General features: G+C 38.5%; 1 protein-coding gene and 1 pseudogene across 2 annotated transcripts; one reads left to right on the forward strand and one right to left on the reverse strand.

Moving 5' to 3' along the window:
• The first annotated feature begins 5,092 nt into the window (after positions 1–5,092).
• LOC149848812 (glycerophosphodiester phosphodiesterase GDPD6-like) lies at positions 5,093–21,321 on the forward strand. Its single transcript, XM_090012569.1, has 8 exons — positions 5,093–5,192; positions 6,326–6,504; positions 6,698–6,881; positions 7,202–7,276; positions 18,831–18,940; positions 19,907–20,125; positions 20,569–20,724; positions 20,840–21,321. The coding sequence occupies exons 1-8, from the start codon at positions 5,123–5,125 to the stop codon at positions 21,074–21,076; spliced, it is 1,230 nt and encodes a 409-aa protein (XP_089868695.1). The 5' UTR covers positions 5,093–5,122; the 3' UTR covers positions 21,077–21,321.
• Positions 21,322–24,456: 3,135 nt separating this feature from the next.
• On the reverse strand, positions 24,457–28,164 carry LOC149848813 (LRR receptor-like serine/threonine-protein kinase RPK2 pseudogene; annotated as a pseudogene). The gene has a single exon (XR_016433130.1). The product of XR_016433130.1 is annotated as an LRR receptor-like serine/threonine-protein kinase RPK2 pseudogene (transcript).
• Positions 28,165–72,089: the final 43,925 nt, after the last annotated feature.

Raw genomic sequence — 72,089 nt, forward strand, 5'->3', positions numbered from 1 at the left:
AACAAGAGGATTTATCAATGATTTTTCTCAAAGTCTTTCAAAAGAAATTTTTATAAATTGCATTCATGCATCATCTAGATTTAGGTTGCATCCTGCATGATCCCACAAGGCTACACACCCAGGCATTTGATCTTTCAGAAGATCGATTTCAGAATATCTTCCTTTTTAAAGTATTTTCAATAACTCCAGACATGCATCATGTTTTTCAATAATTTTTTTTTTCAAAATCATGTCATGAGTGTTTGATTCTTTCTGCATTCTAGGATTTAGAATAATCTTTTAAACATTTGAATAAAACAAGGCATATTGTTCAATCCTTGGTTCGATTACCTCTAGTTAAGGCGCTAGAAATTGTTGAACCTCGTACCGACAGACGAATCTCAATTTCTCAACTTTTCTCATATTTTTCAAAATAGCGGTGGGTTTTCTAAAAACCTTTTCAAAAATGTCAGTTGACTTGCGAAAGTAAAATTTTGCATAATAACACGTAGCTCAGTATACGTAGAAAACTAAATATATTACATGCAATGCAGTTGCCATATTTGTCATTTGGATAAGCTGCTTCATTAATGATTTGAAGCAAGATATAACTAATAAGCCAATCCAGATTTATTATGATAATCAAGCTGCCATCTCTCTTATGAAGAGTGAAACAGATCATTCTAAAAATAAATATATAATGGTAAAGTACTATTATATTCATAATATAATTGAAAGGAATGAAATTAAAATCAGCTACTTACCTACATTTGATATGATTGTTGATCCTTTAACAAAAGGCATATCAGAGAAAATGTTCTCGAAACATGTATCCTGTATAGGATTAAGATGTGTCTAACAAAGATATATGTTTGGATGAAAAACTAAAGAATACAACTCATTCCAAGAATGTTGATGCAAATGAAATACTCCAATAGTGGGAGGTAAAATTATGCATCATGATTAGTTACACATGGCCAAGTAGGAGCTCAAATGTTTTCATTCATGTCTTTATTGAAATAATGTCAAAAAATAACAATTAAAAGTAATATATTTATACATGCATCCACACAAAAGAAAAAAAAGATATCATAAAAAAAACAAAATAATGATATCCTTTCTCAAAGTATTTTCAATAAAAATTTAGATATTGCAATAAAGATGTGATATTTGACCCAATGGGGTTTGGCTTAGTGGGATGGGACCTAAACAAGTGGTCTACGTTCAAATCCCATGGGCATTATACCTTGCACAAGCCAAAGTGTAGTGACTCTCTGGCGGCAAGGGGTAAGCCCACATAGTTTTACGTTGCCAGGACAACGACCATAAGTATGGCAGTGAGATCTAGCATGACTACGTCTCCGATCTTGGGAGTGGTTTCTTTGTGTAAATATAAAAAAAAAGACATGGTATTTTCATTTGTATGAATATGTTATGATATTTCCATGTTTTAAACGACAAGAACTATGCAATATCCTGTTTATATTTTAAAAAGATTGCAATACCTGTCATTATGTGCAAGCATGTGGCCCTAGGATTGAATTATATTGTGTACTATAAACCATATAAAAAAAGAAAAAAGATAAAAATAAAAAATAAAAGAGAAGAGAGCAAATGAGAACCAAAGAAATGGAAGGTGTTTGGATTGGAAAGGAAAATGACCGCCAAGAAATACTTTGCCGTGTTATTGCTTCCCATGTTTGTTTAGCAGAAAAAAAGGTGAAGAGTGTCATTTTCTGGCTGCATCACAAGGACGTCCACACGGATGTTCGAGGACTCCATATGATTTTGAGAACACGAATAAACAAATTTTTCGAAAACTAAGATGTGAGGTATGCTTTTTTTTACTATTTAATTGATAAAAGATATTAATATATAAAAATATATTTATTATGAAAAATATTATTAAAAACTATAAAAATTTATAAAATAAAGTTCATGCATGTCATTGTGTGTCACATGACATGTCAACATGCCGTGTGTCCTATACCCTAGACAAGGACCCTAAATGACACGCTCCTGTGATTTTCTGACTCGATCAATTAAACAAACATAACCTGTTCAATAAGGCAAACAAGGTTTCATCATCTATGTGGATATTATTCCATCTACAAAAGGTGATCGTTTGGTTATGAAGGAAATGAATTCCCAAGAAGTCGCTTGACACATATCTAAACGCAGCAATAGCCAAGGGTTAATATTTGCTACTCTCGTGGGTAAGGAACCACCTAATAAATTTTTTTATAATATTTTAAATTTTTTAATGCTTTTTGCACATTTGACCCTATGTTTGGGTTAGTAAAAATCGGTGTTTAGATCATGTTATATTCCAAATATATGTAAGATTTTGCAGGGGTTGGAAAAATCAATGGCATAATCTACTAAATTTTCAACCCTCATAAAATAGTATTTTTACATAGAAAAACTACAATTTAAGAGTCGATCCCTACTATTTTGACTATGGTGAACACATCCATGGAGTCAGATTTGATCAAACCTCCCTCTATGAGTTACTACTAGGGGGTACCTTACCCACGAGGGTAGCAAATGCTATTCCGCTAGCTGAGCCAAGTAATCCCCAAAACACACACTTTTAGGCAGCCAATCCAAAACCAAAGTAGTATTTTTTTTTAAGCTTTTGGCCATGCTTCTTTTCTAGGGATCAAGGATGTTCACTTTTTCTAGTGAAAGCAAACTAAGGATGAAATGGGCCAGATCTGGACTGGACCATGCATTGCCTAGTCCAAAAAGCTTATTTAGGATTGACAGCCCACATGTGCCCGACCAAGATCCAACCCGGATTTAGGTCAGGGTTTATTTCCATATTTCATGTCAACCACTGTTTTTAGATAAGCACTTGGGATCGCCCAGACCTCGCAATATGGACCCAGGTCCAGCTCGAATCAAACCTCAAAAACGGTGTTAGGTTTAAGTCGTATACATCATTTAGATGTTCAATCCAAAATGATCCCAACGTTTGGACTCAAAAAAGTTTTTCAAATGCATATTGCAATGGACAGGTGTGGCAGCGGATCAGATGGGTCGGATATCTGATCCTCTCAGCCCATTTTTGACCGGATAAGGATTCTTAACCCTGTGAGTAATAATCTCTTTCACAGTTTTACCAAGTTCAATTTCAGATCTCCAAATGGGGGATGTGATTTCCTGTTAGTACTGCTTGAAACCAATTAAAAGCAATTGAAGTGCAAAGATTTTGGTTGGTTTCTGTTCCTGCTCCAAGCCTGTATCAGATTTTATTAGTTTTGGATGTATTTCTTACAATTATCATGATCTAGGCCCATTGATATCTGAGCTATAAAAAAGCCATGATCTAGTCCTACTGTATAAAGTGTCGGGAGTAGAGCTATCAATGAATATAATAGGACTTCGGATCAAGCAGATCCAGATCCAAAACTTATCACGTCTATATCTACGTAAGTCAGAACACGTGTCATACCTTAAACAATGAGATGGATATGCTTTTCCTGATTCCTGTGGACCCATTAGCTGGAAATTGCGGTTCACATTCTGAGTTTGGTTGGGTCAAACCCAAGCCTTGTTGGATTGATCCATTTAGACTGGCAGCTGTTGTCTTTCTCACTACTACTGGTAGTTGAAACATCTAACACCCTACCCATCACCAAATCTAGTTATTATAGAAAAAGTCTTGATGACTTTTTTTTTTAGTATATCATGATTTTAATGGGTTTTTTTTTGTTAATCATTTACCACTTTTTCTAAAATTCTAAAAACACTCAATTTTTTACACTGTCAAAAATCAGACCTGTAGTTAATTTCCATGAAGTAGAGCTGCTAAACAAACTGGTCATGAGGTGTCTAAGCTCGGGTCAATTTTTTGTGGCAAGTCAAGCTGTGCTAGATGAGCATAGTTGGAACCAAATCAGTTTACAAAAAAACATATACTGTTTCAAAGCTATAAATAATAAGATTTGAACTTTCAATTTATTCAGTTAAGCTCTGGCTTACTTGTTAATCGGAACTGATTATTAATAGGATCCAGATTTAGCTACCAAACCTGCTTAATGGACTCGGATTCTGGTTGGGTATGGGTTGCGCCGGGAACGGTTTACATCGCTACTCCTGTTTGGCCTTACTGAAGAGGGTGCCCACATGGGGATTCGAACTCAGGTAGGGAACACCTCCCTTATGGATCAGCCCAGGCCATATTAGCAACCCATTGGGGTTTGCAATGAAACAAATCAATGTTTTATGTAGAAAAGACTCGATTCAAAGCGTGTTTCCCTATAAAAGAGACATGAGGGATGGGGGTATGATCGTGAACATAGTTGCTAGAAACGGGTATCCGGTACTAGTACGGGTATATGAGGGCTTAAAAAGTTTCATGTATGTTTTTATTTTAAACAAGTATTAAAAATATTTCAAAAAATATTGAAACAAAATTTTAATATACATTGATAGAGTTGCTAAAAAAATTGGTACGAGTTTCTCAAAAGTTGATGTGAAGTATATATTTTTATAAAGATACATGTAAATTAAAATTGTTAAACATAATATGTAAATAAATCATTGTTGTAGAATAATTTTTTACAAATTATAATACTTATTGCTATTAATAAAAATAATGTCTTTATAAAATAAAATTGTTGTATGTATGTGAAAACGCTAATAGAAATGAACTTGTTACTTATTTATAATGTAATGTAATAAAATCGTATTTTGATGCAAGTTGGTGTGCGTTTCTCAAGTAATTGAGATGACTTTCTTGAACATTTGATACTTGGGTCTATGGTTTCAAATACAAGTTCAGTAAATTTGGTACTGGTATGCCTAATGTATCGAGTTTCGATGCAAGTATGACCTCATGACTCATGACTATATATGATTGGCTCGTATGTCCTCTCTTGAATCGGACCAATCACGAAGGAAGCCGGCAGCGTCTGCACATGCGTGTGTTTTGCTTTTGATTCTGTCTTTTTTATTTTCTCTCTCTCTTTCTCTCCATGATCCGTCGGGGTTGAAAATTTTAATAATGGGGATCGAGATCTCTTCCTATCCCAATGGAATAAAACCAAGATGATCCACCGAATATTCCAGTTATCTCAACGGTGAAAAAGGAGATAATGTGCAAAATAGTCTCTGTTAGTTTGCAAGTCGTCAGTATATGTTTGTGTGCATGACCGTAAGGCTCCAAGGACGACTCTTCATGGCTCCCTCATTCCTCTGCCCTCTCTGTAAGTATTCGAGGTCGTGGTGATTCGAATGAGGTGTTTTTTCTTGTGACTTTGATTTTCTGGACTGCCCATCATGTGGTTTTTTGGTCTTGGTGGTGGTGGCATTGTCAATTAGAGAGCTTTTCTTTCGGTTTTGTGGCGTACCCATCTCGTGCTATTGATGATATTGCAAAGTGACATCACTTTCTTCGAGTTTCTGACATACCCATTTCATGTTGTTGCCCTTGGTAATGTTTATTGTGAAGGGGGTGTTCAATTGTTACAGAGCATCATGATATTGATGTTAGTGCTCTGTGTGTGTGTAGAGAATGAACCTTCTCAATCATCTTTTTTTTAGTTGTTTAATTTCTGCTGCTATGTTTTTTGTCAGTATTCAGGTTCATAGGAGAGGAAACAATGTTCTGTTTACCAAGTCCCTTCGTTATTATATTTAGATCATTGTGGTCTCCAGTAAGTACTTTTAAGTAACCTTATTACCCTCTTCATATGTGAGCATGCTGAACAGCATAGAAGACAAGAGACTTCTGGGATCGATTTATTTCGTTTGCCCTTTAGTATTATCAAGCGCATTTTTTTGTCTTTTCCAATCCCTTTCAGCTCTCCCTAGATTGCCTAGTAGCCAATATTGCTATAAAGATTTCTTGTTCCCCATTTTCCATTATATTGTGAAGTTCACTGTCTTGCTCTTGAATTCTGATTTTTATTTCAGGTGTTGGTGTTATGCGACTATGGGTTTTGTAATTCAGGTGTCAGTTGTTTGTCTAGTCTTTGGAGTTCTTGTGATTAACAGTATGTATATTGGGTTACGTTTTAGTGCTTATGCTTGAGGTCAAGTAAAATTTGTTTCTAGAAATTCAGTCTGCAAATATCAGGCACATGAGGCAATCCTCTAAGTGTAGAAGCATATAGCAATCCGCACTATGTTCCTACATTGTGTTCTTTATGGTACTATGCTTGTGTTCTCTTCCTTTTAATCATATCCTATGCAAGATTTCTTGTGTTTGTGATCAATAAGTCTCTTTACTTTTCAACAAATACAAAGCTTTCTGTGTCATCGTTCTTGCTCTCTCTATCGTCATTCTTCCAAGATTCCTCCATGGAGAAAATTAAGGGTTCAGTTTGTTTTATGGCAGGGTTTTTCTCTGTCATTGTTCTTGCTTTCTTAGGAGCATGTGTTGGGAGGCCACTCTACCCGCTCCCAAGTAAAACAGATGAAGAAAATCGGGAGCCAATCCAAACATTTCGCCCATATAACATAGCACATCGAGGATCAAACGGGGAGCTCCCTGAAGAAACTTCTGCTGCTTATATGGTATGTTATACATGTCAACAGTACTCCATGATCTGGCAAAATTAATGACGAGGCTTGTGCTTTTGCTGTCGTGTAGCTATTTCAATGAGTATTAAGCTTTATGAATGTCAATAATGCTTCACTGTTCTGGCTTACGGTCCTCTGCTTACTATCTCCTTCAATGCACATTGAAGTTCAAGGTCTTTTCATGCAGAGAGCCATTGAAGAAGGTGCAGACTTCATAGAAACTGATATCCTTGCCACTAAGGATGGTTCTCTCATATGTTTCCATGATGTCTATCTTGATGATACCACTGACGTTGCAGCACACAATGAGTTTGCTGATCGCAAAAGAAACTATGAAGTACAGGGGTCTAACATTACTGGATTCTTTACAGGTAACAAGCATTTGTTGCTTGTAGTGGAGTAATTGAAGTTTGGTTTCTGGTTCATGCTCATATCTGAGCCCTCTTGGTTTAGATACAGAGATCCATACCTTTTTAGTTTGTGCATACTTGTGTTTTCAATTCCATGTTTACCAGAATGGTTGTTCCTTATCACTGTTTCATGTAATTGTTTGGTAAAGCAATTAGGATCAGAAGCCTATAGAGATCTCTCTCATATCCCTACGTATACCTCCCACTTGGGAAGTCTTATTATAAGAGCATGAGAGCTGCCAAGTAAACATCAAACTAATGACCTGCCTGATTATTTACAGTTGATTTTACTTTGGAAGAAATCAAGACATTAAGAGTGAAGCAGAGGTACAAATTTCGTGATCAATCATACAATGGTCAGTTCAAGGCTGAATTTTTCATTTTAATATTCACCTTCTTAACAGAAAATTACTTATGATATATCTATGGCATAGCATGATGTGAAGATATTATCAGTGAAGCAATGGATTGAACCTGTGCATTCATATATATTAGTAGTGTCCAGTCATCACATATGAATAAAAAATGTGACATTCAGATTACAAGTTGCAAGTCCATTTTTATATATGATCTTTCCTTGCTCTTACACCTGTCCTCGCTTGAATGGTCAAGTTTGGAAACTCGTGATTCAGTGCTGTAGAAATCTGGAAACTTAGTTGTAATCTGATACTCAAGACTAATGATGTACCAGCAAGTACAATATTGTGGTTTTGTATTGTTCTTTAAGATAATGTGCATCTTGTTTTGAATGATGTTAATGAGATTTTTCTCAAATTGTAAGCGCCTATTTCATATTGAACACTATTGGAGATGTACTGGCAAAAAAGTATAACTTAAACATACTAAGAAGCTATGATGTATGAGATTTTAATTTCACTCTACAATCAAAATTCAAGAGCAATCTAGCAATATCAGTGATACTAAAGTTGTCCTATTAGATAGCACACCACATAAGTATAGTTTTAAATCTTGCAGAGATTAAGAAATAAGGATGCATGTAAATAATGATTTGTAATCTTGTGTTTGAGCCTTTGATGTTCGCCTTTGAGCTATACTTTGTCAAGCTTGACAAGTGTTGCTTATTGATCCATTATGACAGAACTGAATTCTCTAAGAATTTGAAGTATTCCATGGAAGTTTTATGCCTCTGATATGGCTGTGGTTTAGTTTTCTTTTGGAGAATGTGTAACCAATGAAATACCATTACAACCAATGTAATCAGCGGACTTTTATATATGAAACCGCTTCTATTTGTAATGAAACAAGAACAAGAGCAAATGAGTGCCTCTTATGGGCTTACAAGAACACAACCAAGGACCACTAATGGGTCAATGCACATCACCCACACAAGGGTCAAGAGAATGAAAAATAAATGCTCTTTGTATTACAAATGCTTGAGAAAGCATAGAAAATATACAAGGGGTGAACCCCTATTTATAACAAGAGAGGGAGATTGAAGGCAGCCCAACTAGCTGTTGGGCTGGTTCCACATTTGTGACCGTTGGGAGCCAGCCCAACAGCTAGTTGGATCTGTCCCTATCATGCTCAATCACATGTGAGCAAAAAGAAAAATCTGAAAGTAAAAAAGGCATAGTCAGCCCCTAATGTGCTCACCATTCATTACAAAGTAAAATGACTGAAATACCATTGATGGGTATTTTAGTTTACATACATTAAAATATATATTAATACATACACATATATACATACAAATACATAATCTTAACACCCCCCCTCAAACTCACAGTGTAACAAGTAGGAAGTGAAATCTAGGTGATGAAAGCGTTTTAGTGAAGAAGTCCACCAATTGATACTCAAATGGTACATATGGCAATGTTATGGTCTTCTTGAGAAATTTCTCATGGACGTAGGGGCAATCCATTTCAATATGATTGGTCCTTTCATGGAATATATGATTACTTGTAATGTATACTGCGCTCTTCTTATTACAACATAATCTCGAGGGTTTTGCAATGTGAACTCCCAAATCTTCTAACAATTGTCTCAACCATACTAATTCAGATGCAGTTGTCGCCATGACATGGTACTCTGCTTCAGTGGAAGAGATGGATACATTTTGTTGTTTCTTGCATCTCCATAAAATTAGAGAATCACCTACAAAAATATAAGAGCCAGTGGTTGAGCATCTATCATTAACATCCCCTCCCCAATCAGAATAAGAATATGAAATAACTTCTAACAAGGAAGAAGATGAAAGAAATAACACATACTTAATAGAATTTCTAATAGATCTAATAATCTTTATTACAACACTCATATGTACTGTAGTGAAACTGACTAACAGAATGAATAGCATAAGAAATATCAGGATGGGTAATAGAGAGATAAGATAAAGCTCTAATCATTTGTCTATATGAAGTTGGATCCTTCAGAGGTTCATCATCTTTCTTTATCTTTACATTAATGACCTCTGGAGTATGAACTCATTTTTCATCTAAGAGCCCTGACCGTTTGATAATCTCAACTGCATACTTAGTCTATGATAATAAGTAACCACGAGGTGAGTAAGTCACTTCTAACTCACCTGCTGTGATAATCATACCATCAATATAGAGAAGTAATATCATCATTCTTGAATTAAAAAACTTAACAAACAATGCAGTGTCAGTATAACATGATTTAAAACCAAGTTGTGTCATAACACTACTGAATTGATTATACCAAGTCTTGGGAGCTTGTTTTAAGTCATACAAAGCTTTTTGTAACCGAAGAGTTTTTTCATGTGCTAAACTTAATCCTGACGGAGGATCTATGTAAAATTTTTCATTGTGATTATCATTAAAAAAATAATTTTTATATCTATTTGAAAAATAGACTATTTTTTAATTAATGCTATAGAAATAAGAGTTCTTATAGTAGTCATTCGAGCGACTTGGGCAAATGTCTCATCATAGTCTATTCCATATTCTTGACTATATCATTTGGCTACTAATTTGATTTTATATATTTCTAATGTTCCATTACTTTTAGTTTTAGTTTTAGTTTTAATTTTATAGACCCATCTACATCTTATAGTTTTCTTTCCTTTGGGTAGTGTTTGAATTTTCTAAGTTTTTTCTTTTTTTAAAGCTTCAAATTCATCATTCATTGCTCTAATCCATTCTTGATGATTTTTAGCATTATGGTTAGTTGATGGTTCTACATACAAGTGTATAACCATTATTCATACTCTATATTTGGGTTCAAAGGAATCATAGGATACAAATATATTAGGAGCCTTTGAAATTCTCATGGATTTTCTAATACTAGAGGAATCTAAATCTTAATTTTGAGAATATCTTTCTAAAGCACATGGAGGATGGTCTTTGATACATCGAGTATAAATTTGAATTTGACTATAAGGTTGGTCTATATTATCAAGACCCTTATTCTCATTCCCATGTGTATTATGAGTGTCCACATTGTTACTCTCATATACATCATGAATGTCATCACAACTTACATGCTCATTGTTCAAGTAAAAAAGAAATTAATAGTCACAATGCTCTTTAGTTTTTTTGTTTTTTCAAATCCATTTTTGTTTTCAAGAAACGTGATATTTCTTGAGACATATATATTTTTAAAATTTCATAACATCTATATCCTTTTTTATTTTCAGCATAGCTTAGGAAAACACAAGGAGTAACTTTTGTAGAAAGTTTATTATTTTTATTGGTAAGGACAAAGCATTTACAACCAAAGACTCAACCTTTTGTAATTGGAAGATATTTCAAATAAATTTTCAATGGGAGAAATGTTTTTGATAGTTTTTACGGCATTCTATTTATCAAATAAACGACCGTAAGAGCGGCTTCGACCCAAAAACATATTTAAAACATTTCTTAATATAAGAAGTGTTCTAGTAGTCTCAACAATATGTCTATGCTTCCTTTCGGTTGAAGTGTATAAGGACATGGCTTTTGGTGAATAATCTCATGTAAGTTAGGATAGTTTTTGAAATCCTTTGATACAAATTCTCCTCGGGAATCGATTTTAATATTGGTTTTGAATTGAGTCTTTGTATAACAATAAATTTTTTGGAAACAATCAAATACCTCGGATTTGTGTTTAAGAAAATATATCCAAGAGTATCTACTATAATCATCTACAAAAATAATATAATAAGATACTCTTCCTTTGGATCTAACCAGAGCCGGTCCTCATACATCCGAATGTACCAACTCAAATGGTTTCTTTGATATAAATTGACTAGACCTAAAAGGTAACGATTTCATTTTACCAAGGATGCAATCTTCACAAACAAAACCCCTTTTTTTATAATTTGTGAGAAATGAAAAAAATGCAATTTTGACACACTAGGATGTCTTAGTGTCTTTGTGTCAATTTTCTATATTTTTTTTTTTCATAAAATTACAAAAAGTATGTTTTGATAATTCAAGATTATCCATAACATAGAGATCTCATCTTCTATGACCTCGCCCAATCGGCTTTCCGAAATGGAGATCCTTTATCAAACAATCATTAGGTAAAAACAAGATTCTGCATCCATGATCTGTAATTTGGAAAACATATAAGAGGTTTAAATTTAATTTTGGTACTATTCTAATATTGGGTACAAAAGGCTTGATGTTTTTGTAAAGTCCCAAAACTTTTGATTTTTAAAGAAATTCCATCAACGGTTGAAACATAGGAATCATTTGGGTTAATATGACATTCAGATAATATGGACTCATTAGAAGTCATATGAAAAGAAGCACCAGAATAAAAATCCAAGAAGTCTTACCGAGGTCAATGCATGTGGATATGGCCGCACCTGAGAAGGAAGAAGTTTGATTCTTGAACATTGGTTGTAGTGCCTCCATGAGTTGTGTCAAAGACAATGAGTTGATTCCTTTGGAGTCATCTATACCATTTCTTTCAAGAGATGGTCTCACCAAAACCACCTTCTTATCATCTCTTTGATCTTCTCTCCTTTTAGGGCAAAAGAGCTTGATATGACCCGGCTCATAGTAATGATAGCAAATTAATTTGCCACTTCTGCCACTCTTCTTCTACTCATGGTCGTTTTTTTATCATTTTTGCCTCTCTCATAATCATTGAAATTTCTTTCATTCTCTTTACTTCTTCCAAAGTGAGGGGCTTATAAGCCCTTGTGTGATTTTCGGGCCTTGACAATAACAAGCACAGATCTTTCCTCTTTAGAGAATGAGGGTTTTAATTCTTTAAGTGTTTCAACTATGGCAAGTATACCTCCTCTATCAAAAATGACCGATTTGGTCTAAACTCATTAACAAATTGGTAGAAATGCTTCGTTCTAATTTGTCTTTCACGAAGTTTTGCATCTTGGAGGCAATGTCAATTTGGCTCTAAAAGGGTTAATTCATCCCAAGAAAGAGAGAGGGCATTATAATATTCCCTAATGCTTATCTCTCTTTGAGTTATAGTTCTCACCTTATTTTGCACATTGCATATATGAGCTATATCCTTGAGACTATATACATCTTTAAGATACTTTCACGCATCACTAGCAAAATCAAATTTTGTTAAGCTAGAGCATTTTTTTATGTCAACAGTATTGATGAGCCATCCAATTATCTTGGAATGACCCATTCTTCATTTTTTCTCATATTCAGTAATGACCTTAGACATCTCTTCTCCTTGAAAAGTCATTTCCTTTTCATTATTCATATTGGAGAGTATAAGTTTAGGCTCTCTTTCGGTGCCATCAACCAAACCCCATATACCCTTTTCACATATTTTATGTTTCACTATGGATGCCCACATCATATAGTTAATATCATTGAGTCTCACGGGAATGGAGACGACCACTTCTCTTTCATCCTCTATTTTTACAATAATAAAAAAGAAAGAGGGAGATAGAGAGAGAAGAGAAAAGAGGAGAAGATAGCAAGAATGTTGTTGAAGAGAACTTTGATGGTGCGCTTCTCAATGCAATGTTCTCATGAACTTATGCTCCACCAATCTCACAATCCTCTTCTTGGTCTTTTCAAATGAATCATAATCCAAGAGTATCAAGACTCTGATACCATGTAATGAAACAAAAACAAGAGCAAATGAGTGTCTCTTATGGGCTTACAAGAACACAACCAAATCACAAAGGACCACTAATGGGTCAATGCACATTACCCACACAAGGGTCAAGAGAATGAAAAATAAATGCTCTTTGTATTACAAATGCTTGAGAAAGCATAGAAAATATACAAGGGGAGAACCCTTATTTATAACAAGAGAGGGAGATTGGGGGCAGACCATTGGGAGCAGCTCCAACAGCTAGTTGGAGCTGTCCCTGTCATGCTCAATCACATGTGAGCAAAAAGAAAAATATAAAAATAAAAAAGACACAATCAGCTCCTAATGTTAGAAAGTGAGTTGGAATACATTGGGTTCAATAATGAACCCATACATATGCACGTGAAGTGCAAATATACCCATTAAAGGGAAACAACACAAGCACATAATGTGCTAACCCATAAAACCCATAAAAAGGGAAAAATATGACATAAAGTCATAAGTTGCATATCATTGAAGAAACAATGGACAAGGGGTAAAAACCCCATTACAATGGAGCATAAGCTCCCTCAAGAAGTAAGAAATACAAAGAGGAGAGCCCCTATTTATAACAACAAAAAGGAGCCTTGGAGGGGCTCCACTCATAGACGTTGGAGCCCCTCCAACGGTCACAAATGTGACCATTGGAAGGGGCCCAACGTCTATTTGAGTGGGCCCCCCAAGGTACCTTTTGGTACTTGAGAAAAAAGAAATAAAAAATAAAAGAAAAATAAAATAAATTACAATCACATTCATAAAGTGAATGTGCGTAAAACAGAGGAAAAGACTAAAATACCCCTACGGCTAAACAAAAGGAAAATATATATTTTATATATGTAAATAGGAGGATACATATACATATATACCATATATGTATATGTATCATCTTTTATATATATAAAATATATCTAATTACAACAATTGATGGGTACATTTTAACACCCCCCCTCAAGCTTTGCAGGGAAACGAAAAGATTGAAAAAAGGGCAAAACTCCACGAGGCTTCGGCAATGATGCAATGAAACTTGAAATAGCCTTCCTCCAATTGTCTTCAAATGATGAACCCATTTCCCGAAACATCCAGGGTACTTCCCTTTGTCCTATCTCTAAGATCCTGAGAAAAGAAAACAACAAAGAACAAGTAAACAATATCTTTGCACTTTACTCAAAAAGGAACATTCCTAACAAGGTGCAAAATTTATGCATAATATGATAGTTACTTTAGTATGAAACGAAAAATTTAGAAAAGCAAAGTTTCTAAATCATACATTATGTTAAAACAAAATGAGCGGAAGCAAATTATGCAAAAATTGCAAGAATGCATTCATAAGGTCCACCATTAGACAAATATAACCCCATAATGGGGAATAACAAAATGATCCACTAAGGGATACCACAAGAAGTCTACAAAGAGGCATAACATACATATGCTTTATTGAATGAGAGCCCAAAAAAAAAGGTCATAAAAAGCATATGCATATACGAATCATTATATGAATTAATACTCAAAGAACTAAAACATGCATCAAACATGTAGTGAAGTTCCAAATAAGAGAAACGAAGTCTCCAAGCATACTTTAGGCAAAATAAACCCAAGAGTTCACAAGGTTTTTTTTTTTTAGAAACATTTATGAAAGTCACACTTAAAAAAAACATTTTACATATAAGGGTGGCAAAAACCATAAGCACTTAATATATAGATTAAATGCTAAGAAATCAACTTGATATGCATATCAAAAAGATGATTCACTTAAAAAATACAAGTCATGAATGAAATTTTGCAAATTTCAATAATAGTTTATTCATTGCAAACAACTTCCTCATTAGTCCTCCAAAACCCATAAATCAAGTGTATAAGCTACTAGATCAAGAATATAAAGCCATTAAAGGCCAAAGACACACAAAAAGGTGTGTAAACGAACCTCTTGTCTACATATAATAATACTTGAAATAAGTGCATCTACGACAAGAGCAAGAGAATACATGCCAACATGGACTAAAAAGTATCTCTTGTCTACGTAAAAATACACTTAAAACCAAGTATGTTCAGCTACTAGAACAAGAGTAATAAGCCAACCATGGGCTAAAACAAAATACATCTCTTGTCTACATAAGATGACACTTGAAATGAGTGAAATAAGCCAACCATGGGCAAACATCTAAGCGACTAGAACAAGAACACAAACGCCAACATAGACTAAGATCACACACGATGGTGTGAATCAACGTGTCTTGTCTACATATAAGATCACTCAAGACAAGTGTGTTCAGCTACTAGACCAAGAGAGCAAAAGCCAACAAAGGGCTAAAAACACACGAAGGTGTAATAAAATTCTTGTCTACATATGATGACACTTAGATAATGGGCATAAAAGGAAAAGACTTTTGAGGCAATAAACTTGTAATGAAAATAAACCTTGAATGAAACAATATTCCTTTTAAAAAAGAATACTCATAATAACATTTTGGAATAAATGCAAGTAAAACGTATCTTCAACAAGATACTACAACCGATAAAATAATATTCTTTAGAACAAATGTGTGAACATACACACCAAGAACACTTGTGAAAAAACACAAGAACACATGTGCACAACGAGCACAACATACGAAATCACAAATGTGCAAATGCACTCATAAGATTCATAAACAAATAAAAGGTTGGGCTATAATCCCAAAACATCTTGATTTTAAATGTACCTTAAAACATTTAAGGTTTCAAATACCATATGTCCATCACATTTACATAGAAGCATCCATAATATCAATGGCACAAGAGAAAATATGAGTGTCACACTCATAATTAGAGATCAAATAACAAATCATTTTAGAGTCCCAAGGTGCCCATAACTCACCTTAACAACCATCTATAATATGGAAGGTGGACAATCTAAAAATGATACAACACGAGGTGCCCATAACTCACATCGACAAACATCTCTAATATAACAATACTAAGGCCAAATAAATGATGCATTAAATAACATGTGATGGACAAACATAAATGCCACAAAAGGGCAATAAACACATAAGGAATCATTTTCCAAATAAAAGTTTTTACAAAGAGGACCGATTAACAAATTGAATCAAAGGTCCAATATAATCCATCAAAACAATTTTGCATAAACACGAATTATGCTTAATCTTCAAAAGAAGTCTTGTACACCAAAAAAGGCTTACTATGCAACATAACATGAAATATTAAGCAACATCATGTGTATGAACCGATTTGGAACAAACAAGCCTTAACTATGAAAGACATAAGGTGCAATTAAACGGTGAAGTTGGTGAAGTTCAAAAAATAACAAACTTAGGCCAATATAGGCATTCATAAAGATGGTGAAGTTCGAAAAACTTATGAAATCTACTATTGCAACTTAAAAATGATAAACAATCATGAAATCTTCGTAAAAGAGTATATACTCACAAGAAGATTATAAGGACCAAAAGGCTCCTTAAGGAGAGTTTGAACAAAAAAACATATACAACTCCCAAAGAAGGAGAAAACTCCATTAAAGTGGAAGAAATCCCAACAAAATAGATTCATTAACAAAACCTTATGATAAATAAGATTGTACTATGGCTTAAATAAAAAGTAAACATTTATTGAGGAAAAATTTAACACTCTTAAGTTTTATCAAAAAACATGACTTAATAGATTATTACCTACTCCTAATGAAATAAGTACACAATAAACATTAGTGAAGACCATAACTTTTGTAATGAAATATGCGGAAAAGCAAAAGAGTGCATTAAGCACTTACAACATTCACTAATGAACAAACAAAAGGGCAAACACCAAAACCCACAAGAGACAATCACAACATATAAATGTCTCTTATTGAAAAGAGAGAGAACTCTCTAAATGTTGAAAACATCCTTAAGAGTGTAAAGATGGAAAGAAAATCACCATATTCCATAAGACCATTTTAAAACTTAATTCAACCGGTATTATATAAAAAAAAACTTTCTTAATTAAATGTTGCTCATATAAAACGGACACATAATATAGAATTTTTCATATATGCCAAACATTTTTCAAAAAACTATATTTCACAAGCATTTTAATCTTAACATACCTTTCTTTAAAGACTAAACATTCATATGAAGATATTTTCATAAACAAGGTTAGGTTTAAAATGTAAATTCAAAGTTCCAACGGTCATAAATTTTTACCGACCCATTAAAGCAAGTTTTGAGCAATCATATATCTAATTTTTCGCCAAACAAGTTATCATTTAAAGTTTTTCAAAGGAAAACATACGAAAACGATTCAATGGAGTAGCAACTCAAAAAAGACATAATGACAAAAAGCACACATAAAGAAAAGAACATATTACATTCTTCATACAATACTCAAAGAAATAGAATGCATACCGAATAACTATAAGAAAGACAATAGAGAGAAACGAATACTTCACCATTTTTCTTTAACAAATTCTTGAATACCACGCTTCCCGATGCACCAAAGAGCAACTCGATCTCAACCTTGCTCTGATACCATGTTAGAAAGTGAGTTGGAATACATTGGGTTCAATAATGAACCCATACATATGCACGTGAAGTGCAAATATACCCATTAAAGGGAAACAACACAAGCACATAATGTGCTAACCCATAAAACCCATAAAAAGGGAAAAATATGACATAAAGTCATAAGTTGCATATCATTGAAGAAACAATGGACAAGGGGTAAAAACCCCATTACAATGGAGCATAATCTCCTTCAAGAAGTAAGAAATACAAAGGGGAGAGCCCCTATTTATAACAACAAAAAGGGCCTTGGAGGGGCTCCACTCATAGACGTTGGAGCCCCTCCAACGGTCACAAATGTGACCGTTGGAAGGGGCCCAACGTCTATTTGAGTGGGCCCCCCAAGGTACCTTTTGGTACTTGAGAAAAAAGAAATAAAAAATAAAATAAATTACATTCACATTCATAAAGTGAATGTGCGTAAAACAAAGGAAAAGACTAAAATACCCCTACGGCTAAACAAAAGGAAAATATATATTTTATATATATAAATAGGAGGATACATATACATATATACCGTATATGTATATGTATCATCTTTTATATATATAAAATATATCTAATTACAACAATTGATGGGTACATTTTAACACCTAATTGGCTGACCATTTATTACAAAGTGAAATGACCAAAATATCCCTGATGGGTATTTAGGTTTACATACACTAGAATATATATACACTAGAATATATATATATATATATATATATATATATATATATAGAGAGAGAGAGAGAGAGAGAGAATCTTAACACTATTCATCCATATTCTCAAAATATATGCAGAATTTAGCATTGTAAAGTATTTAAATCTTACCCATCAATGTAAGCATGGTACAAATCCATACAATAACTACTTGAACCAATAAAGGTAAATATATTGTTTTTCTGTTTGTGTTCTTCTAACCATCTTCCCAAATAAAACTTTTGTCTTTAGTACTACTTGAAGTCAATACTCAATATGGAATCTACTATACTAGGAAACCAGAATTCTGAATGACTTACCCAGTGCCACATTCAACACGAAAGGAACATATATCCTTATGTATGATGCTCCATGTCTTACAGTCATTGCATTTGTCTGTTCCATATTGGATTTGGCTGTTCCATATCTAAAGCTACTGGATTTGCACTTGGAGTGTGGCACAATCTGGTGGCAATGGATGTGAGAACAGAAGCATCCCGACAACCTTCATTTCCTTTTGGGGTTACATTCAACTTCTGATATTGCATTACATTAAAGTACTGTAAAAATATTTGATTTAAATATAGTTGTGAATTCCTATTCTTCATACAAGCTTAAACATTGACTCATTTTATCTACACCTTTTGACCATGTTATCACACAGGGAAGTTCTCAATTATTACGTTTGAGGAGTACATTGCTATTGCATTAGATGCACCACGAGTTGTTGGAATCTACCCGGAGATAAAAAATCCTGTCTTCATCAATCGACATGTAAGCATTAAGAATCAGTTAAGATGATTTCACTTTGGACTCTTTCAATATCTTTTCCATATGCATGATGTATCTTTTTCTCAATCATAGGCTTGTTTCTATGATGGTTTATGTCTTTCTGATTTATATATGTTAGTTTAGACTAGAGGCCATTGAGATGCATGTCTCTATGATGGTTTATATCTTTCTGATTTCAGTTCTGACTCTTGTTTGATTTTACCCACTACACAATGTTAATAATTGTGCTCACCCTGGATATTTGTGATCACATGGTAACTAATCTCCTAAGTTCCATTTTAAGCAATCATACATGCCTTGAGGATCTGCTGTATCATACATTTCCTAGGGACAGAAATGATATGCACATGGAATCTCAGAATCAAGCTCACTTCCAAGATCACCCAATCCACAGAGTGGTGTATTTGGTAAACTAGTATGGACAATTATGTTTTCTATTACTAATGTTAAAAGAAGCTTAATATCCCTGGTTTCAAATTATGCCAATCCAATTTCATGATCTTGAACTGTGGCCGAATTATATTAGCTTGTACATAGACATTTAGCTATTCTCATTGGCTTGCTGAGTCTACCTTTCCAGGAACCTTGACCATGATACGCTTGATGTAGCCTTCTCCACTAATACATTCAACAAGAAATCATAAAATGAAATTCTTTGATCTTTTGCTTAATCATCTTTTGAGTATCTTTAGTTTGTAGAAGAATTATGCTATCTAAATCTATTGATGACAATATCGTCCATTATGAAACAAGTCTGATTTATTCATGATCCTCATGGTTCATCGTGTGTAATTTTGCAAGCACGAGTATACTCATTATAGTACATTTGTAGCTTCTATTCTTTAGTTGGTGAAAAGACTGATTTCCTTTTCCTCCATTAGACCTGTTCTAATAGCTTTAGACTTGCAATCCCTTAAATTCCATAATATAGAATTATTCTATTTTCAGGTCAAATGGGCAGATGGGAAGAAATTTGAAGACAAATTTATTGAGACACTTCTTAAATATGGTTACAAGGGTGCATACATGTCAAAGGACTGGCTGAGGCAGCCAATATTTATCCAATCTTTTGCTCCAACTTCACTTATATATGTTTCAAACCTGACGGACTCGCCCAAAATCTTTTTGATTGATGATATCACTGTACCAACTCAGGATACAAACCAGGTATGCCCCCTCTCTTCTTGTAGATATGACTGCCATTGGGGTTTCTGACCATGAATTATATGGGAAGTGTTATATTTCATTCGTCTCAAATCCAACTCCAATGTTTATGCTCTTTCCTCACTACCATATCTTGTGCCCAGAAGTAATGACGTTTGCAAAAGAATTCCAATTGCAAAGTTGGCTCTTTTGTTTAGCCCCTCCAAGTTTGTGTAGTTGTATTTCCTGGTGACTACCAATAATATAGGTTTTTCATGCCTTTTTCTAATCCAATAAACATAATAGCCTCTTGTTCAAGAGACTAATGTGAAGCCCCAAAGGCTGTAAGCTTCTTTGAAGCTTTTCTTGAAGGGGAATGTCATCAGTTTATCTCGCTCTTTTTCCTTCCTTTTTCTTTTCCAACACTCCTTTTGAAGATAAAATTCTCTTCTTGCTGTAATTTGCAGTCATATTGGGAGATCACTTCAGACAGCTACTTTGATTTCATAAAAGACTATGTGGTTGGAATTGGACCTTGGAAAGATACAGTGGTCCCACCTGAAAATAATCATCTGTCAACAGCTACCGATCTTGTTGCCAAGGCACATGCTCATGATTTACAAGTACTTCCTGTAAACTCTTCTTCTTTTCACCAATGCTTGGGATTGATTTTAAAAAAGTTCATATACCTATATTGCTTCTCTAATGGTGCCGATCTCTGTGCCATGGAAACTTCAGGTGCATCCATATACCTACAGGAACGAATTCATGTTTCTTCACATCAACTTTCACCAAGACCCCTATGCTGAGTATGACTATTGGATAAACAAAATAGGAGTTGACGGATTATTCACAGATTTCACTGGAAGCTTCCACAAGTTTCAAGAGTGGACAGCCCCTTCAGATAAAGATATCAAATCTGCATTAAGTTTGTTGTCTACGATTGCATCATTGATCTCCTCCAAAAATTCTTGAGGAATCTTTGGGCTGTTCTGCAGTGCAGAAAGCAGAATGTCTGAAGTCTGAAACTCTTTATCTGTAGCAATTAGCCCTGTCAAATATCACTCCAAAGAGCAATATTGAAAATGAATTAGAGTTTTCTCTGTATTTTCACAGGAATTAACTAAGGGTTTGAGAATAGCTCGCCATTGGAAGATCATAAAGCACTAGTTATGCAAGTTTGTACATAATAAGCATATAACAAAAAAATTTAGTTTAGTTTATTTGCTTGGGAACTTCTTGTGGTTTCTCTTTTATATCCAACTCTTTTTTTTTAAACCCCCTTAAAGCCAACTCTTGTTATACCACGTTGTATCGAACCAGGTACGACATTGTTTCCCATATGTACAGGATTGTGACTGGATCTACGTTGACCATGTAGCCGTGTAGATTGCCGGTAGATGTACAATAGAAGGAACCAATAGCTGCAGAGCTGTCACATGGACATGCCCAAAAGGACATGGAACACACTTTTGTACAGCTTTCCATCAGGAATAATGTATATGGGAACATGATTGGGCATAAATTGAAGTATCCCTGTGACATAGCTGTAGAGCACTTACCCTATGTGGAAGAGAATCCAACAATGAGAACTGGAAAAGACATATCATCGGAAAAGATACCTGCTATTTGATAGTTCCTAGTATCAACTATATGAACAAGGTAAAAAATACATGCACATCATTTCTTTCTCCTCTTCTTCGCCAAAGATCAGGGGCTCCACTTGGTTTTCTGATCTTATATGATAAATATGCAAATACCGCTCAATCAACCAAAAAATATGCACGTGTTTACAGCACATAGTGACGAACGTCTTCAGTGACAACTTGTTGGCCATGAAAATATTTTGACGTTTTAAAACTTTTTTATTTTTCTTGCATTTTTATCAGCAAAATATTGACAAATTAAATAAATAAAGAAATATGAAAATTATAAGGAAAAAATAACAAAATTATTCTATAATGTGCAAAAATAAAGTGGCTGATATTTTTATGATATTATGCTGATACAAATGTAATTATTGCAATAAAATTATGATATGTTCATCTAAATGATAATATTGTGACATTTTGAAAATGCCATTATACATTAACCGTTTTAGACTGCAACAAAATATCACTTTTTTTTGCAATTTTTTCAAAATAGCACCAATTATTTGTCAGATTGGCTTACAATGTCAACATTCTACTAGGTCATATACCTTGTTATTGGTTTCCATCTCTACAATCTGGTACTCGTCTCCAGCACAAACACCACCAACTGCAGGATACATCAAAGAACACAGTAGCATACTACTATCTAAGGCTATATGAATCAATGGCGTCATACGAACAAAGATCAACATGGTCCTTATGACGCCATTGATTCAGACTAACCAGCCATCTCACCCAAGGATTACTAAGAATGCACCAAGTAGACGATGTTGAGTGCAAAAGACCGCATGGTTGCATAATTGGGCACAAATGGTCTATAAACCCTAGTGATATGTGCAGAACAGCGATATCAGAAGTATACGATACACAGCTAGGAGGGGACTGTTCAGTTGAAATTAGCAAACTTTTTGCTTCCCAGTTCAGTTTCTGATCAATCTTTTGAGTTGATGCCAATCTCTGAACAATCTGCACATAAACCACAGAAGGATCCATGAATCCAAGTCAAGGTAGCCAAACTAGGAAGCGGAAGTGGGAAACGATACGGGAAGGGGAAGCGAGAAGCGAGGCATTTTAAAATTTATACGAAGCGGGAAGCGAAGTTTCAATTTAAAAGTGAAATATGAATAAAAAATGAAGCAATATGGAATCAAACAAGAAACAAATAAAAACTAAAATAAAATTGATCATTCTTATATTTCATGATTTTTCTGTAAGAGTTAAATTTTTGTTAAAATCTAACCATAATGGTTACCAATTTAAAGAAAGTACATGGAAAGTGAGTGAAAGCGTGAGAGAAAATACATGAAAAAGATGAAAAGAAACGTGAGAAAAGTATATAGTATGCATAAACCATGTCTATGAGAAGCATAAAAGAAGCGTGGGGTAATTGAGCTTCCCATAAAGTTTCAGAAGCGAGGAGTATCGCGCTTCCGAAGCGAGCTTCCCACCTACCTAACAAGCTTCCAGTAACTCTGATCCAAGTCAAATATATTAAGTAACTCTGATCCAAGTCAAATATATTAACTTTAAAGTTATTGTGAAATTTATTAGCTCTAAGCCTTCAATCATTTGTTCTGTTGCTTTATGTAGAATACAATTTGATCTCTACCTTAGATAAAACAATTCCTAACCTGCAGAATCTCAAACCTTTTCACTCCACAGAAATTGGATTACTGCATAAATAAGAGCTACCAAACGCAAGCAGCGAACATCTTGATTCACATGCTGTGATGTTCAAGTAATTGTCTTTAGATGGGGAAGCAGAATCAATTTCTGGCCATCTCCATTTGATAATATTCTTAAAAGAAAGAACATAGTGCTGGTATAATTTCCAGCATTCTAGGACATGCAGGCACGATAGCTCATGACTTATGACGCAGCATTTTCCAACAAAAACCGCTTTAAGAGCCAAAATATTTGAATGTTGTCATGTTCCTGTCTACTGACCACAATTGCAGCAGAAACATAGACAAGATGGTCAATAATAGTTGAACCATAGGAAAACAAAATACCGCACACAGGTGTTACAGAAATATCTAGTCTGATTCTGAATGGTTTTTTTTAGGTCTTGCCAACAACCATGCTGATAACAGTTCCATGTTTAAGAGCATTTGGTTAGAACCAGAATGTAGTAGCAGACATGATTCTGTGGCCAGCTTTAGCAGGAGACAGTAACCATAAGACAACATGACAAATAAGCTTTAGCAGGAGACAGTAACCATAAGACAACATGACAAATAACCTAGTTTCACATTCTTCTAGGCAGTATTTTGGTTTGAAACAATTGGTTAGAATTGAAGTCAGATATACAAGTATTTGGATAGACAGGAAAATCAACAGGGTACTTGACCCATTCTATTTCACTGTTTTGGCAGCAATTCAACAGAATTTAGGTTCATCAATTTGAACTCCAAGTTGCCTTCAGCATATTACAGGTACCCAGATGGAATTGAGCTTGGCTAAAATCAGATGGACTAAATCAAAACATAGCCTTAAAGATGTAATTCCTCATCACCTTGTTATTTTCTGTAACTATTAGTGTGTGTGTTTTTTAGAGAAACTATTAGTGTGTTAATGATGAAACACAGATATTGTTTAGTACATCATAAGGAGAAAACAAAAGGAAAACAAGAAATTTAAGTGACTGGTAGCATTACCAGAGAGAGAGAGAGAGAGAGAGAGAGTTGAGTGAGTCAAATATGACTGAGAAGCTGGATGTTTATTTACAATACAAGATTCAGACCTGTGGTGACTTTGCAAACCACAGTGTATCCTACATAATCATCAGTGTACATCGTAAGAGAAAAAAGAAACAAGTTACATGATAAACTCAGTTGATATTAACATCTTTCATTAAATGGAAAACAGCTCAGACAATCTGAGAAGCTGAAAAAATATTGGGCTAACTGGGGCCATGAACATACAGCTCTGGCATCCTCTGCACAAGTTGAATCTGTTAATCTTAAATCTATATGCTAGCATGCTGGAGGTTGAAGTTGCTTCAACCGTTGGACGACTTGCTTCATTGAAGGTCGAATTGAGAGGGAGTCAACAGTACACATGACAGCCAAGTGCAACGTCTCTACCAAATCATCATGGGGGCCAACATCCCAAAGCCCAGCTGTGAAAAACTCGCGAGCACGCCCCTGCCTAAGAAGCATGCAAGCCCAAGCAACAATGTTGAACCCATTACCATAGGAGGAAAATGATGGGTCTAAAGCTTTCTTATCAGATATCAACTCCAACAGCACGACACCATAGCTATAGACATCGGCCTTATCAGAAACCCTGCAAGTCATTGCATACTCTGGAGCAACATAACCAAAAGTTCCGGCCACATCAGTTGTTGCATGGGTTTCGGAAGTACCCAGTAGTCTAGCCAATCCAAAATCTGAAAGATATGCCGTGTAATTGTTATCCAACAATATATTGCTTGGTTTGATGTCCCGATGAAGGACCCGCGGAACACATTCATCATGTAGGTATGCAAGCGCTCGAGAAATATCCAGAGCAATCTTGTGGAGCATCCTCCAATCTACTGCTCTCTTAGACCTCTCCCGAATAAATTTTTCCAAATTACCTCCTGGCAAATAATTATATATAAGAAACATCTCAGTCTCACTGGCATGAAAACCAATTAAAGTCACTAGATTAGGGTGCCGCGCTCTTCCAAGGGTTTTGATCTCAGCTTCAAACTGTTGGACACCCTGAAATCTACCAACGGACAGCCTCTTTATGGCAACCAGAACTCCAGGGGAGATCTCAGCTTTGTAAGTAGCTCCAAAACCCCCATTGCCTATGCAATTGCTTGCATTAAAACCCACAGTTGCCCGCACAACATTCTCAAACGTTAGTGTCACTCCTAAGTTAGAGAAAGTAATAACTTCCCTTCTACCAGGCCCCTGACCAACTGCCCTAGCTGTGCACCGCCTTGTGTAAAAAAGAAGTAAAACCAGAGCCAAAAGAACAGCAACTATAGCTGACGCTGATGTAATGGATGCAATCTCTATAGAATTGAACCCATTATTAATCTTGGATACACTTGCTGACGGAGGTGAAGCATAATGTGGTGGACTCCCAGCTTGTCCCTGAAGAGCATACGATGGTGATTCCAATGCCACTGCAGATACTTGACAGGGCTGAAGAAGAGGATTATCAATTACACTGCCACATCTCATCGGACTAAAATTTGAAGGTATGGGTCCAGAAAAATTATTGAAGGAGAAGTTAAATGTCAAAAGGCTTGCTACTTCAGCAAAATTGGAAGGTATCTGGCCCGAGAGATTGTTTTTGTCGAGTAAGAGAACAGTCAAGTTCCTCAACTTTGTTATCTCCCATGGAATCTCTCCTGATAGGCCATTCGAGGAAAGCGCCAAAACCTTCAGGGAAGGCAAGAGAGCCAAGTCCGCAGGAATTGTGCCCGTCAAGTTGTTCCCTGCCAATGAGATATACTGCAAGTTCTTTAAATGACCCAATTCCATGGGTATCGAACCCATCAGCTTGTTCCCACTCAAATCAAGGCTAACTAAGGAATCCAAATTCCCAATACTTGGAGGTACCATTCCTGTAATCAAATTACCAGACAGATCCAGTGCCTTGAGAGAGCTGCACCAAGTACCAAATTCAGCAGGAAGCTGACCAGATATCTCATTCTCACTCAATTTGGCAATAAACCCACTGAGATCCTTGCACATCTCGAACAAGTAAGCAGAGACCAGCCCGTTGATACCATTGTCACTTGCCAAAAGCGCATACACTGGATGTCTCTGCAATCTATCCGCTGAAAGCCGGATCCAAGGAACACCACCACTAAAGTTATTCCTGCTAAAATCATGAAATACAGTACCATCATTAGCTCCAATTGCAGGAAGCAAGCTAGCAACACGGGCACTGCAAGTAAAGAACGATGAATACACAGAACCAAAATCAAATGGGCCCTGTGCGCTTGCCACTGGTAAATTACTCGAACACCCATCATCAGCAAACGTTGGCACCAACCCGGACAACAGATTTCCACTGACATTAAACATGGCCATACACGGTAAAGGAAGTTTCTCGCTAAGCCCGCCGGTCAATCGATTCAAACTTAAGTCAAGGAAAACCAATTTTTTGCATTGCCCAAAGGCTACAGGAATGTTGCCAGTGAAGAGATTCTGTGCAAAATTAACCATTTCCAAGCTGCTGCAGTCTCCCCATTCAGAAGGGACGCTTCCTTCCAAGTTTGCGTTGGGTGCCCATATGATCCTAAGCATAGGAAGAGACGTCACATTGGCAGGAATCCCTCCTTCGAAGAGATTGAACTCACCTTTATCGTCGTCCTCCAAATATGAATTCACAGAGGAACTGAGAAATAGCGGTTCATAGGCATTCGCCAACACGAGGACTGACAACTGCAGGCAATTCCCGAGATCGGAGGGTATCGGCCCTGTGATACTGTTCCTCGACACGTCCAGGATCTCAAGCACGGAGAGGCTTCCTAACTCCGGCGGAATCGAGCTATCCAAAATGTTGGAGAACAGCAACAATGACCGGAGGCTCCTGCAATTTCCCAGTGTAGCAGGAATACCTCCGGTTAACCCGTTCCCGGCGAGATGAAGCCGTTCGAGGTACCCACAGTTGCGCCCCAGTTCATCCGGAATGGATCCAGAAAGCTGATTGAACTCCAAAAACAACCCCCTCAACCGAGGCAAGGACCCTAGCGACCCTGGCATCGTTCCGTTGAGCTGATTTCCGGCCAAATTGAGGTAATTCAACCCCAAGCAGCCAGAAATCTCACCCGGTATCGGCCCGGACAGCCGGTTGTAGCTGAGATCGAGCACCTCCAGCCGGCGGAGGCCACCAATCTCCCGCGGAATCGTGCCCAAGAGCTCGTTGAACGCGAGCGACAGAACCCTAAGCTCAGTGAGGCTTCCGACGGAAGGCGAGAGCTTTCCAGCGAGCTTCGCACCGGGCTCCCGCCGAGGCGCCAGCGGAGCCGAGCAGGAGGCAACCGGGGCAGAAGGCTTACCTCCCCCAGCCGTCAGGTTGAGAGCGACGACCCGCCGCTGGGCGTCGCAGGAGACGGAGAACCAGGCGCAGGCGTCGGCGTCGGCAGGGCTCCACCCGGAGAGGATCCCTGCGGGGTCATCGAGCGAGGATCTGAGCCGCAGGAGGGAGACCGCGTCGCCCCTAGGGTCGTCGGATCCGTCGAGCGCGAGGCAGCGCAGGAGGAAGAAGAGCGGCCACAGCGCGAGGGCTAGTGGTCCTCCGCGGAGTCGCCTTCTCGGAGGACGACACATCTCTATCTCTCTCTCTACTGTGAGTGTGGTGGTGGTGGTGAGGAGAGTCACTGGTTCAGAAAACCCTAATCCTAACACTACATACTGGTTCAGAAAACCCTAACCCTACAGGCAGAAACCATCTTTCTCTTTCTTCACTGAATCAGAGAAAGAGAGGAGAGACGAGAGAGGGAAGTGGCGATGAGAGTGGTAAAACGATGCCCAGTACGTAAACGCCCCTGATTTTGAATGAAACTACCCTTTTGGTACTGACCGAACGGTGTAGTACGAGATTACGGAAATACCCTTAGGAGAAGATCGAGTGGCCCGACTCCCGAATGCCCGGTGATTGGGATGCGGACTGTGCAATTGTATTTGTTGAATGACTGAAATGCCCTCTCAGTTTTTCTTTCCATCACTCCGGCTGGTTGCCAAATACAAGCTCCCAAACAAGTATTGTGTTAACAAATACCAAGGCTTTCAAATCCTGGACTTGGGATATCTTCTCAAACAAATCACATTTTTTTTTTATAAGCAAGCTGGGGTTAGGCCGACCCCTACCAAAACAACAGCCACCCCATCTCGCAAAGGGATTCGATCCTGGGCCTTCTGCTTGACAGGGGACCCCCGCTTACCACAACCTGATGTTAACAAGACTCGTGTGTATCTTAGAGTAAAAAACCAAATTATAGATAATTCAATATAAATGCTGCTAATGTTGGGTTTTTTTATGTGCACAAGCTTATCCTTGATATGTGAATCCAATCAACTGCCTACCTGAAGCATGCATCAGCACCATGGATGCCAAAGGTATGCACCTCAGTAGGAGATTAACCAACCCCAGGTCCATTTGATCTGGATCTGAAATACATTTCTAGAGCAAATTATCGATTAAATTAGATCCGTTTTCAAGTTCTTACAACCCCGGACGCTGAAGAATTCGGAAAATAAATATATATATATATATACTACTAATAATAATTTCTCATGCCCTTAATCATTGAGCGAGGGCATATTTGGTCATTTCGTCACAGCATTGCCCGCCGGACGACGACGGTGGCAGTTCGGTGATTTCTGGGGAAACCGGGGTCGATTGAGGAGGGTAGCCGGCACAACGGGGTCGGGTTCACTGTCGAAGACGCATTTTCCGCCTGCTCTCCGCCTATCTTTTCCCCAGGTGGGGCCCCACACGGAGACCGGTGCCCATCCGGTAACAGCCCGGTTGCTCCCATCAGGATCCGGATCTCCGAAGCGATTCCTGACCGTCCATCTCTCCACGCGTCGGCTGATCTGTCGACACACGTGAGGATGTGAAAAGCGGTTTGATGATCCCCCGTCAACGGTCTTCTTCCAAAGTAGTATTTATTTTAGAATTATTAAAACATCTGGAAATGACGTTTGCTTCCTAGGTTTTGTAGCGGTGCTAGGTTGCTCATGTAGGATGCAAATGGATCGGACTCGGGTCCGATATAATTTGGATATTGCAGCCTAACCGGATTTGGAGTTCCACTGCCAAACCCATCTCTCTCTTCAACTATATATATATATATATATATCCTATTAGGATTGAAATTCACATGTAGTTGAAGCCAGATTTAATTAGATCCAAACTAAGATGTAAAGTCACAAAACCGAATCCGACATCATTACCTGCTTAGAAACAAATTTGACTAAACAGATCGATGAACAGAATCGGAACTGTATCGGGCCGATAGGTATCGTAATGGCAGAAAATAGATACGATACTAACTAACCTGAATCAGCTATTTTTTAATAAATATAAAAAAATGCTTAATATTAATTTTTATATTATTTTTAATGTTTTAACACATTTTACGTCCTGATTGACACAATTTTTTTAGAACGAGGATCGGTATAGGCTGATTCTCCTAAATAGCTGGCCAAATGATTCAGGGTTCGATACCGATACTGACAACATTGCCTTCAAAAGTTCAATTATGTGGTCGAATAGTTACATTTGCCTAGCCTAGCCTACTCTCATAACCTAACCTAGGTGTTGGTCCTTATGCGCTGAGCTGTAGGGATGGCAGTAGACAGGGGATGGAGGATATGAGTGAGGATGGAGGCACGAATGAATGTTAAAATCAAAACCCATGTGAGGAATGGAGGTAGGGATGGAGGGTAAGATTTTGAGACGGGGGCTAAAGATAGAGACTTTGTCCCCCTCTCCCACCCATCCCTGCTTAGCCCAATCTGCAACTAGTCGGCCAAGAATGAGATAGTTGAATGGTAAGGTCACACCCCTTGTAATTAAGGGGTCTCAGGTTCAAATCATGCAGGGTTGTCCCCTCACTTGTTAGAAAAGAAAATAAAGAAAGTCTATCAACCTGGAAACTATGACTCAAATCTAACAGTGCAGATGTGATCTATGTACTTGGTTTTAGAGGGATTAGCTCTTGAAGCGTTTGATTACAACACATTGGTGGGTTTTTATAAAGTTTGAAAAGTCAACGGCCCAAAATCTTTGTAAATTTTTAAAGCTCCAAGAATCATGTTTTCATCGAAAACACATGATTCTATTATGGATTCATAGTAAATGGATCATGCCCAACACATTTATGAGGCCGGAACCACATAAAAAAGCACCGGACAAGCCCAAAAAATCCATTTAGCAAGTGGTTTAACACCAAATTAGTTTAGCACGGACCTATATATATATATATATATATATATATAAGGGAAGCTTAAGTTGAGCTAAAACTGGCTACATTTCAAAGCACTGAGTCAAGACCTTTGAGCTTCAACTTAGTCCGTGTGTAAATCAAGTCAAGTTTTGACTCGCACGAGTCCCGCAAACATATCAGTGGGAGGCCGCAACCGCAATTGAAAAGCCATGTAACAAATATGGACGATATTTTCAGAATATCTTGATTTTATCTTGATATTTTAAAAGCCAATACATTTTAGAAAGAAAATGAATAGTTCTAGAACACCACCTATTACGAAACTCACATTTTTCAATATTAATGCAATAAAAAAGGCAAAAAAATTTTTAATTGTGCATCATATTTACTCAAGTTTTTTTCTCTAGAATTAAAATGTTTTAACTCGTCCTTGAAGTGTGTAGGTCTTAGGAGTCTTGGACTAGCTCCATACTAGATATGGCCCAAATCGTGATTGATTTGAATATGAATCTGATATCATTAACCAATAAGCCTAATAAAAATCTGAATTTGAACAAGATCCAGTGAGTTTTTTTGGGATCCAAATCCAAATCCCAAAATATCTGACCAGGTATGTAAGACCCACAACTTTTCATTATCTTTCTGAATAAATTCATGAGGTATTTTCAAGTAAAAATAATATTTGAACTCGAAATATGAAACAAATCGATTTCTACGAACCAGTTATACTTAGGATATTCATATCCTTGCGAATATATGCTCAAACCGTCAAGAAGTCATAAATTTCTTTCTGAATAAAATCAAGAGATTTGTATGAGCCAACTTTCGTAGTTACGTCAGTACGAAGAGAATGGCGTACTCAAAATTTTTCGAAAAAAAATCACTGAAAACTCAAAATTTTTGCGGGACCCACGAAAATGTTGGTGGGACCCACAAAAATATTCTTCAGAAAATATTTGGTGGGACCCAAAAAATATCCCATAGAATTTTCAAGTGAGACCCACACCCAAAGGAACCTCTTGTCTTTATTTTAAAGCAAGGGGTGGTTTTGTAAATAGGCTAAGCCTTATCCTTTAAAAGGATAAGGCTTATCCTTTAGAAAGCCAAGGAAGTTTTTGCTTCCTTGGCCTATAAATAGGAGAGACCCCATTTCCTTAAAAATCGCCAACCCTTCTCTCTCTCCTAAACCTCCCCTACCTAGCCTAGTCGTTCTGATCCTGCCTGACTGGTCTGAACCTACTTGACTTGGCTTGAACTCTGCTGGGTCTAATCAAAGTCAAAGTCACTTTTGGTCCTAAAACCTGGTTTGATTCACTTAGCTTAGACCCAGCCTACTTGAGCTAAGTCTGAACCTGCTTGACCTAATTGACTTGGACCGAACCCAGTTTGGTTCAAACTACTTAGGTTTAGCAGCTTGACCTGCTCTTCTTCTTTCTCAACTAGGTCAAACTCATCTGACCTCTCGAATGAATGATCGAACCCTATTCGAAGCAGTCGGAGCATTCCAGAGTCATTTCTTTCCCGATTTGAAGTAAGTTTGCTTCGTTGATCCATCTCTCTCAAGTATTTGCCTATTTGTATATGGTGTATACCTTCTGAAGTAGTATCTGACCCTAGTCCTTGGTTGAGCCCTCTATGACACTTTGGTGTTCACGCGCTCGCCTTGTGACTGTTGTCAGATATATATATTTAAATGCACAGTATATGCATTCTTAAAAATGTTATCTCGCCCTAGTCCTTGGTTGAGCCCTCTAGGATACTTCGGTGTTCACGCGCTCGCCTTGCGACTATCGTTGGATATTGATTTCCATGTATATTGTATTTTGTCTTGCTATCACGTTATATAATGCCAAGGCTCCTTCCTGCTTTCTGCAATTTACATTGCGCACTTATATTACACATTTTGTCTTGCCATCACATCGAATAATGCCAAGGCTCCTACTTTCTATAATTATATATGTAAGATATTTTATTCGGTTTCACCCCCCAAACAATATGTATATGCACTCCTTTATGCCACCGTCATATAAAGCACATGTTTCTTCTTATACTACATATAGTGCGCATAAATGAGTGTTCAAATAGAGATCAACTTCAAATCACCAATGCAATTCCATTACCGTTCTTCGATCAAGATTCTGCTTGACGAATGAAGCCTCTATTGGAAAGGCTTCGCCTTTATGCAAAATTGCATTTTCGCAAAGACCTAAGTCACTTGTGCATGGCCTGGATATAGCCTAAGGTTCTATCGAACCTCGATGGATGCAAAGTACGCACAATGGTGCACATCCATTCATAAGTTAAAACATAACAATTTTTTCATCAAAGAGGAAAAGTGTTGCAGGAATTCTGAAAAAATGTTCACCGAGCTTAAAAGAAACGTATGCTTCCTCGGTTAAAAAGAGGGAGTGCTGCAGAAATTTCTGAAGAAGCTCAACCAAGCTAAAAAAAGAGCATAGCATGTTACTCCATCATACAGAGGAGGTGATGCCCATATTCCATCAAGGACTTTCTACAACGTAGAAAGGTTAGACTCACTCCTACTATCGAAGTAGGGGAAGTACTGTCAAAATGGTTGGCAAAAGAATTGTTTGAACCAGTTAAATAGCACAAGGATACCCTATTGTTGGAACGCTACCAGAATGGCTCATTTTCATGTTCGCCTGTAAGAGCACTTTACTCGTAAGGGCCACAAAGTAAGAGTAGTTGTTGTGCCTTGACTAGGCCAATCGCTCGTTGCAGTGATTCATGTCGAGCAGTCGATCCATTGAGATCGTGTCATATGTATGCTCATTGAGATACTGATACACAACTAGACTTGTAAGGGCCGTCGTGCCAGAGTAAGTTGTCTACTCGAAAGAGGTGAGATGCTCGTGATGGCCATAGATGCTGAGAGCAGAGTCAAGCATGCATATGAATAAAACTTAAAGTCTGAATGAACTGCGTGTTCAAAGATCATGTTAGGGGGGATTACTAAATAGGGTTGGGTATATATGTCCTTAGTGTGGGAGGCATTAGCTGCCTGAGCGGCATGCACATATCCGATAAGTAATCGTAAGACCGACAGACCCCTTTAAGACTATTGCTCATTGTGGCATACGGTGATAGTACAACTGCGAGTGACATGTATTTGATTATGAACCTGACAGAGTTCAATGAGACCTCAAGTCACTCAGAGGTTTCGAGGTCATGGTTATCCTTAAATTATCTAAGGATTGAACCCAACTACTATAGTAGAGGATGCATCTGAACCGGCCTGTTAGGGTTATCCCGGTATAAAAACTACCGCTCTAACATGGATAGGGTCAACCGACATCTGGGGTATCTAAAATATATAAAATAATCAACCCCCAGAACGTCGCGTTGATGCCTGAACAAAGCTTCTCCCGCGTACCAGGGAGTGAAAAGAATAATATCGAAACAATGCATTAGTTCTAGGTTCAGCAATGTATGAATGTATGAGTGAATGGACATTGTTGTGTTAAGTCTTGCATAACCTTAAGCAAGGTGTCATGATCGGTATACTATTGGACAGATAGAGCAAAGACCCGTGTGGTATCTGCATGACCAAGCGAAGCTCGAGCATCTTGCGTTAGGTTCATGGGATACAGATGTGCCAAGTATGAAGGCTTGAGCTTCGACATCCTAATTGAGACCCTAAAGAGGCATACGCTAAGTCATGGAGACTTGAGCGCAATATTCAAAATCATAGCCCTGAAGAGGCTCACTCTAAGTCATGAAGACCTGAGCGAAATGTTCAACTCATAGCCATGAGGAGGCTCTTGTGATATACGTTAAGTCGTGAAGACTTGAGTGTAACGCCCCAAAATTTCGAACTTTATAATTTCCTTGAAATAGTTGAAAAAAATTCTTTTCTTTACAGAGTTTATTTTTTAAAATCAGTGGAAACAATTTGTTTAAAAGAAAAAGGACAAGTTTGACAACTTTGGGCATGTTAGCGAGAAAACAAGGATTTACCATGGACGATCTGCAATAATACTTAGGAAATCATTTCTTCTATTAAAAGAGAGTGTCAGGTTTGTACAAAATTTGGATTTCCTCTAAGGAAACCGTAACAAAAACCAAAATGTCCAGGAGAAGAACTACGAGCAAAAATAGTGGGTCCTGAAGTCATCTCGCAGTGGCGTCATCACCTATGATGCACCTATTTGTCACCTGTACCCATAAAATGGGTTAGTTTTGCGAAAAACTAGTAGGTGAGCACAAAAACAGAAAGAACTAAATTAGGCATAAATAATTTATGCAGCAAGTAGTAACGAGCAAACTAAGCAAGTAAGCTAATCAAGAAGGCTTAAATAAGCAATTTACGCAACAAACCAAAAGGTGAGCATGCTCAATTTAGTTATTACTTGTTAACCGGCTACGCGGGTATATACATGGCACGTGAGTCGAAACAGCCGAGACCAAGCCGAGTGTTCATTACGTTAAGTATTTTAAGATACCTCGGTTGTCTGACTGAATCCTAATCCTATGGAGACGACCGATGGTCGAGAGAGTAAGTCCCCAAGGCCTGATAGGGATGCGTCCAACTTTTGCAGAAGTGTTAGGCTAACTTATATAGCCCCTATCCTCTCCTAACCTTCGATGACTGGGGAAGACGGGTCTTTTGCCCGTATAAAGCCATAAATGGTTTGTCCATCGAAGTTGGTACCCTTCGTCCTCTCTCTTGACGAAGCCAGGTTGAATCGAGCAGGACGGGGTTTCTTAGTCGTTGCCTCATTCTTCATGCTCTGGTCCATTAGACTAAAACGAGCATCTTGCCTATGAAAGCGATCCCATTTTTTTATGTGTTTTCAACAACGTGTACAAAGCACTAATCGAGGTCATAAGACCATCTCATCCAATCATCGTAGTACTAACATGCCTCGCATGTTCAAGAGTACACTACAAGGAAAGGGATATAAGTACTTAATAGGAGCCTCAAGAGTGTATTTCGCAAAGATATAATGTTTTATTTTAACATTCTACATTTTTCGAAACGATCAACAACTTGCCTATATATAGCATGTGATTTTCTCGAATCTCGCATCCGATGATGCAGTGTTTGGGTGTTACGCAAGTCTCGACACTGGTCTTGGTAAATAGGCTTCATAAAAGAACCCATCGCCCAACAACTTGATCTTGTCCCAGATCAAGGATTTTCCCAAAACATATCAGGTAAAAATAGTGGAAAAGGTATCCCTCCCGAATATGCTGAATCGATAGCAAGGCCAAAATGAAAGACAATGATGCGAAAAGCAAGAGCCTGGGCGCGAAGCGCGACAGCAAACAGAAACAGGAAATGCAAAAGCAATGGACAAGGATCGTGAAACCGCGTCCTTGAATCAAAAGACAGTAAGTAGTAAATATAAAAGCAAAAGCATGAGCGTAAAGCACGACGGCAAACAGAAACAGGAAATGCGAAAACAAAAGACAAGGATCGTGAAACCGCGTTCTTGAATTAAAAGACAGTAAGTAGTAAATACGAAAACAAAAGCCTGGGCACAACGCGCGATAGCAAACAGAAACAGGAAATACGAAAGCAAAGGACAAGGATCCCGAAACCGCGTCCTTGAATTAAAAGCGTACTTATATACGTATATGTATATAAATATATAATTAAGTCCTTTCAATCTTTAATTATTTAAGCTAGATTTAATTATTTAAGTCATTGTGCAACTTCTCCTACCTTGGGGTATTGCGAGGAAGAAGTCGTCTACGAGCGTAGGTGATCGTTGGTTTAGTTCGCGGGGCGCGAACGGGCTCCGTTGCGTAACACTGCAAAAGTATGTTGTTTAGCTTGCATAAAACGAATAAGGATAGGGAAAAGACTCGATTTCTTCGCAACTCAATGCAGGGGTCATCGGCCCCTACAGTTATGAAAAAGAACGGGGTAGGGTCCAATGACCCATGCCGCCAAAAGAAGACAGGTGCAGGGGCCATCGGCCCCTGCCGGATATTTAAAGAATGGCAGGGGCCATCGGCCCCTACCGTGATAAAAGTAAGAGGGGCAGGGGCCTTTGGCCCCTGCTGGGTCTTCAAAAGGAGGGGCAAGGGCCTTAGGAGGCCCTTGCTGTGTTTTAAAGAAAGGAGGGGCAGGAGCCTTCGGCTCCTGCCAGACTTTGAAAAGAAAGGGGCAGGGGCCGAAGGCCCCTACCAAGGAAACGAGTAGAGAGAGGGAACGCAGGGGCCAAAGGCCCCCCTGCGACTCATCAAGAGAGGAGGTAGGGGCCAATGGCCCCTGTCGAGCCTTTGCTCGACAGAAAAAATAAGACAGGGGCCATCGGCCCTTGTCGGTCAAGAGAGGGGCAGAGGCCATTGGCCCCTGCTGGGTTTCCAAAAATGAGGCAGGAGCCGAAGGCTCCTGCTTCCTTTCTTAAGGGAAGGGTAGGGGTCATCGGCCCCTACACGAAAGAGAAGGGCAGGAACCATGGCCCCTGACGGAATAGTAAAAAGGGTAGGGGGCGGAGCCCCCTGCCTGCTAAAAAGATGAAGGCAAGGGGGGCGGAGCCCCTTGCCTGACGAAAAAAAGGGAAGAGGAAGGCATGGCAGGGGCCGTCGGCCACCTGCCGGCCTTCCGACGAACCCAGAGGAAGAAAAGAGGGGGGAAAGCGAGAGGAGAAGGGGGGGTTACCTGGGTTGCCGAGGAGTGGTTGCCGTGAAGGGGGGGGGGGGGGGGGGGGGCTCGCCGAAGAATGGTTGTCGTGAAGGGCTCACCGGCGTCGACAATGAGAGAGAGAGATGGAGTCGGGGAGATGAGAGACAGAGACAGAGGGGGGAAGAGCAAGAGACGAGAGAGAGTCGGGGGATCGGGGGGCTCGTAACCCCTCCCCTCTCACCTTTTTATAACACACAGGCGGGGCGGGCAGGCCCCTGTGTGTCACCCACGGCCAGCCCCCGAAAGCCCCCTTTCGATGGGCAGGGCTGGCTTGGGTATGGATCCGGGTCGGGTCCAGACCCGACCCGGGTCCCCATTTTTTTTTAAACAGGGTTTTACATCCAACCCTCCTTAAAATAATTTCATCCTTGAAATTAAATTGAACTTATCGATCAGAGTACAAGTCAGGGTATTTCTCCCTAATATCAGAGTCAGGCTTCCAAGTACATTCTTCTATCCCATGGTGCTTCCAACGCACCTTTACAAGAGATATCGTCTTTGATTGAAGCACTTGATCTCGACAATCAATGATCTCGACTGGTCTTTTGTTGAAAGACAAATCCTTCTGAATGTCTACATCATCATAATGGATGATGTGTGATGGGTCGTGAACGTATTTTCGAAGCATGGATACGTGAAAAACATTATGAATCTGAGTGTACTGAGGAGGTAAAGCCACACAATAAGCTGCTTCACCAATCCGTTCCAGGATCTCGAACGGTCCGACAAATCTAGGGCTTAGCTTTCCCTTTTTCCTGAACTGAAATACGCTTTTTGTGGGAGATACCTTAACAAAAACCATATCTCTCGTCGAGAAGGTGAGCTCTCGATGACGACGATCCGCATAACATTTCTGCCGGCTCTGGGCAGTACGGAGTCGCTCCCCAATCAACTGCACTTGCTGAGTGTAGTGTTATAGCACTATCGGAGAATCCAATCTTCGCTCGCCGACCTCGTCCCAGTAGAGAGGCGAACGACAGGGCTTTCCATACAAGGCCTCGTAAGGGGACATCCCCATGCTAGCGTGATAACTGTTGTACGCGAATTCGGCCAGACTGGTATGAGAATCCCATTCTCTCTTCCAGTCCATCATGCACGCATGCAGCATGTCCTCCAAGGTCTGAATTGTGCGTTCAGACTGTCCGTCTGTCTGAGGGTAAAAAGCGGTGCTGAATTTTAAATTCGTACCCAAAGCAATTTGAAGTTGTCCCCAAAATCTCAAGGTAAACCTCGGATCACGATCGGAGATGATAGATACAGGAACACCGTGCAACCTCATAATCTCACGAATATAGAGGTCTGCCAAACTGTCTAAAGACTGACTAATACAGATAGGAAGGAAATGAGCCGATTTGGTGAGTCGGTCAACCATCACCCAAATCGCATCGTTCTTTCTTTGTGTCCTAGGCAAACCGACGATAAAGTCCATAGTGATGTCTTCCTACTTTCATTGTGGGATTTCCATTTGTTGCATCACTCTGTCAGGTCGTTGATGCTCGATTTTAATCTGTTGGCAAGTCAAACACTTAGAGATATATTCGATCACGTCTCGCTTTATTCCGCTCCACCAATATTTGTGTTGCAAGTCTTTGAACATCTTTGTGCCTCCAGAGTGAATCGTATATTTAGATTTATGGGTCTCTACAAAAAACTTGTCTCTCAAAATAGGGTCATCTAGGACCCAAAGATGATTTTTGAGCCAAATGCTTCCATCATCCTTAAGCCGAAAAGGAGTATCGGTCTGCTGTGTACGAGCCTTCAACTTCTCGTACTGCGCATTAGTCTTTTGCCCAGCAAGGATCTTGGCTAATAGCTCAGGTTGAGCTATCAGATTAGAAAGACTGATAGAATTCGACGAGACTGCAAATGGTTTTCATGAGACTAAATCCTCAATCAACTTCCAACCAACGTATAATAGGTTGACGAAAATGCTAGAAGCCTTACGGCTGAGAGCATCAGCTACCACATTCACCTTTCCTGGATGGTAGGAAAGGGTGAAATCGTAATCCTTGAGAAATTCTAGTCAGCGTCGTTGCCTCATATTTAGCTCTTTCTGTGAAAACAAGTACCTAAGGCTCTTATGATCTGTAAAAGCCTCGAATTATTCCCCGTACAAGTAGTGTCGCTATATCTTCAATGCAAACACCACAACTGCCAATTCCAAATCATGAGTCGGATAATTCTTCTCATGAATCTTAAGTTGACGCGAGGCGTAGACGATTACCTTACCATTCTGCATCAGGACACATCCCAAGCCTGTCCCAGAAGCGTCAGTATAGATCACGAAGCCGCCTTGTCCTAAAGACAAGGCCAAGATAGGAGCGGTAGTAAGTCGCTCCTTCAGCAACTGAAAACTGTTTTCGCACGAATTATCCCACATAAACTTAGCTTCCTTCTTTAGCAGCTTTGTCATAGGTAAAGAGATTTTGGAAAAGTCCTGGATAAATCTTTGATAATATCTAGCTAAGCCAAGAAAACTTCTGATGTCTCGAACGTTCTTCGGCTGCTGCCAGCTTAGCACGACCTCCACCTTTGTAGGATCCACAAACACTTTTTTCTCGGATATAACATGTCCCAAAAACATAACCTCCTTGAGCCAAAACTCTCTTTTAGAGAATTTAGCGAGCAAACTCTCATTTCGCAAGGTTTCCAAAATGATAATTAAATGCTCACGATGTTGATTCCAGGTTTCAGAGTACACCAGAATGTCATCGATGAACATGATCACGAAGGTGTCCAAAAAGGGTTTGAACACACAGTTCATGAGGTCCATAAAGGTTGCAGGTGCGTTGGTGAGTCTGAAAGGCATGACAGTAAACTCGAAATGCCCATACCTGATTCGAAAAGTCACCTTGGAGATATCAACTCTCTTAATTCTGAGTTGATGGTATCCTGATCTAAGGTCAATTTTTGAAAAAATCTTGGCATTCTGCAGTTGATCGAACAGATCTTCGATATGCGGCAACGGATACTTATTCTTTATTGTGGCCTGGTTGAGCATTCAATAGTCGATGCACAACCGCAATGATCCATCTTTCTTTTTAACGAATAAAACAGAAGCTCCTCAAGGCGAGACACTAGGGCGAATGAATCCTAAATCTATCAACTCCTGTAACTGCTTCTTGAGCTCCTCGAGCTCGGCTGGAGCCATACGGTATGAAGCTTTAGAAATTGGTGCAGTACCCGGCAGCAACTCGATGTTGAATTCAACCTCTCATGGTGGGGGAAGTCCTGACAGCTCCTTTGAGAAGACGTCCGAAAAATCCTGAACCACCTCCAGATCTCTGATCGAAACTTGCGGTGGCTCGGATTGGACGACACTGACTAAAAAGGCAGTGCATCCCCTTCTAAGGTAATTTTGTGCCTTTAGTGAAGAAATCATCTTGCTTGCACGGACTGCCTTCGCGAACTTGAATTCCACCTTAGGCATCCCTGGTGGAGACAACACAATCTTGCTTTCATGGCAAAAGATTTTGGCATGGTACTTATGCAGCCAATCCATGCCTAGGATGACGTCAAATTCAGTCATATTTAAAAGGATAGCGCAGACCGGCAAATATCGATCCGCCAAGACCACGTCCAAAGCTGGCACGTAGGTCACACAAATAGTGTTTTTCCCAATCGGGTTATAGACGTTGAGAGCATTATCTAACGAACTTACAGGTACATGCAAGAGTTCGGCAAATTTTACAAAAATAAAAGAATGAGTGACACCACAATCAAAGAGTACGAAAGTTGTTTGGTTAGCAATCAAGATGGTACCTTGCACAAGCTCGCCTTTGGTCAGTTGTTCGATCGTGGCAGTGTAAACGCATCCTGGTGCTTTCTTCTGGCCGCTGGACTGTTGTTGTTGCGCCTGGTAAGAATGTTGTTGTTGTTGCGGCTGCGGCGGTGGTCGGGGGACCAGAGGTTCTCCACTATTCCGTCTGAGGTCGTCGGCCACCTTCTTGCGGCACTCACGTGCGAAGTGGCCCATCTTGCCACAGTGCAGGCATCCGCCTGTAAGAAGAGGGCATGCCTGCCCGGTGTGAGGTCGTCTGCATTTGGGGCAGACATCGCCTGCCTGCTGCCGGGCGGGAGGGTTGCCCTGAGGTCGCTGACGTTTTGAAGGAGGATATTGCTTTCTTCCACCTTCCTTGTTTACAAAAAGGGTGGTCGCTTGGTTTGACCGCCAGAGGGATATTTCTTTTGATCGCTACCTGCAACGGGTAACTTCTTGCTTTGGGTGCTCTTGGAGCACTCACAATCCTCGGTCAGGAGAGTGGCTGCAGCAACAGCTGCAGAGAGAGTCGATGGCATGTTGTTTAGGACCCTTGGTCAGAGTCCTTCCTTCAATCCGCGGATGAATTTCCCCGCCCGCTCGTGATCATCTTTGAATAAGTTGGGGCAATAATGCTCCAACTCCTGAAATTTGGAGATGTAGTCCACCAGACTTGACGTGCCTTGGCAAAGTTCCAAGAACTCCACCTTTTTCTTCTCCCTTGCATGAGGAGAAAAATAGTTCTCCAAGAAAGCTCTTTTGAAGGTCTTCTAAGGAATAAACGAAGTTGTCGAGAACTGTATGTTCTGGGTTGTGTCCCACCAATGGCGGGCGGCACCCAAAAGCCTAAAAGTACCATAAAGTGTCTTCTTGTCTTCGGGGCCTATTAAAACTTGGAATACTCGTTCCACTTCCAAAATTCAGTTCTCAGTTGCATCGGGGTCGGGCTTGCCTGTGAAGGTTGGAGGATCGAGCTTTAAGAACTTTTTATATGATATTGTCTCATGGTGGCTTGGTTCTGGGGTAAGTACTTGGTTGTGTACTTGATTTCGCATGGCGCTAGCCAATGCGCTCAGGGAATCCATGATGAATCCTCGTTGATCTGACCATTCGTCAGACGAACCTTCGTTCGAACCTCGAACCATCCTTAAAATAACCAGATGATACGTAAGTCAATACTTGGAGGAAAAGAATAATATCAAAAAAAGTTTCTCATATTTTCGAGTAATAGAGATTACAAAATCCCAGCAGTGCTGGTACAAGAGGTTACTTACAATAGCAAAACACAAACCGACCACGGGTACAAAAACCAACATGTTTTATCTCTTTTTAAGGGATGATGAGAGTACTTTTTCAAGCATTCTCTTGCAATACCTGTGCACCTTAACCCACGCAGAGGGAGAAAAGGATGCAAATCTTCATTCAAGACTTCTTGCCCGTGAAGAGGAGTTGTGGGGGGTGTAATGTGGCAAGACATTTGGTGCATAGGGCGGCAAAGCCGGAGTGTACACCGGCAAAGCCGGTATGTACTGCGGTGAAGCCGGTGTGTACACCGGAGAATCCGATATGTACAGCGGTGAATCCGGAGTGTTCACCGAAGAATCTGATATGTATTGCGGTGAGTCTGAGGTTGGTGTGTATATTGGTGAGTTGGGAGAAGGCAAGTAAGTGGGTGGAGCGGTGTCCTGAGCACCCTCTTGGGGAATTATCTGTCCATCACATGTTGGTGTGTCTAAAGCACCCTGTACTGAGGATGCTATGTCATCCAGATCTTATGCTGCAGACGCCTTTCTATCGTACACTTCTTTGAGTTGACAATTATTTATTGTATGTCCTTCTTCACCACAAAATTCGTACTCCATCTGGGCTTGCCAGGGAGATTCCGCTTCAGAGGATTTCAGAGAAGCGTGCTGATTGAGTAAAACGTGATTTGGCACGCGACCACCTTCCCGAAAGTGCACTGTTGCTCATGTCGTGGCTAGCGGTGCTTGGTAAGCATCCGGAAGCGTAAAGCCCCAAGAATCCGCAAAAGTGGGAGGGGATGGCCTGCTAGTCCAACATTCTGAACCGGTAATCGAACAATCAAGTCTTCCTACCACAGAGCTTCTGCCCCTAACTGAACGACAATGCATTCTTCGTGCGCCTCTTCTGCATCTCAATCTCTCATTATCCGAAGGGTTCATTTTCTTTGAACAAGAAACCTCAAATACTCATCTAAGGTATGCTCTAGTCTAATAGTGTAGAAAAAAGAGAAATTAAGTTACTTACATTGTGATGCGGATGCTCGATGACTAAGAATCATTATTTTCAACCTGGCTCTGATACTAAGTTGTAACGCCCCAAAATTTTGAACTTTATAATTTCCTTGAAATAGTTGAAAAAAAAACCTTTTCTTTATAGAGTTTATTTTTTAAAATCAGCGAAAATGATTTCTTTAAAAGAAAAAAGATAAGTTTGACAATTTTGGGCACGTTAGCGAGAAAACAAGGATTTACCATGGATGATCTGCAATAATACTTAGGAAACATTTCTTCTATTAAAAGAGAGTGTCAGGTTTGTACAAAATTTGTATTTCCTCTAAGGAAACCGTAACAAAAACCAAAATGTCCAAGAGAAGAACTACGAGCAAAAATAGTGGGTCCTGAAGTCATCTCGCAGTGGCGTCATCACCTGTGATGCACCTATTTGTCACCTGTACCCATGAAATGGGTTAGTTTTGCGAAAAACTAGTAGGTGAGTACAAAAACAGAAAGAACTAAATTAGGCATAAATAATTTATGCAGCAGGTAGTAACGAGCAAACTAAGCAAGTAAGTTAATCAAGAAGGCTTAAATAAGCAATTTACGCAACAAACTGAAAGGTGAGCATGCTCAATTTAGTTATTACTTGCTAACCGGCCATGCAGGTACATACATGGCACGTGAGTCGAAACAACCGAGACCAAGCCGAGTGTTCATTATGTTAAGTATTTTAAGATACCTCGGTTGTCTGACTGAATTTTAATCCTATAGAGACGACCGATGGTCGAGAGAGTAAGTCCCCAAGGCCTGATAGGGATGCATCCAACTTCTGCAGAAGTGTTAGGCTAACTTATGTAGCCCCTATCTCCCCCTAACCTCCGATGATTGGGGAAGACGGGTCTTTTGCCCGTATAAAGCCATAAATGGTATGTCCATCAGAGTTGGTAGCTCCAAAGCTTCTACTTACAATTTCAAGTAGTTAGAACTTCAAATGTCATAATTTGGCAATTTTTCGCATAGCGAGGCCACTTTCATCAGAAAGATTTATGATTTTGGTATACTCATGTGTTGAGTTTGAAATCTAGAATATTCTCATTCGTATGAGAATTATATTCGCATTTTCAAGGTAGATCATCGCACTTGCGGGAGAAATAATGTAAATATGTCACGAGGACAATTATACGTATATGCATCACTGGGTTACTAATGTTTGCAAAACATCTTGCTTTGATGCTGACAAAGTGGAACCAATTCCATAAGGAGATTAATAAATTTGACACATTTACGTGTCGAGAATGAAATCTAGGATATTCCCAACTTATGGGAATAGCATTATTGTTACCTCGGTATGAGTTGTCGTACTATACGGAGACAACCGTTATAAAAATGATGGTTTTTTATAAGATGACCGAAACCTTAATCGGTGCAAAATTTTACACAATGGTGACATCGTAATGCTTGACATCATCACACCAAAAATAGGACAGCGAAGAACCCACGAAACTACTTCGGGCTCACCACCCCTTTCGACCATCCGAATGCATCAAGCTCAAGGCACAAGGTGCCGATAAGCCCAAAAATATTAACTGTGGCTCCAGAGGCCACTCTGGACACACACACTGCTGCCATGTGACTAAATGGGGTTGCCGGATAGCAAACCCGAGTCACCCAAAATTTTGCAAGTACTAGGTTCAATCAAAATGCTCACTTACGGAGTTCGCCCCACTTTACCGTATTGAAGAAAGAAAACTTGCGGCACGACATAATGGACCAAAAAGAGGCTAAAGATCTGGGTCACATCAGACCACAGGGTCCATGCCTAGGGTGCAACTCAGTTCTCAGGGCATACCCCAAAGGCTCGATGAGGCCGCCTGGGTGTGCCATCACCTGATGCTTTAAGCCGACCAAGGCAACCCAATGGGTTGTAGTCTGGTCCCTTGGACCAGACCTGGGCACGACATAGGCCCTGGTCTGAAGCCACATTCAGACCAGGTTGCTGCCACGGGGTGGCAGCCGCCTTATGGCACCCATCAGCAGGGTATCCCGGGTACAGTTGGCACCCAACACCTCTCTAGCGTCATGGCCTGAATAAAAAGGGAAGGAGGCACGGGTTTGGTCCCTGGACCAGATTGTATAGGTCTGACATAGTGCTGGTATGAACCCTCGATTCAGACCAGTCATGCCAGCTACGGACAGAGGCACGAAACAGGGCTATCCGGGTGCGGCTAGCATCCGGCGGTCACCATAGCGCCATGGCTAAGAGTGAAGGGTTTGGGCCACAGGGAGAATAAATCTTGACTGACACCCTGGTTTGAACACATGGGTTCAGACCAGGCTCTGTCATGAGACAGAGACCTGAACCAGGCCTTTAAGTTGGCTAGGCTACCCGGGTGCCTCGGGTACCCGGTGGTCTGTCGCACGCCTAGAGGGAAAAAAAAGAAAGAAAGTCCTTAATGGCCAAGATGGCTAGGTGCACCTGGTCGAGCCCTGCTCGGACCAGGGTGCACCTAGTTGGGTCTGTCCCAATAGGGTACAGACCAAGCCGAACCACTTGAGATAGAGAGAGAGAGCAACACGGGAGAGAGGAAAAAGGAAAAAAAGAATAAAGAGTGGCACCATGTATGCCAAGAACCCGGACCAAAGCCCTTCCGTAAACGCATGCAGTCATCCCAAATGGGTGAAGCAACACAAAACACATGTAAGGACTAAATCAAGGGAAGAACAAAACCAACAACACATTTTTTTTTACGTGAAAGCATACAAGAAGCAATCACCCAACAAAACTGACATGCATGCATTGGTTGGACGAAAATCACAAAAGAGGAGCATACTCTAAATTTTTTTTTAATGAGAGCTAATCATGAGAGAAACAAAAAAAAAATTATATAACGAACACACTAAGGAAAAGATTATCAAGTGGGAGAGGGGGGGGGGGGTATGGACCGAAAAGGAGGGATGCTTCAAGCAACCACGTGGCCACAAGCAAGCTATAGTAGCATCCGAAATCATGGCTTCTCTCAAAGAAACTGAGAAAGGTAAAACATTTGTCATTCATTCTAATCCACCAAAAAAAAAGGGTTTCACACGGCCCTTTTGACCTCATGTTTCGTACTACATATGATCCTTAAGAAAACGAAGACACAAGTTGGCGATCTTCACCTTTGCTTCCGAATGGAGATGAAGGAGAATCTTGGAGTGCCTCGAAGATGGTGCCTAACACCCATCGTTGGAGGAAGAAGGGGAATGAGAGAGAAAAAAAATCACCACAATGGGCCTCTCTCTCTTTCTTGTAGGTTTAAATAAGGAGGAGGGCAAGATGGATGGTTGGGAAGAGGTTAGAGAAGATGGAGGGCTGGGGTGATTCACGCCCCCCATAGCTGTTCAACTCCACCCCTTCACCTTCCAAGATTCAAAAGGGTGAAAAGAAGTTACAAGGGTGACATGGGGCGCAGCCCCATGGCACCTAATGAGGCTCCACCACCCTCATTATGGCTCTTTCTTGAAAAGAGCCATAGGGATTTCGTAAATCCCATGGGGCGCAGCCCCATGCTGATTGCTTGGAGGGGCGCCCCACCTTCATGATGGTGTTCCTTGCATCATCATGAAGTCGCCTACTATGGGTAGGGCTAATCGTGGCCCTCCATTTAAAAACATCTTCTAGATCTTACAAAAATGCCATTACCCCAGCTGGTTAACTTGATCAGCTGGTCTTTGTGTCTAAAGATGTCCACACTTGCTAAGGATGGTCGACCATGGGCTTGGTCAACCCTCCCCAAGTTGCCCCTAACTCAAAATGGGATAATGCTTCATGATTAATTTTTTTTTATCATTATTGATAATAATAAAAATATCACCGTATATTTTTATTCTTAATTCCTCATTACGATCAAATTCTCAAGCCTTTCCCAAGAAAAATATCATCTCTTGCGAAATTTACTCGTGTTATAACTCGTATACTATCGATATGTATTTTTCAGTAATTCACATGCACTGATGAGGTTTTTTCCTTGTTTGGGTCTCAAATTCGAGGACAAACTTTAGAAGTTAATTCATTATGGATTTCCCTCAATTGCTATTTACATTTTACTTACGCGATTTTCAGACTTCGTATATCCATACAGGTACATAAATGAGAAATTCTCTAAATCGCACAAGAAATCTCATACTCTAAAACACTTCACATTTTATTACCTTAAAAATATCGTGGATCTTACATTTACGCGCTCGCCTTGCGACTATCATTGAATATTGATTCTCGTGTATATTGTATTTTGTCTTGCTGTCGCATTATATAATGCCAAGGATCTTGCTTTCTGCAATTTACATTATGCACTTACATTACATATTTTATCTTGTCATCGCGTCGAATGATGTCAAGGCTCTTGCTTTTTGCAATTATATATGTACGATATTTTATTCGGTTTCACCCCCCAAACAATATGTATATGCACTCTTTTATGTCATCGCCATATAAGGACATGCTTTTGCTTATACTACATATAGTATGCATAAATGAGCATTTAAATGGAGATCAACTCTAAATCATCGATGTGATTCCATTACTGCTTCTTGATCAAGATTCTGCTTGATGAATAAAGTCTCTATTGGAAAGGTTTCGCATTTGCGCAAAACTGCTTCTTCGTAAAGACCTAAGTCACTTGCGTATGGCTTGGATATGCCCCAAGGTTCTATTGAGCCTCGATAGATGCAAAGTACGCACAACAGTGCGCATCCATTTCTGAGTTAAAGCTTAGCAATTTCTCTGTCAAAGAGAGGAAGTGTTGTAGAAATTCTAAAAAGATGCTCACTGAGCTTAAAAAAAATGCATGCTTTCTCAGTTAAAGAGATGGAGTGCTGCAAAAATTTTTGAAGAAGCTCAACCAAGGCCGAAAAGTGCGTAGCATGTTACTCCATCATATAGAGGAGGTGTTGCCCATATTCCGTCAAGGACTTTCTACAATGTAGAAAGGTTTGACTCACTTCTACCATTGAAGCAGGGGAAGTGTTGTCGAAATGATTGGCAAAAGATTTGTCTGAATCAGTTAAATGACACAAGGATGCCCTGTTGTTGGAACGCTACCAAAATGACTCATTTCTATGTTCGCCTGTAAGGGCACATTACTCGTAAGGGTCATAAAACTAGAGTAGTTGTCGCGCCTTGACTAGGCCAACTGCTTGTTGCGGTAATTCATGCCGAGCAGTCGATCCATTGAGATCGTGTCATATACATGTTTATTGAGATACCAATACACAACTAGACTCATAAGGGCCATTGTATCAGAGTACATTATCCACCCGAAAGATGTGAGATGCTCGTGATGGTCGTAGATGCCGAGAGCAGAGTCAAACATGCATATGAATAAGACTTAAAGTCTGAATGAACCCCGTGGTCAAAGATAATGTTAGGGAAGATTACTGAATGGGGTCGGGTACATATGTTCTCAGTGCGGTAGGCACTGGCTGTCCGAGCGGCATGCACATATCCGATAAGTAATCGTAAGACCGACAAACCTCTTCAGGACTATTTCTCACCATGGTATACAGTGATGGTATAGCTATGAGTGACATGTGTTTGATTATGAACCTAACATGGTTTAATGGGACCTCAAGTCACTCAGGGGTTTCGAGGTCGTGGTTATCCTTAAATTATCTAAGGATTGAACCTAACTACTATAGTAGATGATGCATCTGAACCGACCTGTTAGGGTTATCTCGATATGAAAACTATCGCTCTAACATAAATAGGGTCAACAGGTCTCTGGGGTCTCTAAAATATATGAAATAATCAACCTCCAGAATGCCACGTTGATGGCTGGATAAAGCTTCTCCCGTGTACCAGTTGATAAAAGAAATAATATTAAAACAATGTATTAATTCTAGGTTCAGTGATATACAAATGTATGAGTGAATGGACATTATTGTGTCAAGTCTTGCATAACTTTAAGCAAGGTATCATGATCGATATACTACCGGACCGATAGGGCAAAGATCCGTGTGGTATCTGCACGACCAAGCAAAGCTCAAGCAGCTTGTGTTTAGGTTCATGGAATACGAATGTGCCAAGTATGAAGACTTGAGCTTCGACATCCTAATTGAGGCCCTAAAGAGACATACACTAAGTCATGGAGACTTGAGCGTGATATTCAAATCACAACCCTGAAGAGGCTCACGCTAAGTCATGAAGACGTATGCAAAATGTTCAACTCATAGCTCTGATGAGGCTCTTGCGATATACGCTAAGTCGTGCAGACTTGAGCGTCGTTATTGCGAACTGTGACCCTAAGTGGTCAATGCATTATTTGAATTAAATGGATATATGATTGCTTGCTTACCAGACCATCAGTGGTTCTGACCACGTTTAATGGGGATTTCAGGTGGTTAACCTGTATTGCGGTATGCGGAGTAAGGCAGCATCGAGTTTCAGGGTTTCTTTAGACAGGGTTGTGTTGGTTTCTTTATTAAAACTAAGTATTGCTTTTTCAAGGAGTGATGTTTGTAATAAACAAGTGGTTTTGATAAATTGAACACCTTGGTGGTCAAGGAGTGTTTGGCCACATACCTATAACTTGCCCGAAGTTTTCTAAAACTAACGACTCATTATCATCTGACTGCTAAAAGCTTTTATAAGTTTCGATGCAAAGAAAAAAAAAGAAAAAGAAATTTATGAAAATTTTAACTTAGCTTTGTTTTGAAAATTTAGGGCGTTACAAGGTAATTTTAAAATCATTTCGATTATGCATTATGATCACATTTTACCTAGAAAAACATGTTGGATTGGATCTAAATTCTAACTAAATCCGATAGGTTTGCATACTCTTAAACCCAACCCAATTCTTCAAATTCAAGCCAAAGCTGACTTTGGTCAGTTTTGGGATTATCTTCTTGGAGGCATTTTCACCATTGATAAGGGTAACTTAGTCAAATACATGTGCATGAGGATATTTTCATAATTTATAGTATACTTGTTCAATTCAACAATTTATTAGAATAAATGCAAGGCAACTGGCCTGGTCAACATCACAGAGGAAAAATAGAAAACTGAATAATTAATAAATAAGAATATTCAATGTCCGTTGGAGGTCAATTTTGCTCACCCCCATGTATGCATAGGGATGGCAGTGTGTGTGTGTGTGTGTGTGTGTGTGTGTGGGTGGGTGGGGGGGGGGGGGGGGGGGGAGAGAGGGGGGAGGGAATTGAGGACATGAAATGCGGACAGAGATAGGGATAGAGGTTAAAATCAAAACTGGTGCGGCGATGAACTTACACTTCCCCCGTCCCATTCCGGATCCTTCTTTAAGAATGGCAGTGGACCGAAGGGAAATGGGGTCGGGCCCTGCCTTGTCCCGTTTGGACTAGGGATGAAGGCGAGGATGAAGGTTAAAATCAAAACCCTTGTGGGGGGATGGAGGCAGGAATGAAGGGCAGGATTTTGAGATGGGGCAGGGGTGGAGATCTTGTCCCCCGCCCCGACCTCGGTCCACTGCCATCCCTATATATGCAACACCTTCTCCCCTCCCCCGGTTTCATTTTCAAGAAATACAACTCAGATTATCCTTGATTATCTTGTTTCGAGGGAAATATAAGTATGCTTTACAATTGGTATCTCAACTTATCCAGCTTGTTTGGGATAATGGTGTCCATCCAAACGCCCTCTTAGATGGGGAAAATCTTGCCCGCATTCTATATGAATCGGTTACCTTTTTCTTTTTTCTTTTTTCTTTTTTAGCTAGGCCAAGGGATAACCATGGTCTGTATCGGCAGAAAATCGATACCCATTACCCCTGAATCAGCTAATTTTTAATAAATATAAGAAAATACTTAAAATTAATTTTTTAATATCATTTTAATGGCTTTAACATGTGTTGTTCTGATTGACATGTATTTTCTAATTATTTTTTAGCTGATTTACTTGAGTATCGGTATCAGCCGATTCAACTGAATCATTGGCATAACGATACAGGGCCCATACCGATGCTGACAACATTGGCAGGCCCGGCTACCGGGGAGCATAGTGACCAATATGCGATATTTTGAAAATATGGTGAAGAAAACACGATATGATAACTGGCTGTTTTAAACTGCAAAATAGTCTGACATTTTTTATAAATAGTAAACATCGCATTTTCATCACGATATTTAAGTTTTAATCATGAGATTTAAAAAAAAGAGATAGTTGACTGCTTTAAATGCATTTAAACTGCATTCAATAAAATCATTTTGAGTGAATAAAATTTCATCAAACATTCTCTCTCTCTCTCATCTAAATAGTCGATTTTAATGTGTTGAGAATAAAAAACAGCTTTCTAAAGTCCATCTTGGAAATCAAAAGCTTTGAATCTTACACTGTTTTCTAAATTCCAGCTTCGAAATTAAAAGCATTAAATGATTTTATTTAGAGGTTAGAATTTTGAACAAGACCTTAAACGAGTGTCAATTTCTAAAAAATATTTTTATTTATTTATTTGAATCCAATATTTTCCTTAAAACATGAGATGAATACAATTTCTCAAAACCTCAAGAGAAAAATCTAGGTGATAAATTGTCATTTTAAACTTTTGTCACTAGGAGAAAAATATACGACGGTGAGCATAATATCCACCACACCCCCCTCTGGGTTTTGAACTCCTGACACCCCCATCAACTTGATCACGTTCATAAATTGAGCCCTCTACAAGATGAGCAGAGCCCATGTCGGCATGAATTGGCGATATTTAATGGAATATAAATCCATATTTATATGTTTTACATGAAAATACTTGTTCTCAACCTTTTCCTATCAGATCGATCATATAAAATTTAAATCCATATTCAACTTTATTTCATTGGATATTTTGTTTAGGTCCCAAATTATTACCTAGAATTGAGATTGAGATTCAGACTGGTCATAATCCAATCCATTTGCCCTCAACAAGCAGGGTTTTTTTTATTTTTACTTGGAGAAACCACCCCAAGATCATAGACCTAGTCTCGCTGGCTCTGCTTGCTGTACTTACTATCGTTGTCAAGACAACCTAAAACTCTGAGGGCTTTCCCCTCGCCAACAAATAGGTGCTGCTGATTTAGACCAACTTTAAGATAACAAGTGGATTTAGACCCAGGTTCAAATCCTATTGGCATCACCCCCTTGTGCAAGCCGAAGCGGTGGCGACCGACTCCCTGAGGGTAAGAGGTAAGCCCACGGAGTTTTATTCAGCCAGGACATCGTCTGTAAATATGGCTTTCCTGGCTCTAGCAAGAGTTTTGAAAGGATTGCATTGATATGAAATCACTGGAATCAGGGGAGGGGTCTTGCCCCCACAAGACCTGACTTTCTATATTTCCCCCTACTACAATCACGCCTCCCAGACTTTTACAAGCATCAAACCCTGAAGTTGCTGATTGCTTTCATAGGTATTTCACTCTTATAAAAAAAGAAAGTTTTGCCTAAGAGAGTTTTTTGATATGAGAAGTTTTCTAAAAGAAAGTAGTTTTTCACTTGTTTGTGTAGCATGAGAACATAAGGGTGAAAAAAAAAGGAAGAGGGTGGTGAGGAGTGTGTAAAAATAATTTTTTTCTTGGTAGAAAACATTCCTCCACCACCCTCCATGGAGGAATGTTTCTTATAAAAAAACTGTACTTTATAAAAAAAATCTCAGAAACACAAACAGAGGTTTTGGAGGCCCGGGTCCTTGATCAGATTTGGTGGGGATGGGATTTTGACTATATTTCCTCGGAAGATCGGGGGAATATTGGTGACATGGAAGGGAATCTTGAAAAGCATAGTGGTGGACAGAGGAAGGTTATCTATTTCATTTACTTTTTAAGCTACTGAACTCTCATGGCACATTCACATTAACTGCAGTATATGGCCCTCCCCTCTACATCTATTCTGAAAAAGTATTTTTGGGACGAGATTGAAGGGCTTGGGTGAAGGAATTTTGTGAATTGGTGTATCGCAGGAGAGTTTGAATCACATAAAGAGTAAAGATACACCAGAAATATGAGGCAGTTTTTCAGACTTCATTGAAGAATGAGATTTGGTTTACTTGCATATCTTAGGTGGGTACAACCACAAGAAGCTCACTGAGCAGCCTTTAGATTTGTTAAAAGAATGGACTTTGTAAGGCGCCGCCTGGTTCTAGCAGATTAAAGCATGGAAAGAAGAGCTAAAAATACTGCAAACGGATATGGTGTAAAGCCAGCACGGCTAGATGTCTGATCGTGGAGGAGGTTTCTCAATATAAACATCAGAAGAAAAAGCGGGTTTTCCAAAACATAACTGGCAAGCTCAATACACTAAACAATCAAGAGACTTTGGACTAGGTTCAAAATTTCAAGCCCTATATTTAGGACCAACTTTTGAGGTTAGGCTAGTGGCATACAACATTTACATATATTCAAAGCACTTTTATCTTTTCAGAGCCATCAGATCATGCCCATGTGAAATATGATCTTCATGATTCCCTGCCTACATTATTAAAACTAAACCTTTCCCACTTCTTCAAGAATGACTGAATGAAAGCAATTCAAAGAATCGATGGTGGTTCCTCCAAAAGTGTTCTTAATTATCTTTTCATTAGTTCAATTAATTGCATCACTTTCTAAAAACAATATTAAATTGCAAATTAAGTAACAAGGGATCACGTTTGCACAATTCAAATCATTGAATAACTGCTTATTGCTTATTTAACAGTAGAATACAATGTGTGAGCACAAACCAAATTCTTTGTTTAACACAAGCATACAAAGTAGTCAGTGTACGTATGCAATTATTAAGCCAGCTTGCTGCTGAAAAAGACTAATCGAAGCAGGTTATATGCCCCCCCCCCCCCCATGACTCACTGTTTGCTACAGTACATGTTTGGGGGTTCGAACGAGCTCCACGTATATAAGCTCGTGGGGCTCGTATCCCTGTGTGTGTCATCATCACTTAGCATCGGAGTCCGGTGCAATTGCAAAGACTTAAGAATCCTTTCCTGCCAAGAAATGATGGTTCGAGAAAAGGACAAAAATGTCCTCTATCTAGAAAAGTGAAACGACGGTTCGAGATCCACCATTTAGAAAGGTGAAACGCTGGTTCGAGAATGATGTTAACTCTTCAAAGTCCAAACATTTCATTTTCGCCCTAAGCAGTAAACTTTTGCACCATCTGTTGTAAGAGAAGCTCCCTTTGACAACGCACCCTTTGTCATCGTCTGCTGCCCTCAGACCCTCTTTTGTCGTCATCTGCTTTCACTGGAGCACCCTTTGTCGTCGTTTGATGTCGTTGGAGCACCATTTATCGTTGTCTGCTGTCGTCGAAGCAACCTTTGCCTTCGTCTGTTGCAGCCGGATCACCCTTTGCCATTGTCTGCTACCGCCGAAACATCCTTTGCTGCGTCTACCTTCTGGGTGTTTATCCTCCACTGTCAGATTACCAAAACTCATATCATTTTGATGAGTTTCGTGTAAGGTTTCGTTATGCAAACAAATCGATTTATAAATCTGAATGCTAAATCTTACAATTGGTTTTACTATTCATGCTAAATAACACTTATTTTCATACTGAAACAAATCGATTTGTACCTATCTACCTTCTGGGCGTCGAAAAACAGTTAGCACGATTTGTTCTTATGAAGCAGCAACAACTTATATGTTTGAAGCAGTAACGATTTAATGAAATTACCACGATTTATACTTAAGTTTGATAAATTGTACAACAATATCTACGTATGAAGCCCAAACGTTACAACGATATGTACTTATGAAGGTTGTGAATTTTTACAACGATTTGTAAGTTTGAAGCAACAATGATTTATACATTTAAAGCAGTAACGATGTGTATTTATGCAGTTACCTCGATTTGTACTTAAGTTTGCTAAATCTTACAACGATGTTTACTTATGAAGCTAAATATTGTGATGATTTGTAATGTTGGTGATTGTTTAACGAATGGGATAATTTATAATATTATATACTTGAGAAGGCGGTTGTAACATATAATGATGCAATTAAATTTATGTGTTGTGCAGGTTAGCAATGTCTAAAAATCATCAGACAAGAAATCCTCTGTCGTTCGATTTCATGAGACTTACTGAAATAATTCGCCAGTTTCATCTATATGAGCGTTATAAAAGGTACCAAAATATAATGAAGATTGAGAATGATAAAGAAATTAACAAAGTGTTGGAATTATATTATGCGGAGCAATATTCATCAGATATTGAGGCTGAAGATCAAAGGAAGCATGAGGAAGAACTAAAGATGAAGAAGAAGAAGAAGGATGACGAAGAGAAGGAAAAGCAAAAGAAAAAGGAAGAGGAGAATGAAAAGCAAAGGTAAATGAAGGAGGAGAGGACGAGGGAAAGGCAAAGGAAGAAGGAGGAGGAGAGAGAAAGGCAAATAAAGAATAAGGAGGAGGAAGAGAAGGAAAGGCAAATGATAAAGATGGAAGAGGAAAGGAAAAGGAAGAAGCATCAGGATAAAGAAGAGAAGGAAATGCGAAGGACGGAGAAGGAAGATAAGGAAGAGAAAGAAAGGTAAAGGAAGGAGAAAGAGGACGAGGAAAATAAGGAAAGAGAAAGGAAGAAGCAGGAGGAGGAAGAGAAGGAAAGGAAAAGGAAGAAGCAGAAGGAGGAAGAGAAAGAAAAGGAAAGGAAAAAGCAAAAGGAGGAAGAGAAGGAAAGGGAAAGGAAGAAGCAAGAGGATGAAGAAAAGGAAATGGAAAGGAAGAAAGTAATTGAAAAGCAGAGTAGGGAGCCGAAGGAGAAAGTCAGAGGATGGAGGGAGGGAATGAAGAGGAGAAAAGTGTGATAAAGGTACATAAATTGATCATGTCTGTCACGATTTAGTGTGAGAGTTATTACTATGTATAGCGATTAATGTGATAGTGATTACTATGTATAGTGATTATTGTGATAATGATTACTATGAACTATTTACTGTGATATCGATTACTATGTATAGCGATTATTGTGAACGATTTAGTGTTATAGGTATGATTATGTATAGCAATTACTGTGATAGTGATTACTATGAACGATTTACTATGATAGTGATTACTGTAAATGATTTACTGTTATAGGTATGATTATGCATAGTGATTACTATGTATAGCGAGTGTGCAACGATTATTATTTATAGTGATTACTGTGTATAACGACGTGTAGAAGTACAAGTGGGACTAATTTTGATTTGATACGAATAATATGCTATTTTGTGTTACAGAGAAGTCACAAGAGAAGTAGAGCACCAGGTGAAAAGCTCAGAGAGCGGTGTCAGTGGCCGGTAGTTTTGTCATGGTATGAACAACTGAGTGAATATCAGAAAGATCGATTGCGAAATATACACTTTGGAGGCCTTCTAGACCAGCATTCTTTTGAAACATATTGAAACACCATGACCCACCTGATAAATAAGTGAAATAATAAGACAAACACATTCTAGTTTGATTCTTTTGAGATCACCATGACCCTAGAAGATGTGGCATGAATTACGGGTCTTAAGTGCCATGAAAGTGCTATCCTATTACGGAATTTAAATTATACCGCAAGGGATAAGTGCATGGCCCTTTTAGGAATGTCGATGAAGGAATGAAGGCAATGTATTTCTGGTGGAAGCAATTCCACAACGATGAAAGTTTATTCTTTCCGTAATAAATGGGAAGGTCGATCCGCTACATGTGCATCTGAAAGAGCTGACCAAAAGTTGCGCGGTTTCCTTCTTTATTTTTTTTTACTTACTTTATTTTTTGATTTGTCTGGTTCGAGAATAAGTTACTTGTGGTTGCAATTCTTGGAAGACTTAGATAAAGTCAACAACTATGCATGGGGTGCTGCTATGCTCGCACACTTGTACAGTCAACTTTACCGTGTGAGTAATGGTATAAAAACTGTTGTAGGGTTTTGGCCATTTGTCTAGGTAATTGTTTATTACATATTTTGTAGTTGTAGATTAAGATAGTTGAAGGTTATAGTCTTACTAATATATATGATTTTATAGGCCTGGTTGTGGGAGCATATTGTCGCCTTGCGTCCTTAGTGTGGCCCTGCGATTTGTGGTTTTTCAAAGATCGGTCGGTGGGTTAGAATAATTGTAAAGCAAGATAATGCTAAGTTTATTTTAGATGGTCTGCAATTAAATGAGGTAAATGGTTTAAAATCATTTACAATTGTTTCAGCATTTATCATTCATTAGTATAAATTGTTGAAATGTTTAGCATTCTTAAGTAATCATCGCTGCAGAATTTTCACTTCGTTAGTACAAATCGTTCTAATGTTTAACATTCTTAAGTAATGATGGTTGCAAGATTTTGTATTCCTTAATAAAAATCGTTATTGTTTTAGCATTTAACTTTCATTAGTGTAAATCATTGTAATCGTTAGCATTCTTAAGTAATGATCGTTACAGGATTTTGTATTCTTTAGTACAAATCGTTATCGCTTTAGCATTTAACTTTCATTAGTGTAAATCGTTATAATCGTTAGCATTCTTAAGTAATGATCATTGCAGGATTTTGTATTCCTTAGTACAAATCGTTATCGCATGTAAATCATTGTAATCGTTAGCTTTCTTAAGTAATGATCATTGCAGGATTATTTCTTCATTAGTACAAAATGTTATCTTTTCAGCATTTAGCATGCATTATTGTAAATCATTGTAATATGTAGTATTCATTAGTGTAAATCGTTTTAATACAAAGCTCTTATTAGTAATAGTCATTGTAATATATTTAGCACTCGTTATTATAAATTATTTTAATATTTAGCATTCATTAGCATGAATAATTATGTTTATACCTAAACCATAATCTCCAATTTGCAGGTTGTGTGGAGACTGTATGGAGATGGGGAGGACGAGGACCAAGAGATTGTTGTTCATGCTGCGAGACTGTCTACCTGCGATATTTGGTTGTTTAGCAATTATTATGCTGAGTTGCAGCATGTAGTCGAGTTCTCCTACATGCTAGCTTGGGACAGTCTACCCCAAAGCAGCCTGTGGAAGTGAGAAGGAAGATGAAAAGTGGTGGGGCCAGGAACGTGAATTGGCACAATTGCTTCAGGGAACAATTGGATAGTTGGAACAAAGGAGGTATTTGTGCCATAGAGTATGATTATAAAGAACGACAATATGACCCCAACTATTTAAAAAAATATTGGGAACCCATGCGTCAAAATCTGGAGATTGAGAATAAGGAACGTGAAAATGTTGGGAACCCATGCGTCCCTTCTGTCCCCCATCATGTCGTCTCCCAGCATAGAAAACATGTTTATTGTGTCCCTCCAGCTACAACAATGATTCTCTCAGTTGTAGTACATGATGAGGAGCGAACACAACTCACAAAAAAAAAGGTAGACTCCACCACAAGGTTTGAGATGCTGGAGAGGGAGAATAAGGAGTTACAGAAGCAGGTGAGGAATTTGGGGAGACAAATGCGGTCACTGGTAGAGATGATTACCAGTGGTTTTAATAAGATCGCAGGAACCAAGAGGCCACCGAGGAAAGAGAGTCCACCAAGAAAAAGAAAGAGACGATTTGTATGTCAAAGTCCATCTAAGTCGTCAAGTGTCACTGAATAAATATTATATGATTTTTTTATCTCGATATTTATTTATTGTAATTCTATAATTCTTTTTTGTAAAGTGACATCCTATAAATGTATAATTCTTTTTTTAATAAGTGTAACACACAAGTGCCACTGAACAAATCATTGTAATGTTTGGCCTTCATAAAAAAAAATCGAAGAAGCGTTTAGCATTGTGTACTGCGTAAATTATGAATTGCTTTTACGAGTTGTCTTCATATCACGATTTATACAAACATTGATAAAAGGATGAAACGATTTGTACGTATAAAGACTACGTACTATCGTGATTTGCTACATCACGATCTGTACAACCATGCCACTAAAATCCATCAAATAATCGAACCAAATCCGTTTGAATATCCTATTGTGATTTGCCTTTATGAGCTTTGTTTAAGCGAATGATACGTTCCATCGTGATTTATACAATGACATTCATATATGGTGGAAAAGAAAACTAAACAAATGGACATTATGTTTAGACTTAGTAAAGAACAAATCGAGTTAACTTCAAAGATACAGACGTCATTGTGTAAATCGCTCTGGGACAATATCTGGTATAACGATTCAGATACATTATATGTACAATGATTTGTCTTATCGCGATTTATACTTATTGATAAAAGGTGAATAAATACAAATCTACTTAGAACCATAATTCTTTAAGTATCATAATATAATATATTTTTCTTCTAACGATTTGCTTTTACGAGCTATGTCTATGTAAACGATATGTCCATCTCGATTTACACAATGACTGATTCATAAAAGGCAGAAAAGAAAAACAATAAACAAAGCAACATGATGTTTAGACTTAGTAAACTACAACTCCTGAAATAGTAGCAAATCGATTTCACTGTAATGATACTTGCTATAGCAATTTGCTTGATACCGATTGTCCTCTTGCGAATTAATTTTATGAGCTTTGTATATGTGAACAACATGTCCTACCGTGATTTACACAATGACTAATTCATAAAAGGCGGAAAGGAAAAATAATAAACAAATCGACACAATGTTTAAACTTAGTAAACTATAAATCGAGTTAACTTCAATGATACATTACAACCACATTCATTTACAAAATATATGAGTATTTAGTTATAATACATGACCATCATCATCAAAGAAAATAGATATCATCAGCATCATTCTCATGTCCAAATAGTTATGTGCTTCGAGTGCAATCCAGGTGCGCATAAAATTCAGCTTGCTTTCAGGCAGAACTGAAGTATATCGAAGGTATGGATTGCAACAGGCAGATAAGATACAGCCCGCACAACTAGTACCTTCAGTTTATTGAGTGGCCTTCGCTAGTCACTGGGAATGATAGAAGGCAAAACTATCTACCAATGGGTCCTTATCTCTTTGCAAGTTTTTTTTGCAGCACATTTGTACCTCTTGATTATGCATAGACTTGTTCCCATGTGTTCCTCCTAACGTATAAGAGCTGCTTGACTTTTCTCATGCATAGACTTTTACCAAGATATGTAGCTGCCCTTTGACATCCACTTCTACCAAATATCTTAACATCAAAATCCAAATTATCATTATAATTGAACACCAAAAATTCTTTAAATTGCAAGGAATGACATGCGACAAATGTTGGCCAACCATTCTTGAGAAACATGGCACCATCTTTAGCGTGCGCTTTCACACGCCAAGGGTTGTCTGTATGGCTATTTAAGGTGACACTAGCACATTTATCTAACTTGATACGCCTTGCAAAGGATGGAGGAATGTACTGCAAAAGCAAATGGTCTTTCAGGTCATGCATTTATCACTAGCCAGAGGGGAATTTAACACTCAATCAAATGATTCCAAAAGTTCTCAAATTCTCATCCCAGATAGAACCCCATATAGAACAATCAAAACAAATGAGTATTTAGTTACAATATATCCTGGAAAGCTATTAATGGGAGGACATTTTCGTCAAATGCATATTTATCTTTTAGAGACTCATTTTTACAGAGGCGATCACCAAAACATCCATATCGTTCATCGCCGAGTTCATTTCCTGCTGCAAAATGATTATATGTGCAGCTAATGATACATCTTCTCCAAGAAAATGAGCTCAAAATGATTCTATGTGCAACTGAGGATACTCCCACTGCACCATTTTGTCATGAAGTATATCGAAGATTAGGCAAATATTTTTTCAACTGCGAGGTATGGTTTACGAACAATGGAGAGACCAACAGTAGGAATAGATCAAATAGATAGACATCAGCATCACCCCCTGTCTATCGTGCAAAATATATGTGCTTGCTTCGGTATGGCGGCAACGATTGAAGATGATTATGGTCATTATATTCTGCGTAAGCTTTGATATACTTCACGACAAATACGTCACAGTCATATATGTCATGAATATATCGATGTATACACAGAAGATAACAATCATAATCATCATCAAAGATTATACAGATCTTTTCTCACGACATGAAACAACTACGTTATCAGCATCAAACCTCATCTATCAAGCACAGGTAGAAGGAACACAGAAGAACAAAGAAGAAAGAAAAATACAAGGAAGAAGAAGAAGAATGAGAAGAAGAAGACAAAGGCGGAGGAGAAAAAAGAATAAGAAGAAGCTACGCTGTCGCAGAAAAGAAGAAGAGAGGTTAAATAGATTAGGGTTTTAGACGTGGACAACGGGTCGGGTAGGGTAGGGTTTTACATAGAATAGGGTTTTATACAGATCTATATTAGGGTTTTACATAGAATAGGGTTTTACCCATGTGTACACAAATCGACATGACGTTTAGACTTAGTAAAGTACAAATCGATTTACAACTTGATATAAATATTTAAGTAAAAGTTGCAAATCGCTATCACTGTTTTATAAAAGGTGTTCTATCACGATCTGTACAACAATGGACATCAAGCAAAAATGATTTGTCCTATCACGATTTGCGTTTATGAGCTTTGTCTATGTGAACGATGTCCTATCACGATTTACACAATGCTATATTAGTAAGAAACCGTTATTATAAATCATCATCTCACATTTAGCACTCATAAATAAAAATCGTGATTTACACAATAATGTTATATTAGTAAGAATCGGGATTAGGGTTTGTTGTCCTATCACGATTTGCTTTTACGAGCATTTTTTACGTGAATGATATGTCGTATCGCGATTTACACAATGGCCAATTCATAAAAGGCAAAAAAAAAACAATAAACAAATAAACACGATGTTTAGACTTAGTAAACTATAAATCAATGTAACTTAATAAATACAAATCGACGTAACTTCATAAATACAAATCGACATTGTTCATAAAGACAAACAAAGGCATCATTGTCACGGTAACTTCATAACTACAAATCGACGTGATTTATAACCATATTAATTTATAAAATATATGAGTATTTAGTTACAATACATCATGACCAATGATTTGGCTTAGATACAATGCATGACCATCATCATCAAAGAAAACAGATATCATCATATGCCCAATCACGATTAGGGTTTAGGATTTAGGGATTAGGATTTTAGGGGTTTAGGCTTTAGGGTTTAGGATTCAGGGTTTGGGGTCTGTAGTTTAGGGTTTAGGGTTTAGGGTTTAGGGTTTAGGATTTAGGATTTAGGATTTAGGATTTAGGATTTAGGATTTAGGGGTTTAGGGTTTAGGTTTTTGGGTTTTATGTTGTAGGGATTGGGGTTTAGGGTTTAGGGTTTTAGAGGTTTAGGATTTAGTGTTTAGGTATTAGGATTTAGATTTTGGGTTTTAGGGGTTTAGGGTTTAGGCTTTAGGGTTTAGGATTTAGGATTTAGGTTTTTATGTTGTAGGGATTGGGGTTTAGGGTTTAGGGTTTAGGGTTTTAGGGTTTAGGTTTTGGGGTTTTATGTTGTAGGGATTGGGGTTTAGGGTTAAGGGTTTAGGGTTTACGGTTTACGGTTTACGGTTAGGGGTTTAGGGTTTAGAGATTGGGGTTTAGGGTTTAGGGTTTTAGGGTTTAGGTTGTAGGGTTTAGGGTTTAGGGTTTAGGGGTTTATGATTTAGGGTTTTGGTTTTAGGATTTAGGCTTAGGGTTTTAGGAGTTTAGGATTTAGGTCTTTGGGTTTTATGTTGTAGGGATTGGGGTTTAGGGTTTAGGGGTTTAGGATTTAGGTTTTTGGGTTTTATGTTTTAGGGATTGGGGTTTAGGGTTTAGGGTTTACGAGCTTTGTCTACGTGAACGATATATCCTATCGTGATTTACACAATGACTAATTAATAAAAGGCGGAAAACTAAAACAATAAGAAAATTGAGACGATGTTTAGAATAAATAAAGTAAAAATCAAGGTTACTTCATAAATATAAATCGATTTACAACTTGATACTGATTTAAATCAGAGTTGCAAATCGATTTCACTGCAACGATTTGTCCTATCACGATTTGCTTTGACGAGATTTGTCTATATTAAGGATTTTCTTATCGCGATTTACACAATGACTGCTAAAAAATGAAAAAGAAGAAGAAAAAACAAATCGACACGATGTTTATTAGTAATGTGAACAATTTGTCCTATCATAATTTATTGTTACGAGCTTTGTCAATGTGAACGATATGTTAAGAAAAACAATAAATAAATCGACATGATGTTTAGACTTAGTAAACTACAAATCGAGACTTAGTTGCAAATTGATTTCATTGTAATGATACATGCTATCGTGATTTGCTTGATACGTCCGATCGCGTTGACTAGTTTTGTAAAAGGCATATAAAACGATGCGCAATGCAATTTATTTGCTCGCGCTTTTTGAAAAATGGCGGTATATGAAATGACGTTTTCTTTATATATGAATGACATGTCGCACAAGTTTAGGACAGTGTCGCTTCGCTTTACTTCGTGATTAAGGAACAGACGAATCGACGTTTTCTTTATAAATGATGTGTTCGTGAATCGAACATATAACCTGCTTCATCACAAAGAGGGTATCGATGTCGAGGAAGGAGACGACGACAGCTACACGACCAGCGATGGTGAATCAAGCGTATATTGTCTAAACCTCGTGATGAGTTTCTTCAAAATTTGTCTCTTTTATGGCATATATTTGATTTGTATTGTGTACTGTAGAAAGGAATTCCAATATCGTTTATTGAATATTCTGCTAATGTCAGTAGAACATCCACAAAAAGCGGTGCCCGAAAACTTAGCAAAGAGCTCCAAGATAACTTCAAACAACTGCAAAACGAATTTACAAAAGGAAACACTATCAGTAATTTTGTACGTATGAAACCACTATCAGTTATATATTACGTATGCCATAGGTATGTATGTTAACACGTGCATATTTGTTACAAACAGATTATCCGATTTTGTCATGTATATTCAAAGCAATGCAACAACCAATACTAGATGCATCATCACCCCTTATTTCATGGTATATCGGTTCTCTTATATGTTTATTTTCTTTTTTGATTTACTCTTGTTGCTTCATGTTTAAACCTTTCTATTATCACTATTTCGTTCAATAGAGTTTCGTCTGTTGATTGCCATACTCCATTGGATTTCAAGATGGACTACCATACTGGGGTAACGATGATCATTGCGGAGACTTTTGGTCAAGTGAAAAGGTAAGTGAAGAAACCTCTTGTCCAAGGTCTAGGCATAACAGTCCTAACATGATTTGTACTATCGATTTGTAGATATTGATTCCTACACTCTGGCAAACTGCTCAGCATTGGGTCTTATATTACGGAAAAAACAAATATGGTGCTACAACTTGTTGGACTTTCACACTGGTGTACATCGTGACATTTTGCATTTGGTAAGTTTTCATCTATAAGGGTATCGTATCATGTACGGTGGCCAGGAATTTACTTGCTTCTGCATTAACCACAGGTGGGATTCGTCAAAGACGTTTTGGGTGTCAACATTGGCGAGTGGAGGTTTCGCTCAGCACACGATGCTCCTTTATAAAATAATGGCGTCGATTATGGCGTATTTGTAATGAAGTATATTGAAGCAATATACAATAGACGAGAACCTGATTTTGACATTGTATGCTCTTTATTATCCTCTATTATTGGGGACTCAATTTATATATTGGTGTCACATTACATTTTTGTTGCAGAATGATATACTTGGATTCCGCACAGAATTATACAAAAAAATGATGGAGTTTCTAATTGCGAAAGAAAAAAAAAACTCAACCGGCAAGAATACCTAGAAGGCAACGAACGACACGACTCCCCCAGGAGTAATATGATGTACATCGACTTCTAACAAATTTTATAGACTGTACAACCAAATTTTGTATATCAATTTTGTAAGACTATGTATACAAATTATGTAAATCTCTCTAGGTTGAAATAAATAAAATTTCAATTTTACTAAACACGCCAATAAGTTGGACTGTTATTTATAGTAAAGGCAAATCGTTGATATGCTCACCCTTCGTAAATGAAAATCGTAAAAGTAATTAGCGTTGTGTACAGTGGAATCGAGCTCTTTTCTGTAACGTGACATTCTATAAGTGTATAAATCTATTTTAATCAGTGTAGCACACAAATGCCACTGAACAAATCATTGTAATGATCGACCTTCGTAATTAAAATCGAACAAGTGTTTATATATGGCTGAAACAATTTACACAAACATTGATAAACGACTGAAACAATTTGCACAAACATTGGGTTTGAGGAAGACAGTTTGAGATCAAGTCATACAGGATGAAGGGAGATCAATAGACAAGTAGGGGCTTGAGGTGGTTGGGGAATTGAGTTTGGTGAGGGGGTAGGCAATGGTATAGGAAAAGGTAGAAGTATAGGGCTAGTGTGAGTTGGTTGGATTTGGTCTTTTGGTAAATGGGGTATGGTTTTAAATGGAAAATTAGCTTCACCGAACCCAACATTTCTACTAATAATAATCTTTTAATTTTGACTATCCATGCAAAGATACCTTTGTGTTGTCCATGGTATCCCAAGAAAACACACTTTTCACTTTTTACTTTGAAATTGCAGTTTATGAGAATTGAAATCTCTTAAAGATGGGTATTAAGCACATCCAAAAGTTTTAAGAAACTTGTAATTAGGAACAAGAGACTTGAACAATATTTGAAATGAAGACTTCATCTCCATAACATGAGAAAGCATTCTATTTATCAAATATACAACTGTCATAAAAGCAAAGTGTCAATATTTGTATGGAAGCTGGCTTGAGCAAGAAGTGTAAATCATGTCTCAACAATGTGTCGAATGTTGCGCTCCACACATCTGTTTTTCTAGTGTGTAGTTAAGTGACTATGCTCAATACTGCAAGATTTTAAATATGTAGAAAAGGGTCTATATTCATCTCTCCAATCACTTTGTAGTGACTTTATACATCTCCTAAACTGATTTTTCACCAATTTTTGAAATTTTTGAAAATTTTGAAAAACTGCAAGCACTACAATCTTTTGCTTGATAATAAATATCTAGAAAAAAATGATAGAAGGCATCCGCAAATGTCCTTGAGTAGTTGAAATAGGTGCAGGTCCCCAAACATCAGAAGATACTAAATCGAGAGAGCCAAAAATTTTATTAGTTGAAGGTTCAAAGGGTAGATTATGGCTCTTGCCCTGTTGGTAGGCTTCATAAACATTATTTTGTCTATGAGAAATAAAAAGCAAACCATATTTATTAAGCACTTGCTGAACTAAGCCAAAGGAGGGTGATCCATCCGTCTGTGCCACTCCTCAATCGTAGCTTTCTCTCCATATGTATGCAGCTGCCCCATGCGTATCTCTTGAATGATCCACTTTATTGATGTTCACCTGATAAAGACCATCTTTGTTTGCGCCCTCTAGAATAACCTTCCCCGTTTTGCATTCCTTCACATAACATAGGTTAGAATACAATTCAAAATATGCATCATTATTTTTGGCTAGCCTCTACAACAACAACAACAACAACTACGCCTTCATCCCAAAACAATTGGGGTCAGCGATATGAACCAAAAAAGAAATTCATTTTGGGTCTTCCACATGAATCCTTTTCCTCCAATCATTTCTATCCAACGCCATGTCCTTGGTGAGGTTCAAAGCATTCATATCCTATCCTATCATCTCCATCCAAGTCTTCCTAGGCCTACCCCGACCTCTTTTAACTAATATATTTTCCCATTTCTCCAACCTTCTAACTGGAGCATCATTAGGCCTTCGCCGAATATGTCCAAACCACCGTAAACGATTCTCTCGCATCTTATTTTCAATGGGTGCAACACCTACCTTCTTACGTATCTCTTCGTTCCGAATCTTGTCTTTTATTGTATTTCCACACATCCATCTAAGCATCCGCATCTCAGCTACACTCATTTTTTGAATATGATGTCTCTTGGCAGCCCAACATTCTGTACCATATAGTAAAGCGGGTCTAATAGTCGTCCTATAAAACTTTTCCTTCAACCGCAATGGCATTCTACGATCGCACAGCACTCCAGTAGCACTTTTCCATTTCATCCACCCAACCTTTATCCTATGATTTACATCTCCATCAATTTTTGGCTAGCTTCTGAACAGACAAAAGATTACGAGCAATAGATGGAACATGCAATATGTCTTTCATAATGAACTTAGAATCTGAATCATTAAAAATAGAGTTACCGATGCTTTTAATTTGCAGATCTGTTCCATTTTCAATTCTGACTTGATCGCTTCCTTGGTAGTATGATTATAGGGACAGATTATTGAAGTCGGCAGTCACATGGTGAGTGGCCCCCAAATAAGGGTACCATCCTCCATCATCAATTTGCAGGGCTGTGGTAACATGGTATGCCTCAGGAGTTATTGGATCCCTTTGAAATCGAAACACCTTACACTGTAATGCTTCATGTCTTTGTTTTCTGCAGGCTTCACAGGTACTGAGTGTGACATTGAGAGGCAATGTGCCCTTGGTTCCGGAAAGAATGACACACTATAACATTGGACGAGTTCCCAGTGTTCTACTGATTTTTATTATACCCACTTAGGTTCTGGAACTGATTATTGTTTTAGCCTTTCTGATAGTTTGGCCTATTTTGATTTCCCTTGATTCACATAAAACTGCTTTTGATTGTTCTGTCTATGAATCAGATTTGCTATAGGGCCTTCAGATACATTAGAATCGGTCTCATTTAATTCAGCTTCACAGACAAGTAAAGCACTCAACAATTCTTCAAGACTGACTTGTTCTTTACAGGTGTTTAGTATACAGTTCTTAAAGCATCGAATTCATGCATGGGTAATCCAGCCAGGATGTGCATGATGAGGTCTTCATCCTCAACCGATCTAAAGGCCATAGCAAGCTGATGTGTTATGCCTCTTGCTTTGTGAAAATAAGCAGTAATCGAGTCTGTCCCCTTCAAGTTTTGCAATTGGGACTTTAGCCATTGTACACGGATGTGCATTCTTTTAAGTGCAGTCCACACGCTATATGAGGTGTTTAATCCCACTATTTAACTGTGTAGAAAATCAGTCGATGACAAAAGGATTCAGCTTAAGAGCAATTGATCCATTCTATATCGTTCAAAGTAATCTGGATTTCTAACTGCTTCCTTTCCAGGTTCAGCAGGTAAAAAATCATTGGGATATTGGGCTCATGCCACACCAGATCCCAGGTCATCAAAGGCATCCACATTGAATCCATCATGATTATGTTTCCATCAATAGTAAGCATGAGTTAGAGCTGAAAAACAAGTTTTGGATATAACCTTATGGAGATTTTTTACTAAATAAGAGTCTGCACAAAAACTTACAAAATGGACGACGACAACAGAAAGGAAAAGGATGCACTCCATTGTTCCATGTACAATTATGAGTAAACCAGCCTTCCCACAGTGGAAGCAGCTGTAACTTCAGAAACCAGGATTAATATTCAGCATCTGTATAGTCTCATAATCTGAACTTCCACATATCTCTGCAAGGCTGCAACATACTTTCAGCAAAGCCAAGTTCATCTAGTGCTGAGCAATAAGACATGTTCATCCTAGTGACAATCCATGAGCTGACAACCAAACCTAAGCTTTTCATGTGTAAAGAACAAGAAATTAGTGAAGCTTGCATGAATTTTCACAGCCTCGTTTTTGGATGCACGGTTTCAGAAAACCCATTTTGTCTGTTAACTGCAGAAAACTGCAAGGATGAATGATCCAGCTCAGCAACAGAATGGGCAGGAACACCACCAAAAGCAAGAACACCAGCTGTTGTTCTTGGATGTCACTTGAGGAGCAGCAGGTGCAGGTGTCTCTTCTTGCACCTTGACAGATGCACTGTTACTACCTGCTGTTAAACTGCAAATGAAACATAAATGGCAGTTAAACACGCATACAAACACAGCAGAATGCATATAGCTAAAAAGTGATTATCATGAACTACACTACAGTCCATGTTAACACACTCCAACATTGAGAAAATGGAATCTTTTAAGTTTTTGTTGGACTATTACGATGAGTAAAAGAAGATGTCATCCATCCGACGAGCATGCAGGTGAACAAATAAAAACAGGTACAGGTACCATTCTCATATCAAAGCAGATAAATTTTGTCATACCCCACATAGAATCAGGGAGGGGAAATAGTATATTGTCATTTTATGTAACCTCCCATTCATTTGGCATTCAATAGAATCAATACTGCAGCCCCCATAACAACTATCTAGACAAAAGTATATAGTTGTATCTAGGTCTTCAACCATCTTATGCATAGGTGATGGCTTAATCTGAACTTACAGATGTATTCTACATAATTGACTTGGTAGAGAACATGTTTTAGAGAGTATTTTGCATATTATAGATGTGTTTTTAGAGTGATACAAATATCATTGGATCCTATCTCACTAAAACTTGATGATGAAAATTTTGAAAGTTTCAGTTAAATTTAGTAAATAAACAATGATAAACACATCTACAGACTAAGCAAAAATACTTAGGGCATTTAGGAGCTACACATTTATTTATTTATTTATGTATGTACGTAGGTATGTATGGCCAGAGGGAGAGAAGAGAGCTCTTACATTGGAAATGCAAATGAATGGATGCTAGTGCCACTGGCATCAGAGCGACGTGGAATGCTAGTAGTACGAGGGACAGCTAGAGTAGTAGGCAGACATTCTACTGCTGCAAGTTTTTCTTGCGGAATTGCAACATGTGGAGCACTTTGATCAGCTTGAACATCTGAACTCTGCTCCTCTGACAATGAATCCATTTCAGGTGCAAGACCATGTCCAAGACCAGATGTAGGACCATTCAATTCCCCGGACTTGCTAAAATTGATGCCGTTGTCCCTTGAAAAACTTGAACTGCCAACCTGAATGCTGAACATTGACTCATTAGAAGCTACACTCCACTCCATGGGACTTTGAGGCTGTGAGAAGACAGACGATGGGATACGATTAGGATCATACGTGTCCGTCTTGCAATTTGTTTGGCTTACAAGAGATTGCTTTGCAAAGCCTAAGTAGCTGCTTTGGTTATCTGATTGAGAAACATAGCTACAGTCCACTTCTGAGTGGTTTGCTTTCGATGGTAGCTCTGATTGAACCAACTTACTTTCCACTTCACTGTCCTCAATCATTGTTTCACCGCCCTCAACTTTGAAGCCCTTGGGAACTTTGCTCCCAGCATTGCCATCAAGTGGAAAAACAGAAGAGGTGCCTGATGTCGATGGAATTTCATTTGAAGGATCCTCGGTTTTAACCAGTGCATGAAGTTCATCATCTCCGTTGCTTTGCTTCTCGGTCATGAGCTGCGCACTGTCAGAGTTGATCTTGGAACTGTGCTTGCCACCACTGTTAGTATCAACTTTTTGGTCCAAATCAATCTTACCTGGCGATTCAGCCACCAGCAACTTCAAGTTCTCCTTGCTTGACTCCAAACTTCCTGCTGGATTTCCCAGCTCATTTGCTTCAAATTGAAAGAAATCTTCCTCATCTTCAGATGAAGATCCTGACGAGGAAGAGGAGCTTGAAACCTCCCTAGCATAATATCCTTCACTTGTTGGCATCTTGATTGAACGTGGTGTTTCTTGCACCTCTTCACCTTTCACAGTAGATTGAATGGAATCCTTGGCATCCTCACCGTTCCCATTTCCATCGCTTTCTCCCATACCTAATGGCTCCAAAGAATTAGTCAGATGTTGCAACTTGCACCGAAATCACAATCTTCTGTGATCGTTTCAAAACAGAGATGTTTCAGTTGATGCAATTGGTAAAAGTTCATAATTCATAAGTAAAAGGAACAAATCTATTACTCAGAATAAGAGCATGGTTTGTCAAGGTATGCATTCACAAGTCCATTAGGCCATTTCTTAGGAGACCAAGAAACGTCACAAAAATTCACCATTCCAACTAGATTGGTCTTAATGTCACATGAAACAGTGAAAAGAACGCAAAATGTGTGGGGTTACAAGCACAAAACTATTTCAACATCACTTCCTATATCCTTGTGTAGTCTTGTACAAGGTATAAACACAAACACAAAATAGCCCAAGAGTACCACACATGGGCATCCAAGAACATCTTCAAATCAACTCTCTCTCTCTCTCTCTCTCTCTCTCTCTCTCTCTCTCTCTCTCTCTCTCTCTCTCTCTCATATATATATATATATATATATATATATATATATATATATATATATATATATATATATATATATATATATATATATATATATATATATATATATATATATATATATATATGACCCCACAGATGTGTTCAGCATGATCTATTTGCTACGAATCAATTGTTGAATCTTGTTTCTTTGGTGAAAAAAAATGACTTTATGAGTTCCTAAATTTATAAAAATTCGGAGAGTGATCTTGATTCCAATATATATATATATATATATATATATATATATATATATATATATAATAAATAAAGAAATAAAATTATATAACTTCTCTTTACAGTTAGGCATTAGAAACATGGCGATTCTAAAATGGTAATGAGAAAACATTGTTCCAAGAGATTGAACCGTGTAGGAACTTGGCCTTGATCATGAGAAATGAAATAACAGAGTCCAAGTTGGGTAGTCTTTTGAGTATGGAACATCCAGAACATATAATTTTACTTGGTTGCTGATTCTGTGCGTGATGTCATCAGGTACATTTAAGAACCCCTAATTCTCTTTAATTATACTCAACAGCAATATGAAAAAACAAAAATGTGCATATAAAAGAAATGGAGAATTATGTTAATTCCGATTCAAGAACCGCACAACGCTTTGCATGTAGGGGTCAGCCTAACCCCAGCTCTCTCTGTCAAAAAAAAAAAGTAAA

The sequence above is a fragment of the Nuphar pumila genome, chromosome 1 (genome assembly GCF_984573655.1).
Source record: "Nuphar pumila chromosome 1, dmNupPumi1.hap1.1, whole genome shotgun sequence".
Taxonomy (NCBI): Eukaryota; Viridiplantae; Streptophyta; class Magnoliopsida; order Nymphaeales; family Nymphaeaceae; genus Nuphar; species Nuphar pumila.

What these genes read in the sequence shown, in the direction of transcription:
- LOC149848812 (XM_090012569.1), top strand. Translation starts at nt 5,123, where the DNA reads ATGTTTGTGTGCATGACCGTAAGGCTCCAAGGACGACTCTTCATGGCT. An exon ending in CTCATTCCTCTGCCCTCTCT is followed by an intron (nt 5,193 to 6,325) that starts GTAAGTATTCGA and finishes GTTTTATGGCAG; the next exon opens with GGTTTTTCTCTGTCATTGTT. An exon ending in AAACTTCTGCTGCTTATATG is followed by an intron (nt 6,505 to 6,697) that starts GTATGTTATACA and finishes CTTTTCATGCAG; the next exon opens with AGAGCCATTGAAGAAGGTGC.